At 35.7% G+C, this 72,089-nt stretch overlaps 3 protein-coding genes across 4 annotated transcripts; 1 reads left to right on the forward strand and 2 right to left on the reverse strand.

Moving 5' to 3' along the window:
* The first annotated feature begins 15,380 nt into the window (after positions 1–15,380).
* On the forward strand, positions 15,381–17,595 carry LOC123923022. Its single transcript, XM_045975672.1, has 8 exons — positions 15,381–15,538; positions 15,587–15,648; positions 15,739–15,791; positions 15,870–15,956; positions 16,045–16,060; positions 16,295–16,431; positions 16,514–16,823; positions 16,934–17,595. Exons 1-8 carry the CDS (start codon positions 15,381–15,383, stop codon positions 17,593–17,595), a joined length of 1,485 nt encoding a protein of 494 aa, XP_045831628.1.
* A 33,844-nt stretch (positions 17,596–51,439) lies between these two features.
* Positions 51,440–52,561, reverse strand: LOC123881850 (basic blue protein-like). The gene is made up of 2 exons (XM_045930597.1): positions 52,359–52,561; positions 51,440–51,728 (listed from the first exon to the last, which is right to left on the reverse strand). The coding sequence occupies exons 1-2, from the start codon at positions 52,528–52,530 to the stop codon at positions 51,529–51,531; spliced, it is 372 nt and encodes a 123-aa protein (XP_045786553.1). The 5' UTR covers positions 52,531–52,561; the 3' UTR covers positions 51,440–51,528.
* Positions 52,562–58,556: 5,995 nt separating this feature from the next.
* On the reverse strand, positions 58,557–67,490 carry LOC123923161 (sterol 3-beta-glucosyltransferase UGT80A2). Of its 2 annotated transcripts, none has more exons than XR_006814294.1 (15): positions 67,365–67,490; positions 66,178–66,249; positions 65,658–65,751; positions 65,433–65,575; positions 64,757–64,827; positions 64,135–64,216; positions 63,911–64,012; positions 63,783–63,838; positions 62,978–63,012; positions 61,310–61,514; positions 61,002–61,205; positions 60,669–60,728; positions 60,517–60,556; positions 59,234–59,339; positions 58,557–58,947 (listed from the first exon to the last, which is right to left on the reverse strand). XR_006814294.1 is itself a non-coding variant. In XM_045975829.1 (15 exons), the coding sequence occupies exons 1-15, from the start codon at positions 67,431–67,433 to the stop codon at positions 58,894–58,896; spliced, it is 1,509 nt and encodes a 502-aa protein (XP_045831785.1). In that variant the 5' UTR covers positions 67,434–67,490; the 3' UTR covers positions 58,557–58,893. The 2 variants fall into 2 exon arrangements, 1 of the variants encoding a protein (XP_045831785.1); XM_045975829.1 differs by having other exon boundaries at positions 59,234–59,455.
* Between the last annotated feature and the right edge of the window lie 4,599 nt (positions 67,491–72,089).

Genomic DNA, 72,089 nt, shown 5'->3' on the forward strand with positions numbered 1-72,089 from the left:
CTGTGTTTTGGTTGTTAATTGTAAGCTACTCCTAAGCTTTGAAGCACGGAGTTTGCGTGTGTGATTCACTCAAAAGCTTTTAAGCAAGAGTGTGGTCTAGTTTCTAGGAGAGTGTCTCCATCTTGATCGTTATTATTGACAGCAACATGGTACGTGTTGTTAGAGGGAATTTGGGACGGGGTCTCATTATCTAAGAGGTTCTTAGGTAGGATTGCACGGGTAGTGTCTAGGTGATAAGTCAAGTGCCGGGTGTTGGTCGAGGGCTTTGAACTAGAGCTATTATAGTGGATTCATTCCTGGATTGGTATCCCCCAGAGTAGGTGACGTTGCACTGAACTGGGTTAACAAACGATCTGTGTTATTTATTATTCTGTCGTTTATTGCTTTATTTTATTCAGCGTCTGTCTTGCTGCAACATATGCTATAGCATCTTGTGCAGCATTGTGTTCACTGCGTGCCAGATTTCAGATCAAACCTATAATTAAGCATCATAGACTTTATCAATTTCTACTCAACTAACCTAAACAAACGATAAATCAGTTAAGCAAACTATCAATGAATTGCACAAAACAAAACTACATATGATTAAGCATCATAAGACAAATCGATTCGCACAAGAATTAATATGAAATCGATAAAGAAAGAGATAAAACATAAAACGAATTTAACATTAAAATAGAACCTCAAGAATCCGTATAAAGTACCATTCGTCAATGGATTGATATAGAGTTTTAGTTCTCCATGACTGACAAGAAGCAGCCTCTTTTCTAATTTTTTTGCGTGAAGACTGAATATCTGAAACCCTAGATGTGTTTTTGCTTAAGTACTCAGAGAAAATTGGGCTTAAAAAGCTACGGGTCGAAAAACATAAGTATGACCCGAAATTACATTATTTTCATAAAGTCTGGAACATAAACGTAAATATTGGACTGCTTTGCGCTCCGAACTGGGTTCTGGCCTTTACATAAAAGTTGTAGCTCTTTCTCTTATCTTTCCAACGCATATTCGCACACCTCAATCCGATACACGTAGCTCAATTTATGACCTGCGGACTGAGAAGGATCAACATGCAATTAAATCCGAAAATTAATCAAAGAAATACCTTAGAGCTCAATTATGACCCAAAGTTTAGAAACATGGTAAAAAGTTAATATTAGGCTAGAAAAGCTTCGAATATGTCAAAGTACAAAGCCATAAAATATGTGCCAAAATGCACTAATCAACAGTTGAACCCTAGTTCTATTTTCTAAAGGAATGTAATAACTTTAGAAAATATATTATTTGATTCAAAAATATGTTTGCCGCTGCCGCAAGGTTTTGAAGACCTAATTAGTGAGCTAGCACGCTCCAGTTTCCTCAAAAAAAATAGGACGCTCCTCCAATCATAAAGATGATCTGATCCATTTGCAATCATCATCAAAGGTAGATCAAAACATTCCAAAAGTGTTTGAATGACTTAGAAGAGAAGATAAGTCATATAGTTGTTCCATTAAGTCTGACTTATTTCAAGGACAGCTGATCAGATCAAATCTTTATCAAAACACACTCCTATGTGGATTTCCATATATAGCAGATGCTCGTATTAAATGCGCGAGATTTCCTTAGCAAACAACTTGTTGTTACTAATGTTGAAACAGTTGGTCCAACATCTTGCTTGTATATTTGTTTTAGCAAAATGAGGTCAATTCAAATATCCAACACTATGTTAATCTGTTGCACCTGGAATGTGGAGTTTGTGCAAAGGTCATTATGTTGTTAAGGAGTTTTCTGGTTTGAATTCCGCTCCATATTTATCTGATGGAAAACTCCTGTAGTTTTTTTTTTTTTTTACGGTTGATGATGCAACACTCTGTTCTCCTCTGAAGATATATCTCTTGGTGTGTTCCTTGAGATGGAAACTGATGTTATCCCAGATGTTGGTACATCTGACCAGCAGATTATGCAGATTCTTTATGTGGAGGTGAAGCTCAAATGTCAAGGACATTTTCTCTGACATCTGGAGAATTCTTATGATCAAAGGAGCCAGATTTATGGAATCTTGTTTATGGCCATGAAACAGATTCTGTTTGGAGGAGAGTAACTTGTATGTACCAATTATTAAGGGGGGGGGGGGGGTCCTTAATCTGAACTTCAAGGGATTATGAACATTGGAGTTGTGTTGACCTATGTCCAATGGTTGATTATTATTTGCACTTTGGAGTGTCATCCAAATCACATAGGATGGCCATTTCGTTTGTTTCAAGCAGGGAGTAGTTATTTGATCTTATCTGATGTGGTGCCTAATGTTGAGACATTTGTCCTCTCTGTTGTGGGAATCTAGTGATCTGTGTGTTTTTTGTGTGCATAAAGTGTGGACAGATGTGCTGACATCTGGTGAATGTATTAGTAGAATTGTGTTTATCCTATATATGTTGATCTACTATGCTCGTATTGAGGGGGAGTAAGTCATATGCATGTGTTGAGGGGGAGTTTGAGTAGAAAATTCTTTCTCTATCTGATTTTCGTATGCATGAATTTAGGGGGAGTGATAGTATGAGTGTGATGTCAGGTGCTGAGACATCTTGGCTCTATTCTCTGTTGGCTGGGAATTTATTTTTCCTAGTTCTATGTGTGTGGGGATTTATTTTTCCTGGTGATCTTATGTTAAATGAATGTGCTCTGATTATAGGAGTTTATTTCTCCTATCTTTGGAACCACTGTGATAGTTTATTTCTCTCTATCTGCTCTGAGGCTATATGTGTTTATTTCTACTGTTGCATGCCTTTGTTACTACTTACAAGTTATTCGTAGCTTTGTTGGAAGTAGCTTTGTTGTGTTACTTTCTTTCCTAGTTGTGTGCTCATGTTGACTCGAAGGAATGTATGGATTGTATCTCTCTGAATACTGGTCTAATATTGTTTTAGCCAAAATTTGCCAAAGAGGAAGATTGTTGGGTTTTTGTATGTTGGCTACATTTTGCAAAATCATCATTTAGCCAAAGTGTTGAGACATATGTGCTTACATCAAGTGTTGAGACAGATGTACACACATATTGGAACAACACCTGTGTGATCTGACTGCGTGCCATCTTGCATTATTATTTTATATTCAATCTTTTGAAGATTTTCTTGAAGAATTATTCCGTGATTACTTATACAACAAGGCGCACGTGGCCTATTAGTTTCTGAAGGCAGCTGAACCCTAGTTCTATTTTCTAAACGAATGTAATAACTTTAGAAAATATATTATTTGATTCAAAAATATGTCTGCTGCTGCCACAAGGTTTTGAAGACCTAATTCTGTCTTGGAGCCCAAGCTATTCCACTGCTATATAAAGGGTGTTGCTAACCCTGTTTTATAAACTGAAACTAGAATCAAAATAGAATATCAAAGATGTAGTCTTTTAGGATTTCGTGTCCTCTATGAGAGTTGGTGTAAGTGAACCACTCGAGTTGTGAGATGGTCATGTATCCTCACTCAGAAACCTGTAGGTAATGAGTTGAGTAGTGTACTTGGAGGAAGCTTTTAAGCAACTCCAAATTGTGAACTTAGTCAAGGGTGTTGGCTAGGTATTAGTTTCATGGAAGTGTGTCTTCTTGTTTAGTCAGAATTGATCTGTTGATCCAATCTGTCTGTGATTGAAGAGTGAGTTGAGGAGGACCTCATACCTAGGTGAGTCTTAGGTAGAAAGTATAGCACGGGTAGTGATTAAGTGAGAAGATCGTAAACGAGGAGTTTGCTGTGTGGTCTTCGAATCGATACTATTTTGTGGACTTTATCCCTGGCTTGGTATGCCCCTAGAGTAGCCTGTTATGCTGAATTTGGTTAACAATTATGTGTGTTGTTTATGCTTTTCAGTATCTGTTTTTAATGTCTTGCTTTATTATTCTTTCTGTTAAGACAAGTCTGCGGACAAGTGTTGACACACTTTGCTCAACACATGTCTACTGTGTACCAGGAATTTCAGAGACTACTAGGACGAGACAAGATTTTGAACCCATTTTGGTGTGAAACCTAATGATCGGATCAAATGTTAATACTTTGGCCATTTCCAAAAATCCAACAACTACTTCTTAATAGTCTCTTTAGATTGAAAAATACTCCTCCAAGCATAGCTTGGATTGGTGTCATTTCTCGCATGAAAGACATTTCTGTTTGGGAAATATTTAGCCTCTACACTTGTTTTGCGAACAGAACTTCGTTAAATAGTTTCATGTCTCTAAATCAAGCCCACCTTAATGTTTTGCCTTGAACAACTCCCTTTTAGCTTTCCAGTGAATTTTCCTTTGAGTGTTAGTCACTACCTCCCCACCAAAATTTACAGATGACCTTTTTCATTTGATCGCATTTGTGTTAAGGTACTAGAAAACAACTCATGATATAGTTAGGGATAGCGTGAATCACCGCCCTTATAAGAACGTCTCTCCTCGCAAAGGACAACTTGTTTTCTTTCCACCCTTTGACCTTTCCAGATCTTATACATAATAAAATTGAAAATTTGCCTTTTTGATCTCCTATTCGAGTAGGAAGCCCGAAATACTTGGTGATACTAGTAGTGATAGGTATGATAAGAATGTCCCTGAAACTATCCTTGATATTATTTTCCAAGTTAAAGTTGACCATCATCTTTGATTTTTTGATGTTAATTTGTACCTCCAACAGTTGAGTGGCTTCCTCCTTTTTAGCCCTAAAAAAAAGATGATATTATCGCCTGCGAAAAAAAAAAAGATTAGTGATATTTGGAGCCTCGACAACTATCACAATGCCTTGGATCAAGTCTTCTTCCTGTTTCTTAGCAATCAAACTAGACAACACATCAACACAAAAAATAAACAGGTAAGGTGACAAAGGATCCTCTTGGCGAATACCTCTAGTAGGGTGCAAAATAGTAGAAGGTTGGCCACTGACAAGAATAGAAAAAGACTTAGTTGACACACATACCATAATAATCATTGAAATTCTAGCACGCAAGCAATCGATTTTATGTACGATGTTTAGATACCAGGATAATGACAGAATGTTGAGTCTAATATTGCAACATCGTACCAACATGTAACATAATGAACAAGATAAATATAAACGACAGAAAAATAAATAACACAGGATATTGCTAACCTAGTTTGGTGCAACGTCACCTGCACTAGGGGCTACTAAGCCAGGAAGGAAATCCCCTATGATAGTGTTAGTTTGAAGCTCTCAGCAAACACCTCAGTTTACGACTTCTAACCTAATCACTACTTGTGCTAACTTCTACCTAACCTAACTCCATGACTAAAAGCTTAAAGACGACACAAGAAAGGCTCACAAATAACAATGAATGACTAAGACCTTAATGACACTTTTCTCATTATTTGTTTCAGTGAATAAAGTAGGTTTAGCGTCTTCCTTTATATAGTCTGAGCAGTATGGGCTTGATGAACAATCGAGCTGCATAATGCTTCAGCTCCAACAAATCTTTAGAGACAAAATATATTTTCCAAAAATTTATTTGCACTAAATATTCGTTCCAAAATATATTTGTTTTCCATAAAATAATCTCCTTGAAGTAAAACATATATTTGAAACATATCTTTTATATTTTTTGCGGTAATCTTCACAAAATATACTTTAAGGGCCCGTTTGGTGCACAGGATAAGAGACAGGATAGGATAACTGTATCATATCCTGCCGCAATCCAGTGTTTGGTGATACAGAAGGATATGATAAGTTAATCCTGAAGCTTATCCTATTCTGTCTCTCTAGTTATAATTCTTATCCTGAATTTGAGCTGGGTTACCAGCAGGATAGGATAAGTGGACTGGGCAATGGGCTTAAGGACATATCCAGTAAGCCCAATTAATATTTGAAGGAGGATAGGCCCAAATCAAGTAAACCCTAAACACCCACTGGGCGATACGAAGCCAAGGCGTGACTAACGATCACGTGACAACGCCCAGAAGTTGAATTCCGTATTATTATAAATATCTTCTTCTTCCATGCGTTAACCGTTGACTTGAGAAGGAAGAAATCAACTTCCCATAACCGCCATAGCTTGGAGACCAAGGTTATCATCCCTACTTTCACGCTGTACCATCGAAGAAGACGCTAAGGACCGGATTTCTAGGAATCTTAGCTTGGAGAAGAAGACTAAGCGGTTTATAAATAGCTTCATACTTTCATTTGTAAAGGATCGAATTCTGACATATAAAACTCCCAGGGTTGTTGGGATTGAACCAAGTGTAATCACATCATTTAATCAATAATACAACCCCCTTTGAGTTTTTACTAGAACAATAAGAAAAAAAAATACTGATTTATTTTATAAAATATATTTTAAAATACATAAAATAAAATTAAAAAAATATAAATAACAAAATAATTGATTTTTAAATATATATGTAATTTTCTCACAGGGGTAATTTTGTAATTTATATATTCTAAAAAAATCAAAATTTTACTAAAATTACAATATTTTAAAGTAAAATGATTATTAAAAAATTGACAAATAGGGATATTAATTTAAATTTTATAAAAAATTAAATATAATTCTTTTGCAGAAGTAGTTTTATTATTTATGTATGAGATATATCATATATTTATTTGGCTTATCTAACATGTATATATTATTGAGTTATTTATTTGATCATGATTCATATAAAAAATTAAACTTGATTATTTTCTCATGATTTTTATTTGAAATTATATAAAGTTATTTGATTACTTATTTATATTTTTTATTTATAAAATTCAAAGTATTACAAAATAATTTTAAAAAAATAACAATTGTTTTACAAGAGTAATTTTGTCAATTAAATATGTTATATATCTTATCATATTATTATGAGCAAATATGTATTAAAAACAAAATATAATAGTTATCATGTTTGTTATCCTGTGTGCACCAAACACAGGATATGATAACTGAATATAACTGTTGTCCTGCTGTTATCCTATCCTATCATTATCCTGTTTTATATCTTATCCTGTCACTATGCTATCCTGCGCACCAAACGGGCCCTAAAACCAAATCTTTTATTCCTTAATATTTTATGAAAATCTTAAGGAACAAGTAATACATAAATCGCTTCTGAAGATTATGGAAACACATGCGTCTTGGCACACAGCTTGCGTGAATTAATTCTTCAACCAAATCTTCAAAAGATCTCACGCAAAAATAAATCTTTCAAGAACTCAAAAATAGAGCACGCTGATCTTCAAAAGCCTTTTTGCCTTATTCTTGAGGTGCTTTATGTAATGAAAAATTTTAAGAGCGAGGAGAGTGTTGTCAAAGATCAACCGACCCGGAATAAAAGCACTTTATTGTGGGCTAATAATGGAAGGTAGTACAATCTTAATTATGTTTGCTATAGTTTTGGTAACTATATATTTATTTTTTTTGGTACATGTTTTGGTAACTATATTAAGAATAACATTACATAAAGATATAGGTTGAAAGTTCTCGGGATCTTTAGGTTGCTTATGTTTAGGAATAAGACAAATTTAAGTATGATTTATGTTGGCAGGGTTCCCAAAATCTTTGATAAAAGTCTGCATTCAGCCCATCAGGCCCTGGAGCTGCAGTGCTCTACAACTGTTGCATAGCTTTTTACACCCCCTCTACACAAAAAGGCTTGTTAAGGATCTCAAACATGGCTTTGTCTAACATTTAGATCACAATCAAAAGGTCTTCACTTGTGGTTTAATTAAAATTCTAGCTAATTCTAACTCTCAAGAAATGGCTTTTGTTTGGTGATATGAATATAGTCCTCAATAAAGTAGAAAATTTGGGGGTAATGGTGTCAACTACGATACTGCAACATGCAATATAATACTTTGTCGCAATGTGATCTCATGGACTTGGGTTACCAAGGTGGGATTTACACTTGGGCTAATAATCAGGCTGATGATTTTCATATTAAGACCCATCAAGATTATTAGCCTGGTTATTAGCCCAAGTATAAATCCCACCATGGTAACCCAAGTCCATGAGATCACATCGCCACAAAGTATTATATTGCATGTTGGCAGTATCATAGTTGACATCATTACCCCTAAATTTTCTACTTTATTGAGGACTATATTAAGATCACCAAACAAAAGCCACTTCTTGAGAGTTAGAATTAGCCAGAATTTTAATTAAATCACAAGTGAAGGCTTTTTGATTGTGATCTAATGTTCATAAAGCCCATCTAAATGTTTACATTATGATTCCAAAGGATAGCTAGGCCACCAGACTTATTTCCCCTATGAAACTCACACCTTACAAGAAAGTAATGATGTAAACAAAGTAATGATGTAAACAGCCTCTAAAAACCTTATTATAGATGTTTGGATCGTTAGTCTTCAATTTGGTCTCCATTAAAAAAACAATATCAGGTAGGGATGGCAATGGATGCCCTGGGTGCGGGTTTGATACTACCCAAACCCATATATTCGGGTGCCACCCAAACCCAAACCCAAATGTTGTTCGGGTGGAAAAACGAAACACACACTCGCACTCTTTGGGTTCAGGTTTTTTCACTCAAACCCGAAACCGTAACAAGAACACGCATAATTGATTATCTGCTCAAACCCGACCCGAACTATATTTGATAAAATGTAGCATAATTTGGTAATATAGTTTGTAAATTTCAAAATAGTTTTTTTTAACTAAACAATTCATTAAATGTTATCATCACTACATCATGCACCAGTACAGCATTCAAAAACTTAAAAGGAAGCAAAATACATAGGGGTAAATAAGTAATTTAATATATAAACGGGTGGGTGAATGGGTTTCGGGTGTGAGTTTGATACTACCCACACCCATATATTCGGGTGCCACCCAAACCCAGTCAACTCGGATTTCGCCCGTTGACTTGGGTTTGGGTTCGAGTGAGTCTATCGAGTTTGGGTTTTTCTGTCATCCCTAATATCAAGGGTTTAGTCTTTGATCAACTTCTTCAAAGCTCTAACTGCAGTGGGATTCCCCAACCCCCTACATTTCTAAATTCCAAGAAATGAGCTTCATCGTTCTTGGCTAGCCTTGCGAACAAGGCTTGCCACTAATTTTGTAATCTTTCACAACCACTCCCTTGCCGATGACTTCCATTGGGAAATCTGAAGTGATTTTCCTTCTTTTCAGTGTTGCACTAGTTGAGCCCATGAGAGTAGCTAGATCAGAACCAATAGAGTGAATTACTAGCTCAACATTTGCTTAATCAGATTTCTCAAAATTGTTATTTTGAGTTTCAGCTCCCGCCTTATTATTGACCCCATTCTTGGCTAGCCCACACTCATTCGTTTGATCTAACCCACTTATTCTTAAATCATAAAAATAAAGATAAAAAATCTCCTATATAAGCATGTGTAAAAATATTACAGATTACTACTCCGTCCCAAAATATAAGTAAAATGAGGTCAACAAAAGTGAATGTATTTGGACTAAATTTTAAACCAAATACATCAACTTTCATTGACCAATTTTTGCTTATATTTTGGGACGGAAATTAGTATCCAACTTTTAATCCAAACCATTAAAATAGATTTATCATTTATATTATATCAAGATATAGGGCTAAAATGGACAAACCGTTGCATTGGTTCATGGTTCATATTAAAAGAAACCTTTTAGTTATTCCTTGAGACACACAAAAGAGTGAAAGACAACCAATAGCCATGGCATGCACAGTGCAAGTGAAACCGACAACATTTATTTCCAAGAGTTCAAAATTGGTCCAACTTTCCATAAATCTTGAGTCTTTTTTATTTAAAATTAATTGATTATATTATCATGTACTACTAGTACTATGCTTCAAAAAGAAAAATGTACTACTAGTACCACTCTTTTATTTCTTTTATATTGTTAATACAATCAAAGAGCATCTGCATTGTTTGTATCAATTAATTTATTGAATTAAATTTCCATTATCACTACATTCGAAGAAAAATATATACTACCCTTATACACAAACAAAAGCCAAAAGGGCTAAAAGAAACAAATTTGATTCCTACCTACAAAAAAAAGGAGAATTAGTTCTGCAACTTTTATTTGCAAACACTATATTTTCATAAATTTTGGATTTTGATTTTCAGTGTGCATGTTTTGCAGTATTTTTGAGTTGGAGAGAAAGTAAACGGAGAAAGTTCGTGGAAAAGAGATAGAGGTAGAGTTTTTTTTTTTTTTTTGAACAAGCCAAAATGATATATATATATATATATATAAACAAAATAGTCTTCTCAGCATAAGACGTGTCAAAAGAGACTAAGAAAGATTACAAACGAGTAATAGTACAAGAACCAAAAGAAACTACACTAAACAAGGCCCAAGCAAAGCATATGACTAGACCACCAACTATGGCATTTCACAGCTAGAGTACTACTCGTCGCTTTTAACCACCTGTATGAAAAAGTCTTGATCTTGTCCAACATATGATGCACTGTATTTTCTGAGCCACTAAACAATCTGTGGTTTCTTTCGGTCCACACCACCCACACACAAGCAAGTCAAATGAGCTGCATGAAAGAACGTCGTGCTCGAAGATCACCTGCTGAAACTGTGAACCGGACAAAATGATCGGAAAGAGTCTGAGCAGTCACCAAAGAAGAACCAATCCAGGAGCTGACAAGGGACCAAAGGGCACCAAAAGTACTGCAGGAACTCTACCTCAGGAAAGGAACACTGAGGTAGAGTTTTATGTAAAAAGATTTAATTGTTCTCATTTTTTATTTTTTTTGGGAAATTGTTCTCATTTTTAGTTTCAACAAATCTTAACCGTTGATTAAATTATTTTTTCGGTCTTACATTTTTTTTTACCATCAATATCTGAACCACTTGATCGTCTAATCTAGTTCGGAAGTTAGTTCTGATATTAAGTGATTTCAGCCATTTCCCGATCGCAATTGCGGAAATTGAATCGTGATCCTCCTTATCAATATCAAGTCAAACAACGTCAATCATCACTAAACCTATTGGGAATTATGAATTATGCATATCTCAGAGATTGCATTGAACTAATTAGTCAAAGTTACAAATACAAGTGGTTGCAGACTCTTTAAATAGAGCTGCTAAAATATCTGAGCTGGCAGTGCCATATCACTATTCCTAACAAACTTATCGCCACATCAGCTCTTAGGTGTAACTGACTGTAACAAACTTTGTGCCACATCATCATTGTTTACATTTTACTTATTGACTAATACATTTGCTAACTATCATTTCTATTTTGATATTGTATTCTATTATTCCCCCCTCAAACACAAGGGGTTTCATGACTAGGGAACACCTTGAGTTTGGCTCGAATTGTTGCATAGTTAGCAGGAGACTGAAGGAAAATAGTGATTAAAAAGGGCAGCGGAATTTAAAATTTTCCTTTGTTGATCCTTACGAATGAGCATGATTCGTGTTAAGAACTTTTACCTCTTGTGAAGGATGAGATTTGATTCACAATCAAAATTGATCACGAGCGTTGAAGATGAACGGCAACGCCTCTAGCTAGTCCACACGAACAACAACCTTCAAGAAGAGTGCTAGCTCCAAGGATGAAGGTTTTTAGCGAGAGGTGGGAGGAATTAGGATTTAGGGTTTAGCAAGAGAATTTGCTTCAAGTGATTTTCTCACTATCACAAGGGTTCTATTTATAGAATTCCTTGTCTTGTGCACCAAGACAAAAACACTTGTCATTGGGCCCAAATTACACTAAAGCCCTTTTCATTAAATAACCAAAGGGGCGCTTGCCCCATGTGTCATGTACACATGGACGCTCCCTCACCGTACCATATGGTGTACCGCTTATTTAATTACCGTGATACCCTTATCACATCTCCATATTCTTCTGAGGTACACCGTACCTTACGGTGTTCCTTATCTCACACTAGGCTGTCCTTATGTGTGTGACCCTTGTAGGTTTCCGTAACGTTGGCAGTTATACATTTAATTATAACAAACAGTAAGCGGTATCTAGCAACACATCACTGCTACCCAAGTCACGGAATTGTCTTGTGATCTGACAAACCTTATCCGTGATAATGCTTATGTGCATAATTACCCTTTTGCCCCTATGTCTATATTGAACACAAGGCATACACTGTGTCACCCTTGTTCGATTCAATATTGGGCCCTTAGACATTTATCCTGTTATGCAGGACGGGCAAATTCCATCTAGGTCACTCATGTCCCTCAGCATGCTTTGTGAAGTACCCATTAACTGTCTTTATGGTTATCCTGTTACGGACAACGTTTGATCAGCAACAAAGTACCTGACTCTACATTTAGGGTCCATAGTGGTTTCAGGTCGGAGGGTGGTATACACCACTATCACCATGAGAGCAACTTATGACATCTTGCATAACATTATATGTAGTACTCTCATAGCGGGTCAATCCAGTATAAATATTACTCCTAATATTTATACCTATGTCAAGACTTGATAACTCCTTATCCTATGATCCATGAGATGTGATCATCAGTCTATCTTCATAATAGTCTCTATGTTTTATTATTATCCCAATTCATAATAAAACTCGACTACGGATACTTTAAGAATAGTTAAATGGATTCAACTATTCTAGGGAGTTTATCATTTTGGACATACAAACATAATAAAGAAATGCCTTTTATTTATTAATAATAGATTGATACAAGCATCAAAAGTATTGGCCTCTAGGGCTTACACCAACAGAGACAGTGGCTTTGTAAGTGGGTGTTTACACTAATTTTTGGTAAAAAACCGCTAGTTTAAATTAATTACTTGAGAGATCAACTAGTAAATCTCGGGACAATTGTTCGTGCGTTATATTAAAAGAGGTTTGAATGTTCTTCATTAAATACATCATTAATTTGCAATAACAATGTGTTTAACTTGAAAGATTTTCAGTTGCGTAATTTGTAAAATGAGGTTTTATGAAACACAAGTGTGAAACATAAATTATGTAAAAATGAAGAGAAAGTTCACTCGAATGAGAGAACTATGTAAATGCAAAAAGTAAATGCTTTGAAAATAAAGACTTAGAAAAGGGTAAATTTCATTTGAAATGTAAATGTTACAAAAGAATAAAGATGGTTCACTGATTCATACATCTTTCTCGAGTAACTCTTTTCTCGCTGTAACATGGATACTTTGAGTGTTTGAGAATTTGTGTAAGTGAATTGTGACCCTTATTTCGACTTACAAACTCCTATTTATAGAAAAAATAAGTAACTGCTACTTTAACGTTAAACTATTAGTCCTCTGCCACGCGTCCTTTTGCATTTGAAATGAACCAAGGCCTTGAACCGTTGCAACTGTCGAAATCGAATCACATTTGAAGGATGGAAAATACTCTAAGTCCACAATTTTAAGTACTTCGATTCTTTGACTGCAATCGAATTAGCCATCTACTCGAAAGGCAGAATTTCTTCATATCTTGTAGACTCATAATGGACAATGAAAAGAATACTTTCCATTAGAACTCTCTTGTTCTTAATGACATTACCCTTAACCTTCATTAAATGAGAAGATAAGAGAGAGAAATCTCTCTTGTTCTTGAAGACATTTAAAGCCTAACATTATTTAAAGTCATTTAACAAGCCTTCCAGTAATGAATGTCTCTGGAACTAGAGATGAAAACATATTTTAGCACAAGCTAAAATATGGGATAACAAATTGCCCCCAAAAATGCCTATTTCGATTTGAATGATTCGAATGAAATAAGAGATTGGCATTTTTCGATTCGATTGGATGATGTCATGGAATTAAAAGGCAACTGCTTCGTTTCCCACAAAACTGTCACGTTCTGCAACCACTCTCAAGTAGTGGGACACGTGTCGTTTTTGGGAAGTTGAAGAAAAAAAGGCAAAAAGCGCCTTTTTGCATTTACTTAATTTAATTAAAATAATTTTAATTAATAAACTGCTATAAATACCACTTTCTTCATCAGTTCACATTTTTCCAACTCCCTCTAGTGCTAACACGATCTGAGGAAATCCTCTTCCTCTTCAATCTTGAACACAAAACAACTTCTTGAACTTCAAACTCCTCTTTGAACTTTTCAGCCTTAGTTCAAAAACAAACCTTTTCCATCTCAGATCTCAAATCCGCATCTTTTCATCTTCTAACTCAAGTTCCCATGGCGTCGTCATCAAACTCCAGTCAAGTTCCCTTCCCTGGTAAATGGAGTGAATTCCCCATCGCTGACGGTGGAATCAAATATGTCCCAGAACCCAAAGACATTAAAGAGCACAAGTTGATTTGGCAAAGTCAGGTAATAATCCCTTTTGCTGTTAATAAAAGTATTTATGCCTTTGGTGGTCCAGTTCCTGATGAACTTTCCCTAACTAGAGAAGTAGATGAGATTTTCCCTTGTTTCGAAACTTGTGAGCCTAGGATTTTTAATAGTAAACCCTATAATTTCGAATACTTGCTGAATAACTACAAGCCTTTTCGATCCCATCCCTATTATGGAAATAGCCTGTACCTTACATGGCTTGATCGAGTGGAAAAAGCCTTCGGAGATTTCTGGAAGGATTATGGAATCTTCGAATTAATTCAATTTTCTAGGGTAGGACCCAAATACCAACCTGAAATGCTGATAGCTGCTATGCATTTCTTTGAAAAGTCCACCAATACCTTTCAATTCAAAAGTGGTATGATGACACCCTTTTCGATGTGTCAGCTATCACAGGATTAAGGCCTTATGGCAAAACCTACAGCCCTTCTGATTCGAGTGATAACATCACTCTAAACTATAAAGAAAATGCCTTTTCTGCCTACATCCTTAAACACTCAGGGCCTGACAATGAGGAAGTTTCTGATGAGGAACATGTTGCCTTTCTCAACCTTTGGCTATCCCATTATGTATTCTGCTCCAGATCTCTGCAAATCGCTAGGAAGTTTATCCCTATGGTTGTGCAAATACATGAAGGAAACCACTTTGCTTTAGGACGCTTACTATTAGCAACCCTCTATGAGTTGATTGGTGACGTCTGTGATAACTTGAAAGGTTTGGTTCCTGCCAAATCGAAGTCTAAGAAGACTGTAACAGATGGTGGTTTTCAGGTCGCTGGACCTATGTGGCTATTACAACTGTGGCTCAACGCCACTTTTGAAAAAGAACTTGGATTGTTCATTCCCACTGAACACCAAAACTCAATAGCCAGGAGGAAAGTCGAAGGCACTCGTTTGATAAGACTTCAACCCAACCCACTTGAACAAAATTCCCAACAACTTTTCATGAAGTATATGAAAACCTATTTAGCTATTGATGAGTTTAAACCTGAACATGCTCCTTTTGTGATGAGACCCATTGGTCCTCACTAGTTTGTCGAAGAAATTTGGACAGCTTATTTGAATCCCACTGTCCTGTCCTGTCGAATTGGTACCCTATCCTCTGAGTATGGATTGGTTGGGTATCAACCAAATCTTGTCTCAAGACAATTTGGGTTTTAATAACTTCGACCCAGAAGCATGTATATGAGAAAGAAGAACATTGTTTTAGGGACCACCATCACTTCCACTCTTTACGAGAAATATATGACAGTTGCTGATAACAATGTTTATGGCTTCGAGCCATTTGATTTCAATCTCTCCTATTACTGCACTCAAGAGTTTGCCAACTGGTGGAGGCAATATTTCTACAGCTGACACTTATGAGATCAAGTGCTTATCTCTAGGCTGGAAAGTGGATTCACTCAGCCTCAAATCAATAAAATCGAACAACAAGTCAAGCCTGCAGGTAACTTGTTTTACATACACTTTCATTTTTTCCTACTACTTGCTCTTCACATCATTCGAAATAACTGCTTGTTTTGTTTATATTTTGCAGTCACAAAGAAACAATTACCAGAGGCTGTAGAGAAAGTTGAAGAGCCTTCTAAGGTAATTTTATTCAACCTTCTTTTTCTAATTTCTCTAAACCATTTTTTCTTACTCTCTCCACTTTATCTTATCTTTTAGGAACGCAAAAGATCAACCACCACCACTGAAACTGGCCCATCAAAGAAGCCAAAACCTAGTGTCGTAATTGAAAGTGAAGAAGAAGAGGTTTCAATTTCTTTCTATTCTATTCTAAAACCTTCTAGATCGAAGCCATTATTTTTAATGTTTTATGTTTCGATCTTAATTGATACAGGAAGAAGCAGAAGTAGGTTTTCAGAGAAAGAGGAGTCAACCTTCTGTGCATGTCGAAGCTAATATTCAAGGAGATACTCCATCTAATGACCCTTCTGCTGAAGAAAAGAAGAAGAAGAAGAAACAAGAGAAAAAAGAGAAGAAAGAAAGAAGGAAGGAAGAAAAGAAGAAAGAAGATAAAAAAGATTCAGAGGGCCAACCTAAGGAAAAGAAGAAGAAGAAATCTAAATCTTCGAGTGATCCCTCTGAAGCCAATCTTGGTGTTCCATCTGTTTCGAATGAATTGAAAGAACCTACCCCTCAAGCAGAGACTCAAAAAGATACCATTTTATCTGATGCCTCTCCTGATCCACCAATTAATATGCCCCAGCAAGATGCTCCTCAAGAGGTATTTTCATTATCTTCTTGCATTCCTTTATTTTAGACATTGTTTTTTAAGAACAATTTTCTCATATCTTGTTCTTTTCTAGGAAAATATATCGAACAAGACAAGTGGTGACACTTTTAAGGATAGTGAAGCCACTATTTCTGAGAAGATTGTACAAGAACCAAGCCAAGACCAACCAAAGCACCCTGATTCAAACGAGACCCAAGACAAAACTTCTCCCTTCCAGGAATGGGGCAAATCTGCAACAGTCGAAGTCGAAGCTTCCCATACCTCCTCAGAAGAAGAAGACTTTGATTCTGAAGCTATGAAGGAAGCTGAAGCTGGAGGATCGGAGTTATTGCCTGAAACTTCGACATCGAAGTTATCAGCCAGTATTGGGCTTCCTGAAGAAGGTTCATTGCTCTGCAAAGGGATGACCCAGAAGCTGCTTTGAAACTCTTGCTGTCCAAGAAGACTCCTGATACTTTAAGTTCGAGTGGGCCTAGCAACTCAACTGCTTCAGATTCAGAAATTAATTCCTCTGTTCGACAAGATTCTCTCATATCGAAGCTGTATTCAGATTTTATCAATGGAGACATCTTGGCATCAATGGAAGAACACCCTTCCAATGCTTTTAAACATAAATCTTTCTTGAACAGGTTGCATAACCCACACACTGATGTTGAAACCTTGGGGAAGGTTATCAAGCTCGAATCTATCTTGGACCAGTTTGCCATCACTGTGCAAAACCTAAGGCATAATTCTCAAAAACTTGCTGGTCAGCAAGCTGCTTATGACGCTCTATTCGAGAAGGCTATGGCTGCCCAGTCGAAGGTTGAACAAATGAAGGCGCAGGCTCAACAACCAGGTCTTGGGATTCAAGAATGCAACAGCAACATTGCAAAGTGGGAAGCAGAAATACAATCTTTTCGAGCTGAAATTGCTGATCGAGAACAGAAGATCCTTGAGGAAAAGAACAAACGCTCGAAGATTGAAGAAGCTGTTGCTGCTACCACTCAGGAGTCCATTCGAGATGCTGCAAAAGAGGGTATTTCCCATTTTAGTGCTGCTGATGTGATCAAAGAGGAGATCAAATCTCTCGAAGACGCTATCAAGATCCAAAGCGTAGAGGTTGGTCTCATCAAAGACCATTATGCAGATTTCAAATCCAAGTGCTTGCCTTAGATTTTCTTTAGTATTTACTTATTCGAACAATTATCTGGGTTTATTTTATTTGGTTTGTAACCTTGACAATTGCCTTTTATGGCACTTTTTATTTTACTTATGCCATTTCATTTTCATTTCGAATTTTATTCTGTGCTAATATTAACTTCTAGAAGCGTTGGTTTATATTTTTTCAAATACTTACCATTTATATTCAATGTTCGCTTTTCTGAAGTTAACTCTTCTATCTCGTATGCACCATTCGAAAATACTTGAATTATTTTAAAAGGTCCTTCCCAATTTGGTGACCATTTGCCTAAAACTCTATCTTTTTTGTCCATAGGCAAAATAACTTTCCACACTAAATTCCCCACATCAAAGGTTTTTGACTTAACCTTTTTATTATAGGCTTTTGCTACTCTTTCCTTTTGTCTAGTCAAAGTATCAAGTGCCCTTAATCTTTCTTCGTCTAAATCAACCAATTCATCAAACATCATACTCCAATAATGGTCAGTTAGTATTTCCATTTTCCTTTGAATTCTAATAGATTGCAAATAGATTTCCACAGGCAGAACAACATCATGACCATATGTTAATCGAAACGGAGTAGAATTCGTTGATTCTTTGGGGGAATTTCTACATGCCCATAAGACTTGATTCAAAGTCTTATTCCAATTTCTTGGCTTTTGAGCAATGTGTTTTCTAATTAATCCAATAATAATCTTATTAGAAGCTTCCACTTGACCATTTGCTTGTGCATAATAAGGTGTCGAAGTCAATAGTTTAAACCCTGTTTGTCTAGCAAAGTCTTGCATCTTTCGACCAGTGAATACTGAACCTTGATCAGTTGTAATAGTTTCAGGTATTCCAAATCTGTAGATGATATGGTTTTGAATAAAACTTACCACTTCTTCCTGATCAACACTAGGCAAGGGTATGGCTTCGATCTATTTAGTGAAATAGTCAATACCAACTATAATGTACTTTTGATTTTTTGATAATGCTGGTCTTATTTCACCAATTAAATCTAAAGCCCATCCTCTAAAGGGCCAAGGTTTTACTATCGAATGTAATTCGCTTGCAGGTACATGTTGAATTCCTGCATGTTTTTGACATTCTTGACATCCTTTAGCAAAATCTATACAATCTTTCAACATGGATGGCCAATACATGCCTTGTCGAAATAAAAGCCATTTCATCTTATGACCTGATTGGTGAGAACCACAGGCTCCACTATGAACATCAGAGATTGCTATATAGGCTTCAGTTTCACTAAGGCATTTTAATAATATTCCTTCGAGGGTCTTTTTGAATAATTCATTTCCAATGATTACATAATTTGATGCCCTATATTTGATTTTTCGAGGAGCATTCCCAATTGGGTTTTCCAAGTACTCCACGATTGGTTTTCTCCAATCACCATTTATTAAATTGTCAATGACAAAAATTTGAAATTCATCATAAACATCATGATCCATTTTTGGATCAAAATTATTTATGTCATTATGTGACGTATCTGCCCCCACAAGTTTTGGCATTGACAATTCCAATTGCATTGGCTCTTCAGAAATCAATTTTTCTTTAATTTCCACTAATTGTTCCAATTTTTCTTTGGACACTTTGTATCCTAAAGCAATCTAATCGAGGAACATGTTCTATGTCAATCGAATCGAAACGCTTTAATAACGCATTCGCTATGACAAAGTATCGATTAAATGTTCCTTGATACATTTGTACTCCTTTGTTAATTGTTTCAAAACTAATTCTGAATCACCTTTTATCTTAATATCTTTTGCCCCCAAGCTTAATAGTATTTCCAATCCTGCTATCAAGGCTTCGTATTCAGCCTTATTATTCGAACAAATACCATTAATCTTATACTTAAACTTAGTAGGAATTTTTAATGGGGAAATGATTAAAATACCAATTCATGTACCATGTTGATGCTTAGAACCATCAAAATACAGTGTCCATGGTTCCAAACCAACATAGTTTTTGGGTGATTCAATTTCTGAATGATCAACAATAAAGTCAGCCACTATTTGGCCTTTAATAGCCTTCAAAGGCTTGTATGAAAGTGAATACTCAGAAAAAGCTAAAGCCCATATTCCAATTCGACTATGCAAAATTGGCTTTAACAACATATGTTTAATGACATCATAATGAGAATAAACATAAACATCAATAGGCTTTATATAATGCTTCAATTTCATACAGGAAAAATATAAACAAAGACAAAGCTTTTCAATACTAGTGTATCTGGTTTCAACATCATTAAGGACTCGACTTAAATAATAAATGGCTTTTTCTTCGTCATTTTCATCCTCTTGGGCTAACATACTACCTAATGTTGTACCAGATGCTGAAATATACAACTTCATAAATTTATTCCTAATTGGAGGCATCAGAGTTGGAGGATTAGACAAGTATTTCTTGATCTCATCGAATGCTTCTTGCTGATCCTGCCCCCAAGTAAAAATATCTTCTTTCTTGAGTCGAAGCAATGGTGAAAAAGCTTGAGCCTTACCACTTAGATTCGAAATGAATCTCCTCAGAAAGTTGATTTTCCCCAATAAGGATTGAAGTTGCTTCTTGTTCGTTGGAGGCTTGGTCTCCAAAATAGCCTTTGTCTTATTTTGGTTTATCTCAATGCCTTTTTTATGCACCACAAAACCAAGGAAGTCTCCTGCATGTACACAAAAAGCACATTTCAATGGATTCATTTTCAATCCATATTTTCTCATTCTTTCGAATGATTTTCTCAGACAAACCAAATGATCATTCTGTGATGATGACTTAACAATAATATCATCAATATACACTTGCATAAATGTATCTATAAAATCATGGAAAATTGAATTAATTGCTCTTTGGTATGTGGCTCCAGCATTTTTCAAACCAAAAGGCATTACTACCCACTCATAGGTTCCTAAGGCTCCTGGGCATCGAAAAGCTGTTTTTGCCACATCTTCCTCAGCAATAAAAATTTGATTATATCCAGAATATCCATCTAACATACTAAGATACTCGAAGTCTGCTGCTGAATCTATTAGCATTTCTGCTACAGGCATAGAATATTCGTCTTTGAGTGTAGCATTATTTAAGTCCCTAAAATCTATGCATATCCTAAGAGAACCATTCTTCTTAATAACAGGAACTATATTTGCTAACCATTCGACATACCTGGCGGTTCTGATGAATTTACTTCTCAACAGCCTCTCGATTTCTTCCTTGATCTTAGACAGGATCTCTGGCGCAAATCTTCTTGGTGATTGTTTAACTGGTTTCTTGTCTAGTCGAATTGGTAATCTGTGTTCGGCCAAATTTCTGTTTAAACCTGGCATTTCATTGTAATCCCAAGCAAAACAATCTTTGAACTCTTTGAGGAGTTCGACCAGTTTATCACGCAACTCCTTTGGGATATTGGCACTTATATATGTTGGCCTTTTAATCGAGCCATCTCCAATATCTATCTCTTCCAAAGGGTCTTGGGCTTGCATCTTTTGACTAGAATTCGAAGGATCTTTTTCAAATCCTAAAGGTTCTTCATCATAGATGCAGTCCAATTTTTGGATTGCTGGCAATACTTTGCCATTTTCACAACTATTGGCTTCGACAGCCATATTTTCTTGTAACATGTTGGCCTCTAGAGCCATGTTTATTTTGTTTTCGGCCATATAAGCCGAAATCTTGGCCCAAGCATTGGGCTTAGTCATCCTGGTCTTCATAAAGGTTCCACCCAGTTGGGCGGACTTTGCCTTCATCCTCATATGGACCATCATCTATCTCCACTCTCTCCCAAATAAACCCATGAGTTGGGTCTAACTTGACAGAATGATAGACATTATCAGCAGGGGCATAGGCATATCCCTATTCAATACATGGCGAAATATTCGCCAATTTTTTATCAAATGAGTGTTTGGTAATATGGTGTGTTTCGGCCCTAAAATAGCTTTGATCGGCTTCGATATTTTCCACCACACCATCTTCTCTCCAGATACTCACCCTCTGATGAAGAGTCGAAGGCACCGCTCCTACGCCATATATCCACTCCCTTCCTAGAAGCAGATTGTAATTGGCCTTTGATGCCACAACCAAAAACAAAGTTGGCCTAACAGTGCTGCCAACTGCTACATCGACTTGAATTGCCCCCAGTGAGAAACCAGTCTCACCTTCGTAATTCGAAAGGACGATGTTGTGGGGGTGTAAGTTAGTAGAGAACTTACCAATCTTGGTTATCATGAATTCTGGCATCAGATTTACTGCTGCCCCTCCATCAATCAACACTTTGTTGACCCCCACGTTGTTAACTTTGGCCTGAATAAAGAGGGGTTTCAAATGATTCTTTATTCCCTCAGTTGGCCTTTCAAAATTGGCCATTTGCTCTTCTAGGCAGCCATTGTTCATAACATAGTAACACATTGGCTTGTGTAAAGCCAATTCATTATCATCGAACTCGTCTTCTCCTTCAGTTACATCCGACCACACGTCATACTCAGCAAGCAGAATGGAAACTACATTCACCAGCACATCAAACTCAGGATCTGAATCAAGAAGATCCTCATCCTCCATATTCTCTTCTTCGAGTTTGTCTTCAATCTTTCGATCAGACAAGGATTGAGACAATCTCTCTTTTACTGGTGTAACACCCAAACCCGTTATTTAATTATCTCTGCCTTTATAAAATCTTTTTCGAAAATACGCAGCAGAAAAATTGAAAATCTGATTTATAAAGCGCTGGTTTGAATATCACAAACTTCATTCAAAGATAATACTAATACATTTGTCTAGTAAAATATTCGAATGAACTAAAAACAAAACCTCGCATCAAACGATGCGTTATTAGTTATACAAAACGGATACTTTTCAAATGAAAGCTTAAGACCAACAGAGTATACTAAGAGGACTACATGCATATACATATAAAAACCCCTTTTTCCCGTGTCTCAATCAGAGCAGAGCTTCACCATTGCACTCGGACGAGGCTAACACATAACCTGTCAACCTGGACCCCCAAAGGTCCAGCAATTAACACAAAGCAGAGAGTTAGAAAACATAAACATAAATATAAGTGTGAGTAGTATGCTACACACTTCACACGCTATCATACATTTCTAACTCACGCACATACATCGTCAAATACGACTACCAATTAATCATTCATTTACAAACACACCAATCATATAGTTTCACGTCTTCTCGGACACTACCAAAGTGTTCATTTTATAGTCATGACGGACTCTACACTTGTTCATTTTATAGTCATGACGGACTCTACACTTGTTCATTTTATAGTCATGACGGACTCTACTCACCTACCAAGTCATGGCAACAATCACAGTATTAAACAATTAGTAAATACCAAAGCTTAACACATACGGAAAACACATTACAATCCAATCAGATATTGTCACATAACAATTATCAAATACATGTGCATTTACCCTAATGCATTCTAATGCCAATTATCCAATGTCATGTCATCCCTAGACACGACTAATGCATGTGGTACCAATTTACATTGTTCAGATTTCAGTCATGACGGACTGTTCAGTTTTCAGTCATGTACGGACTGTTCAGATTATAGTCATGTACGGACTGTTCAGATTATAGTCATGCACGGACTCTACATCAACAGTTTTACATCATGCAGGATAAGCGTCTCACCAATGGTGGACCAAACCAGTTTTACATCATGTTGGATGCTGCTATTCACCCCATTTAAGATGAACCCAGTTTTACATCTTGTTGGATGCGTCGGAACTTACCGAACCACCTTATCTCCCTTGGATAAGCTCAATAACAGTTTTATATCATGTAGGATATGGTTATCATCAACCATCTCTCCCATAAAGAGGAGTCACACAGTTTTATATCATGTTTGGATATGGGCTCCAGATCTCGGATAACATAATCCCATCTTCGGCCACTTTTCATAAACATAGTCCATTTTCATCAATTATTGGAATTCACATGATTCCCATAACACAATTATTCATGAATGCATGATTACTTTTAAACACATCAAATACATGACGCTATCTAGCTCGAAGCTATACATTCACTGATGCGGAAACACAATTCCAACATCTAACACATTAGGATAACACAATATCCTATCACTCCAATCATAATTATTCACATGATAATTATCTGCATAACCATTTTTATACACATAAGGTTTCATTTACACTTATGTCATAAAACACACATCATTTCCTTAACATTGTAAATTAATGCTAAAACATAAACATAGTCACTTGAACTACAAGTCATTGCATACGCGTGCGAATCATATAACGATTAACAATAAGCATTAACAACATCAACATGTATCAACAAACATGTAAGGATACCCTTAAACCATGTTACAAGTGCCTAATTGCACTTAAAACAATTATCAAAAAGTTGCTGTCACAGTGCTGTTCGCTAAGCGAATCCGTAGCGAACCCGTAGCGAATCCGTAGCGAACCCGTAGCGAACCCGTAGCGAACTACATCAGAGGGTTGCAGGTACATGGCAAACAGGTAGCGAACTTATTCGCTAAGCGAATCCGTAGCGAACCCGTAGCGAACTTATTCGCTAAGCGAATCCGTAGCGAACCCGTAGCGAACTTATTCGCTAAGCGAATCCGTAGCGAATCCGTAGCGAACTACACCAGAAATATCTGTTCTTGAGTTTTCTAAGGCGGTTTAACATTGAATCAACTCAAAAATTCATCTAGACATGTTATAAATTCTTATAAACAGCTAATTCAAGCATATATGGTACTTATGAACATTAATTAACACTCACAAACACCCACATACATCACACTTACAAATTCATACCAATTTCTTGCATTTTAAGCAAGTTTAACAAAACATGCAAATCATTGATCAAACATCTACATATACCCACTTTCAACTCCCCAAAGTTGTTTACCTCATCTACCATGAGTTCACTACACATGTTAGGATCAAAAGAATCCAATTTCCATTAAGAAAATCACCCACAAAACCCACAAGAAAATAGAGTGGAAAGAGTTTGGGAATGGAGGAATCGACATCCTCCCCTCTTTCGAATCACTCACGAATATGTAATCTAACTCTCGTACCTTAGCTCGACGAATCCACAAGCTTGCTCTTCTCTTTCTCTCCCACGAGCTCTCCCTCTCCCTCATGAGCTCCTTGCCCTAGCTAAGCTCTTAAACTTCTCATGGATTTGTAACTTATGAGACTATTCACCCAAACTTATGCTACTTATACTACTTTCTATTGTCATGAACCAAGCCCAATTGGCTTAGGCCCAAATGGCCTCTCACGCCCATCAAGCCCAAAACAAAGGTTCTCGCGTCTAATAACTTACGCTCGGCTAAAATAAATAATCTCCGATTACGAGGAAATTCTTTTGAAAGTCAAACAATAAAATAAAACATATAGAATATATTTTACGAAAAACGGGTCGTTACAACTCTACCCCCCTTAAAAGATTTTCGCCCTCGAAAATTACCCGACTAAAACACAACTCCGGATAAACTCCCTCATCCGACTTTCTAATTCCCAACTTGCATTCTAACCAACGGGTTTCCTCATACTACTTTAACCAAAACATACAAAACACTTCATGCAGATTCGCCCTTGATGGCGGCAAAGCAATCCTATGCGTCACTTTTCCGAATCATTTTACTTCCCTCTGTATTCCTTTATACTAACTCCGGTCAAAATAACACTTCTTCCGGATTCGTACCAACAAAACATACAAACTCCAAACCAAACCAAGTTTGACTAAATCAGTCAATCCCAATCGACACAATCTCGTCTACTCATCAACAATAGATCAAGGACAGCTAATCCCTTGATTTGTCGATAGATAGTCAACAATCGTGATGATGGCATAAACCATTCTCATCAAACTACTTAAAATTTTAACTTAACCTCTTACGGTACTCGCAGCACTACTCCAAAACAAAACCACTCCACTCGAAATACTCCGAAAGACCCTTCCGTTGCATACTTCACAACTTTTCAAATTCCATAAGTTCTTGACTGCGTCGAATCTCACTCCAACCATTCATTCGGTAGCACAACTTCTACGCTCATTTGTTGTCCAACTTCTCAAAGTTCTTAACACATTCCAAAAATATATCATCTCCAACCGTCAAATTCTTTTCCTTCGCAACTCCCAAATCGTTGCGTCAAACCCTATCATAACTGTTTTATTTTCCAAACAATCTCTTATCCAAATTCTGACTTCCTTAACATGACCTTCCCGATATCATTTCCCGTCGAAATATTCTTATCCAAAATATTACCTTAAGTCACTCGTCGACTAACTATCATTTCATCGTCCATGATGAAGATATCCAAAATATTTATTTCCTTCCCACATGGTATTACTATACTACTCCAACATATACGATGTTCCCAACATCACTTAGTCTCCACCGACTTTTTCCATTCCATAAATAATTTTCCAATTGCTACAAAACATCTCTGATACTTACTTCAAGCATCACTTCCAAATTCTCAACACACATTTTCCGAACACAACAATCACTTATGTGTGAGATAGTCCTTTCCGCAAATTCTTACTTGACATAAGTCACTTTCTTACGTCTCTCTAATACTCGTGCTCGACACGTTTCCAAAGGCTAACTTTCTTATCCCCAAACATCCAAAGGTAACACTTCGCACTTAGCTTCTCAAATCCTTCCAAGAAATGACTACTCGGTTCAAACATACTCAACCTTTATAAATCCTTCCTAGGCTCTTCTTGATCACCTAGTAATTCTGTATTTAAATCTCAGCTACTATCAAAAGTTGATTTCCAAACAACCATGATCTCCGTCTTGTTGATTCCAACACAACTCTCATCAGATTCCTCTGAAAACTTTTCATCAACAAAGCTTCCATCTTTATCACTCTTCCTCCTCTTTGAGGATGAACCATCAAGTGAAAGACAACCAATCAAGGGAACATTCTTGCTACGAGTTCCGCTAGAAACACCACCAGTCCCACTTATTGTAATCGGGTTTTCAGTTCCCTAACCACACCTTCCATCCTTGACATCAATCTCCCATTTAACTTAACCCTCAAGGTATCCACCATTCGCATACTCGTCGTATGATCATCACTAGGTTTTCTTACCCTTGACGCACACGTCTTCTCCGTTTCCCAGCAACGGTTTTCACTTAACATTCAATCTGCTCCATCGTCCCCCAATGGCCACATTCTCCCTACGGCTAAACAACTTCATTCCGACTCACTCCGAAATGATCATCTGATACTTCCTCCAAAGTATTCTCCAAATAAGAACTCCACTTCGAACAACGCTACTCAATCTTAAACAATCCACTTCAAGAACATCTCTATTCGTCCTTACTCCTCGCGTTCGAAACATCTTGGAGAGATAAAATCTTCTCCCCCACTTATCTCAAACCCACCTTTATACTTCCACTAGAACATCCGGTGTAAGCACCTAACCGTCCTATCGATTCCAAATTTATTCCTCCCAAGAGAAATCTAATACCGACAGCATTCACATGCATGTCGTATGCAAAGGGTAAACATAAGGTAAGATATCTAAGCATCTACTCAAAACCCCGGTGCAGTCCTCTTGACATACACACCACTACAAAATACATAAACATACTATTCCCATCTATGCTAATGTAACAACCTACGTAACAACTAGCATACATAAACACAACAACATGTCAATACATATATTTATAACTAAAATATATGTAAGACAACAAAACATCCATGTACACAAGACATCGAGTCAAGTACATGCATTACATTTCATTTGCCCGCATACTTACAACATTTACTCAAACATGTATAAAACATAGCATGTTCTAAAACAAGTTCTCATCATGAGAATACATTCACATAGTTCAATTAAAGAACCACACTAAGTACTAGTAATCAATCTACCACATGTTATAAACAAACATATAACAACACACATTAGGATCTACTTACATCCTGCTCCTTTCTCACTCTAGTGAGAAAAATTCATTTTCACTTACTCAAAAGAAAATAATCATATGTTTTCAACAAAATCTTCATCACAAGCAGTTTTACATCATGCTGGATCATCAACAATTAGCAATAAGCATCTACAAACCAAAAGTTCAAACCACACAAATTTCTAAAACTTTAAGCATAGAAATACACAACCACTACTTGACTTGATAACTTATAACAATGATAAGTATCAATCGCATCAAGTACACACAACAAGAAAAGACAGACACAACTGGCACACACGCTCACTCGATCTGACTGCACAGAACGGCTCTGATTGACACGTAACCTCACAGTCCGAAGACGACCTGCTCTGATACCACTTTGTAACACCCAAACCCGTTATTTAATTATCTCTGCCTTTATAAAATCTTTTTCGAAAATACGCAGCAGAAAAATTGAAAATCTGATTTATAAAGCGCTGGTTTGAATATCACAAACTTCATTCAAAGATAATACTAATACATTTGTCTAGTAAAATATTCGAATGAACTAAAAACAAAACCTCGCATCAAACGATGCGTTATTAGTTATACAAAACGGATACTTTTCAAATGAAAGCTTAAGACCAACAGAGTATACTAAGAGGACTACATGCATATACATATAAAAACCCCTTTTTCCCGTGTCTCAATCAGAGCAGAGCTTCACCATTGCACTCGGACGAGGCTAACACATAACCTGTCAACCTGGACCCCCAAAGGTCCAGCAATTAACACAAAGCAGAGAGTTAGAAAACATAAACATAAATATAAGTGTGAGTAGTATGCTACACACTTCACACGCTATCATACATTTCTAACTCACGCACATACATCGTCAAATACGACTACCAATTAATCATTCATTTACAAACACACCAATCATATAGTTTCACGTCTTCTCGGACACTACCAAAGTGTTCATTTTATAGTCATGACGGACTCTACACTTGTTCATTTTATAGTCATGACGGACTCTACACTTGTTCATTTTATAGTCATGACGGACTCTACTCACCTACCAAGTCATGGCAACAATCACAGTATTAAACAATTAGTAAATACCAAAGCTTAACACATACGGAAAACACATTACAATCCAATCAGATATTGTCACATAACAATTATCAAATACATGTGCATTTACCCTAATGCATTCTAATGCCAATTATCCAATGTCATGTCATCCCTAGACACGACTAATGCATGTGGTACCAATTTACATTGTTCAGATTTCAGTCATGACGGACTGTTCAGTTTTCAGTCATGTACGGACTGTTCAGATTATAGTCATGTACGGACTGTTCAGATTATAGTCATGCACGGACTCTACATCAACAGTTTTACATCATGCAGGATAAGCGTCTCACCAATGGTGGACCAAACCAGTTTTACATCATGTTGGATGCTGCTATTCACCCCATTTAAGATGAACCCAGTTTTACATCTTGTTGGATGCGTCGGAACTTACCGAACCACCTTATCTCCCTTGGATAAGCTCAATAACAGTTTTATATCATGTAGGATATGGTTATCATCAACCATCTCTCCCATAAAGAGGAGTCACACAGTTTTATATCATGTTTGGATATGGGCTCCAGATCTCGGATAACATAATCCCATCTTCGGCCACTTTTCATAAACATAGTCCATTTTCATCAATTATTGGAATTCACATGATTCCCAAAACACAATTATTCATGAATGCATGATTACTTTTAAACACATCAAATACATGACGCTATCTAGCTCGAAGCTATACATTCACTGATGCGGAAACACAATTCCAACATCTAACACATTAGGATAACACAATATCCTATCACTCCAATCATAATTATTCACATGATAATTATCTGCATAACCATTTTTATACACATAAGGTTTCATTTACACTTATGTCATAAAACACACATCATTTCCTTAACATTGTAAATTAATGCTAAAACATAAACATAGTCACTTGAACTACAAGTCATTGCATACGCGTGCGAATCATATAACGATTAACAATAAGCATTAACAACATCAACATGTATCAACAAACATGTAAGGATACCCTTAAACCATGTTACAAGTGCCTAATTGCACTTAAAACAATTATCAAAAAGTTGCTGTCACAGTGCTGTTCGCTAAGCGAATCCGTAGCGAACCCGTAGCGAATCCGTAGCGAACCCGTAGCGAACCCGTAGCGAACTACATCAGAGGGTTGCAGGTACATGGCGAACAGGTAGCGAACTTATTCGCTAAGCGAATCCGTAGCGAACCCGTAGCGAACTTATTCGCTAAGCGAATCCGTAGCGAACCCGTAGCGAACTTATTCGCTAAGCGAATCCGTAGCGAACTACACCAGAAATATCTGTTCTTGAGTTTTCTAAGGCGGTTTAACATTGAATCAACTCAAAAATTCATCTAGACATGTTATAAATTCTTATAAACAGCTAATTCAAGCATATATGGTACTTATGAACATTAATTAACACTCACAAACACCCACATACATCACACTTACAAATTCATACCAATTTCTTGCATTTTAAGCAAGTTTAACAAAACATGCAAATGATTGATCAAACATCTACATATACCCACTTTCAACTCCCCAAAGTTGTTTACCTCATCTACCATGAGTTCACTACACATGTTAGGATCAAAAGAATCCAATTTCCATTAAGAAAATCACCCACAAAACCCACAAGAAAATAGAGTGGAAAGAGTTTGGGAATGGAGGAATCGACATCCTCCCCTCTTTCGAATCACTCACGAATATGTAATCTAACTCTCGTACCTTAGCTCGACGAATCCACAAGCTTGCTCTTCTCTTTCTCTCCCACGAGCTCTCCCTCTCCCTCATGAGCTCCTTGCCCTAGCTAAGCTCTTAAACTTCTCATGGATTTGTAACTTATGAGACTATTCACCCAAACTTATGCTACTTATACTACTTTCTATTGTCATGAACCAAGCCCAATTGGCTTAGGCCCAAATGGCCTCTCACGCCCATCAAGCCCAAAACAAAGGTTCTCGCGTCTAATAACTTACGCTCGGCTAAAATAAATAATCTCCGATTACGAGGAAATTCTTTTGAAAGTCAAACAATAAAATAAAACATATAGAATATATTTTACGAAAAACGGGTCGTTACAACTGGCCTTTTGGTCGCTTCGACCACCTGTTTCCCTTTCTTATCTTCAGCCTTCTGAACCCCCTGAAGTGACAATTTTTGTTGGCGCGGATGCCTGCGCCATTGTGTATGCGTCATGGGATTCTTTCCCATGTAGTTATTTCTGTAAGCATACTTCTTCGAATCGACAGATTGATTCGACTGGTTCTTACTTGAACTCCCCTTATCAACAGAATTTCTGACAAGGTTTGGTGCATGATCATGAACCCATTTGTTCATTGGTGCATTGTTGGATGGCACAAAAGTGTTTGGATTGCCTAACCTTTGGTACATTGGTTTAGCATGCGCCACATTTTGTCTTTTTACTAGCCTTGATTTTGGCCAATTCTCTTTGTTTCTTCTAAAAGGTATGAACTTGTTAAGGCCCTCAGTAGCCTTTTTGTCAAATACTGCACTGCACTTTGGGCAGAGCATGACTTCAGATTTGTTAAGTTTACACCTTTGTAAGAAATCTATCAGTTCCTCTTCAGCCCCAGGATATACTACTTTCATCTTCTCGTAGTATTCATTCTCTGGGATAGAAACCAACTGTGCGCCACCAGATAAATCCATGGCATCAACCATCAAGCATTCGACTGACTCCACATAAGAGGCGTCTGATATTTGTAATGGATCTTCATCAATTTTAATCTGTTGCTTGGGTTTCTCTCCAAACTTCAGTCTTCCATCTTTCAAAGCCTTTTGAACACGATCCCTGAAAAGAACAAATTGTTGAAGGTGTGAAAACACAAGAAGGGGGGGGTTGAATTGTGTTTTAGCTAAGTTAAAACTTTTTCAAGTTCTTAACTCAACTACGTTAGCAGCGGAAAAATAACACAATAAATAACAAGATAGAGAGAGATCACACAAGCAATTTATACTGGTTCCTCTCACAAAACGAGAGTAGTCCAGTCCCCTTGCACTTCCAAGGGATTTCACTATAATCACACAAGATTACACCTGCTCAAGCACACAAGCAAGAGACTTCTCAACAATGCTCAAGCACACAAGCTTAAGACTTCACACTTAAGCACACAAGCTTAAGTCTCACACTTAAGCACACAAGCTTAAGTTACACACGTAACAATAAAGTATATAAAAATATACAAGTGCTCTTAGATGAACCTAAAGAGAGCAAAATACAAATAGTACAGAGTATTTGGCTGAAGTGCAAAAACACTTGACAGAGGTTCAGAGCTTGTATATCAGAGTTCAGAGTTTGTTCAGCACACGTTCAATTCTTGATTATTATATTTGTTGTAGCTGAATCTTCTAGTATATATACCACTAGAAAAGAGTCGTTGCAAAAAGAACCGTTGGAGTTGATAACCTTTTGTCTTCAAGCAGTCTGTCTTGATGCAGTTGGTTGTATCCAAAACTAAGAAAGAGTTTCAGGTACTTTGACTACTGCAGAGTGGACTTTCCTTATTCAGCTAACAAAACTGAAGACCCACGTTCTCAAGACAGGACAGACAAAACAGAGGTAGCTGAACTGATCAGGCTTGAAAGGTCCTTTTCTTCATTGGTAGAAGAGTTGACTGGAAAAGAGAATCTTCACAGCTTACAAAGAGATCTTCAGAGTTTGATGAAGCTTGTAGACAGATAAGAAGATCTGAAGTCTTCATCCTCTGAACGTTGTAACCTCTGAAGTCCAACATCTTCTGAGCGCTTGTGAACTTCTGAATTCACATCCTCTGAACTCCACTCAGGACTTAAATGATGCTTATATCTGCGCACTTAAAATAAATTTTTAGTCCTTCCAATTTGTTAATTAATACTTTGTTATCATCAAAACCTTTATAGATTTAGGGGCAAACATTTTTAAATCAATTTTGTTCCAACAATCTCCCCCTTTTTGATGATGACAAACATAAGTATTAATTGACAATTGTTGTTAAATTAACTTATCATGTTTCTCTTAGGTTTATGAGGTTTGCAAGCTCCCCCTAAGATTGATACTTCATAAAGTCTGAACTTTATGTTTTATCCATGATATTTTAATTTAGTATAAGATTAAGATAATTTTGAAATAAAATAAGTTTCATATCTTTCTTCAGAGTGAGAGGTTTGCAAGCTCTCCCCCTAAGTCTCATAAGGCTAAGTTAAAATTGCACTCTTAACTTATCCTTACTTATGAAATTTATTTTAGTTTCAACTAACTTAGTCTCCACCTTGAAATACGTAAAACAATTTAAACGTAACAACTTTTAACATAACAGATAAAAGCGAGATAAAAGGCGTGGTTTCAGTTTTGGAACATATCAATTAATGCGTAACTACTCCCCCTTTTGTCATTATCAAAAAGTAAAACAAAGTTATATAACCAAGACAGTCAAAGAAAAAGAGTGGTTGTTACAAAGGTGAATTAATTTCAAAAATGAAAACCAACGCGCTCAAAGGTGTATAAAAAGTGAACGAGTTAACATGCCTTCTTCACGTAAAAACACGAGTAAACAAGTGAAGCAAGAGAAAGTAGGAATAATGAAAAGATTTAGTTTACGCATCGCAGAGTTTAAGAGAAAGAAGAACGAAGAGAAACGCGAAGACGAAGAGAAGGATAAAAAAGACAACAAGAAACCACAAGATGTTGAGATAATAATCATCTCATCAGACTCAGAAGCTGAAGAGAATGAAGATGATGCTGACTATGTTGAGTTCTTGGCTGGCTATGTTCCAGAAGAGGAACAAGAAGAAGAAGAACAAGAGCAAAACCCAGATCCCATTGAAATATCATCAGAGGATGCTGAGGAGAAATCAGAGATTTCTTCTGAGTTTTATCCATCTGATTAGGATTAGGTTGTCTTTTTCTTTTTCTTTTTACCAATGTACTCAACATTATCAGATCATTAATAAAAAATTTTGATTTTAGAAAGCATCTTGTGTTCTTATGTTCTAATTTAACAAAGAAAAGAATCACAAGCAAAACAAACAAAACATATAATAAACCACATAATAAGAAAAATTGTTCAGAGGATAAAACAGAGAATAAAAAGAAAGCATAAAACATGTGCAGAGAATCCTAGGGTTTCTTAAGAAAAGCTAAGAGTTGGTCGAATTTATCATTCAAAGATCCCACATTGGAAACTAAACCATCCACCTTGGTTTCCAATGTCTCTTGAGCAGCTCTTTGACGCTCTAAACCTTCTTGCTGTTCCCTCAGGGCTTCTTGAAATATTTGCAACTGATCCGCCATAACAGGAGCTTGATCTTCAATCACAGGTTCTGGTTCTTCAACCACAGGTGCCTTGCCTTTATCAGAGGGTTCACCTTCCTCTGGATAGTCTATCATCAGCACATCCTCTTGATCCTGAGAAGCAAGCACATCATCTGTAGCATCCTCTTGGTTTAACTCAGAAGTTTCTTCAGCAAGCCTGGCAGCAGCTTCAGCAAGTCGTTCATACTCAATCCGTTGATCCTCAAGACTTTGCAAAAGAGTAGAATCAACCCAGCAATCCTTGAATGCAGACAGACGCCTCACAGCACCAGCTATAGCAGCAAGCTTAGCACGCTCATGCTCTTCATGATTGAACGGCGTTAACCTTTTCAACTCAGCCCTAGCCAAACTGTTCCTCATGAAGCTTATACCATCCAGATCCCGCTTACCAATAACAGCCTTAACCTTTGCAGCAGCAACATCCAAAGCATTGCAAATCCTTGCCTTAATGCGTGATACTTCGAGGTCCACATCAGAAGGACAAACTAAGAACCTGTCCTTTATTGTAGATAATCTAAGCAAGTCTTCATGAAATTGAGTGGATAGATTACTAAAGGTGTTGGATGATGAGGGTGAAGGATTGGGAATGGTAGAGAGAGTAGGTGTTTCAGGATCTGAGGGCTTGGGAGCACAAGTGTGAATACGCTCAGGAGAAGCATGTTCAGCACTTGGGTTAGGATGTGGTTCAGGGGTTGGTTCAGATGATGAAATGTCAGAAGTTGATTCAGGGTGAATATGTTCAGGAGATGGTTCAGGGGATTTAGATTCAGGGTTTGGTTCAGGAGCAATTTGTTCAGGGGTTGGTTCAGGAGGTGGAGAGGATTGTTTTGTGGGAGAGGTTGGTTTAGTGACAGGAATATCTGGTTGAGGTTCAGATGGTGGAATGTCAGGTTGAGGTTGAGGTGATGTAGATTTGTGTTGAGTTTCATGCGAAGGAGGATGATTGTTTAGAGGGTCAGGGCTCAGATGTTTTTCAAGTTCAGATAGGGGGTTATCAGAGGTTGGAATATCAGAGGTTGGTAAAATAGTTCTGAGAGGTTTGGTGTAACCTATTCCAATCTCATTTTCATTAAAAACATACTTAGAAGACTTACCTTTATCTTTAGAAATAGGAGCAGGTCTTCTACGAAGGCTTTCAGCAATAGTCTCTTCATCAGACTCAGTCTCATCTTCAGACTCAGATTCTTCAGATGAACTGTCTTCCTCAATAACAATAGGCTTTTTAGAAGCTCCTTCAGCAGCCTTGTTTGAAGTTTCTTCATGCTTCCTCTTAGTTCTTTGCTCAGCCATAGATTGCTCAACCTTAACCTTCTTCTGAGCAAGAAGATCTGGCTTAACTTGCTCATCCTGAGAATCAGCTTTCCTCTTTGGTTTCCTCTTAGGCTTATACATGTTTACAGGAGCTGGAGGAACCATACTTCTATCAACAACCAAACCTTCTTTTCTGAGCACTTCTAAGTAGTCCTGAATCACATGCTCAGCATCAGCTTCAGATATAACTGGGTAGCCTTCTACATACATACGATCTTCAGGTCTAACAGATAGCTCTTGTGGAGGTGCAACAGGCTTAGATGCAATAAGGCGCATCTTAGTAAGGAAACTAGCATGAAGAATTTCAGGAGTGAACTTCTTCTCCACAAGCTCTGGGTGAAATTTCTTTAGGTTCTGAACAACATGACCTTGATGCAGAAGGTCTGACAACAACCTAGGATAAACTATAGTAGTTTTCCTCTGAGATTTACTTGCAAAAATGGCTTCACAAATCCTTTCAAAGAAGTAATCTCCCAGATTTACCTTCTTTCCTGTCAGAAGGAAATACAGCAGATGACGATGCGTCCAGGAGATTGTATCAGTCCCACCAACCCTTGGACTGATAGCTGCTATGATGATCTTGAAAAGAACTCGACATTCATCAGTCAAACCCTTTACTTTCCCTTTTAAGGAGAAGTCTGTGCATATGAGATGCAGAAGATCATCTCTGAATCTTGTATCCTTTTCAAACACATCTAACTCTATCCCAGAGTTAGGTAGACCAAGAAGAGCATTGAAATGGATAGGCGAGAGTGCCATGTTCATCCCACAGATATTTGACCTAATCTGTACACCTGTATAATCCAGCAAACCCATTTCCTTCCTAGTTTTACCTTTCAGACTAGGATCTCTTTCTATTGCAGCAAGCTCTTCCTTCTTAGCTTCATGCTTATCAAACACCTTTGCTTTCATCCAGAATTTCTTCAACAAATCTGGGTAGATAGGACCGTTAAGCATGTCGAAGTACTTATCCCAACCTTGAGTGATAAAGTACGGCTTAACGTCGAAACCATTAGCTTTCAAACCGTCGAAATCAACTATCTTTTCTGACAGAAATGTGAGTTCAGACTCTGGGAATTCCATCTCGTTCCCAACAATCTGAAGGTTCTTGAAAATAAACGGAGGAATCCTTTTTGATGAAGAAGATGAAGTACCAGCCATTGTTGGAGATTAGGGTAAGGTTTGGAAAGACTAACGAGAGAGAAAGAAAATTTGTTGGTGGTTTAGAGAGAATATGAAAGTGTAGGTTGTGAAAGTGAATAGTGTGCAAGTGTATTGTATAAGTTTTATTTAAATGCACACAGTTAACACGAAAATAGCAAATTTGGGAAGTTACGCTAATTGACAGAAAGTTGAATACCAAAAATCATCATTAACCACCCACTACCTGACACACGTAGACCACGTGCAGAAATTTACTCGGTAACTGTTATTTTAATGGACAACTGTTCAGCAGTGAATACTAAACGTTTCCCACTTAAATAGTTCAGAGCCTCTGAGTTATTTAAAATTCTTTATCAGAGTTAAGTACTTCGGAGCTTGTGTTTCAGATGTTCTGAATCATAAGTTCTGATATACATAACCTCTTACACTTTAATTGCCAACAAAATATTTTTCATTCAGAGATTGAAAACATGTTCAGATGTTTCTTTATAAAATCAAATCTTTCAACAGATAAAGCTTTAGTAAATATATCAGCCCATTGATTTTCAGTATCAACAAACTTAATATCTATAATGCCTCTCTGAACATAATCTCTGATAAAATGGTGTTTAATTTCAATATGTTTGGCTCTAGAGTGTAGGATAGGATTTTTAGATAAATGAATGGCTGCAGTATTATCACAATATAAAGGAATATTGTTACTGCTTACCTGATAATCTTCTAACTGATATTTTAGCCAGAGTAGTTGTGTGCAACACTTAGCTGCTGAAATGTATTCTGCTTCTGCTGTAGACAAAGCTATAGTAGTTTGTCTCTTACTAGCCCAGGAGATAAGGTTTTTACCAACAAATTGACAATTGCCACTTGTGGATTTTCTTTCAATTTTATCTCCAGCATAGTCAGCATCACAGAATCCATTTAGCACATAATCATTGGATTTCTTATAAAGAAGTCCAAGATTAGTTGTTCCTTTCAGATACCTAAAGATTCTCTTTACAGCAGTAAGATGAGATTCTCTGGGATCTGACTGGAATCTTGCACATAAGCAAACACTGAATAGAATATCTGGTCTAGAGGCTGTCAGATAGAGTAAGGAACCAATCATACCTCTGTAGACCTTTTGATCTACCTTTCCTTCATCATCTGACTTGCCCATGTTGGTAGTTGGATGCATAGGAGTATTCATTATCTTGCAGTCATCTAGATAGAATTTCTTCAGAAGTTCTTTAGTGTATTTTGATTGATGAACATAAGTTCCTTCCTTCTTCTGATTGATTTGAATTCCAAGAAAGAACTTCAACTCTCCCATCATGCTCATTTCAAATTCATCCTGCATTATCTTAGAAAAATTCTTGCACAAAGCAGCATTAGTTGAACCAAAAATAATATCATCAACATAAATTTGAATAATTAAAATGTCTTCTTTGGTTGTTTTTCTAAAGAGTGTGCAATCAACCTTTCCTTTCTCAAAACCCTTTTCAAGAAGGAAATTACTGAGTCTATCATACCAAGCTCTGGGAGCTTGTTTCAGACCATACAGTGATTTCTTCAGTTTGAAAACATGTTCTGGGTTTGAGATATCTTCAAAACCAGGAGGTTGCTTAACATACACTTCTTCAGAAATAAAACCATTTAAGAAGGCACTTTTAACATCCATCTGATATAAGGTTATTCCATGATTAACAGCATAAGATAGAAGTAACCTGATTGCTTCAAGTCTAGCAACTGGTGCAAAGGTTTCAGTATAGTCAATCCCCTCTTGTTGACTATAACCTTGTGCAACCAATCTAGCCTTGTTCCTTACCACTTCACCTTGTTCATTCAGCTTGTTTCTGAATACCCATTTTGTTCCAATAATGTTCTTGTGTGAAGGTTTGGGCACTAGAGTCCATACATCATTCCTTTGGAATTGATTCAGCTCTTCTTGCATTGCTACAATCCAAGCATCATCCTTCAGAGCTTCATCAATCTTTGAAGGTTCCATCATTGAGATAAGACCCACTAATGATTCCTCATTTCTTAGCTGAGATCTTGTCTTTCTTGGACTATCCTTGTTGCCTAAGATCAGTTCCTCTGGATGTGATGACTTGTATTTGAATGTATTTCTTGGGGGCTCATCATCTTCAGACTCATCAACATCAGGTTCAGCAGATGCTTCAGTTCTTGGTTGTTCAGAGTCTGTAGGAACTATTGTGTTCAGAGGTACTTCAGAGAATGGATGTTCTGAGTAGTTTGGAATATCTGAATATTGATCCTCTGATACCTGAAATCTAGACAAACCTTCCACAAGCTCTGACACTTGGTCAGGCTCTTTGTCATCAAATTTGACATGCATAGTTTCTTCCACAGTATGTGTTTCAGAAATATACAGTCTGTATGCTTTTGAGCGTTCAGAGTATCCTATAAAGATACCCTTATAACCTCTAGCATCAAATTTCTTTAGATGGACTTTGTTGTTTAAGATATAACATGTACATCCAAACTGATGAAAATAAGAAATATCAGGTTTTCTTCCTTTGAACAATTCATAAGCAGTCTTGTTCAACTTAGATCTGATATAGATTCTATTTTGAACATAACATGCTGTGTTTACAGCTTCTGCCCATAAAAACTTTGCTACATTTGTTTCATGCATCATGGTTCTGGCCATTTCTTGCAGAGTTCTATTCTTCCTTTCTACAACCCCATTTTGTTGAGGAGTTCTAGGAGAAGAGAATTCATGCAGAATGCCATATTTTTCACAAAAGTTTTCAAAAGGTTCATTTTCAAATTCTCCACCATGATCACTTCTAACTTTTAAAATAGTGTAGCCTTTTTCATTTTGAATTTGTTTGCAGAAGATGCTAAACTCATCATAAGCTTCATCTTTTGTTCTTAGGAATTTTACCCAAGTCCATCTACTGTAATCATCAACAATTACTAATCCATACTTCTTTCCATTGATAGAGGCAGTTTGAACTGGCCCAAAGAGATCAATGTGAAGAAGTTCCAATGGTCTTGAGGTAGAGACAATGTTCTTAGGTTTAAAAGATGATTTTGTAATCTTTCCTTTTTGACATGAACCACAAAGTGTGTTTGAGTGATATTTGATTTTAGGTAAACCTCTGACAAGGTCAAGCTTGCTAAGCTTGGAGATTAACCTCCAGTTAGCATGGCCCAACCTCTTATGCCAGATCCATTTTTCTTCACTCAAGGTCAAAAGACACATCACTTTTTGTTCATTCAAGTCAGAAAGATTAATTTTATAAACATTGTTCTTTCTCAGACCTTTGAAGATAACGGAATTATCAGATTGTTTAGTTACAGTACATGATTCCTTATTAAAAATGACTACATAACCATTGTCGCAAAATTGACTTATGCTCAATAGATTATGTTTAAGTCCATCAACTAACCAAACATCATTAATAGATAGGGAGGAATTACCTACTGTACCTGTACCTATTATCTTTCCTTTCTGATTACCTCCAAAGCCAACAGAACCTCCTTCTTTCATGGTTAGCTTGGAAAACAGTTGCTTGTCACCAGTCATGTGCCTTGAACACCCACTATCCAGATACCATGAATGATTCATGATACTTCTTTGAGTGATAGGCTGTATGAGAAACAACTTTAATCACTACGGTGGAACTCTTTATCACAGTTAATGATAAAGTCATCCCAATATTCTTCCTCTTCATTTATCAAGTTCTGATTGTTAACTTGAGAACTTGTCAGCCATTGGTCAAGGACATAAGCCCTTCTTCCTTTGCATAGGACTTGTTTCCATACTCTAGGTAGGACATATCCTTTCCTAGTTGGTAAATCTGAATGATACATAATTTCAGCTTTTGGTACCCATCTTCTGGGTCCACGCTTGTTAGTCCACAAATGTTTACTGTGTTGTTGAGTGTGAGAGAAAGATTTTGGTTTGGAATAATAACTCTTTTGAAAATGGTTCTTAGTTTGAGTTCTGTTATTATTCCAGGACTTGGATTGTTTGTGCTTCCAGAGTTTGTATTTATCACCAGTCCATTGATTTGACTGGTTATATTTACTGACTCTAGAATCATAAATAACCTTAGTCCTATGTTGCCTCTGAGGTTTGAGGTTTGACTTTCTTTTAAAAACTACTGAGCTTTTAGGTTGACTTTTCTCATGAACTAGAATTCCTCTGGTTCCAGAAGTTGAAGCCTCAGATTTTGAAACTTTCAGAACATCTGAACTAATACTGTCAAGTTCTGAATAGCTTTTATCTTCTGAGCTTTTCTTCCCAGATCCTGAGGAACTTGGTTCTTCTGAGTTGTTATTTCCCAAATCTCTCAGATTATTGTCCTCATCTTCCAGAGTACCAAATTTCTTTCCTTCTTCACTCTGAGGTACAACATAGTAAACCCAAGATTTTCCAACCTTTTTGGGATAGGTCTTTAGCTTTGAATATGTTCTACCATATTCATAGCCAACTCCCTCTCCTCTTTGTCTCATGACATTATAAACAAGATTAGCAGCTTTGCTCTTACCAAGGTTGAGATGCACAAACTGTTGAAGAGCCATTTCTTGCTCATCAGTAGGTTTGTGACACACAGCACAACCCTTTTCAAGATCATTTACTCTATTCAGAGTTTCTTGATATAGACCTTGAAAATGTTCTGCTTGTTCAGTCAGAGTGTTAAGGTTTTCTTGTAAAACTTTTTGTTTACTTAACACTCTGAGATGTTTCTCAATGACCTTGTTAAGTGCAGTTATAAGTTGAGATTTAGAACAGTCAGAAAATACCTCATCAGTTACTTCTGAATCTGATTCTGATTCATCGTCTGAGTCTACATCTGAGTCAGTTGAAGCCATCAGGGCTAGATTTGCTTCTTCTTCTTCCTCAACTTCTTCCTCAGATGATAGCTCTTCAAAAGTAGCCATCAGACTCTTTCTCAATTTGCTTTTGAATTGTTGCTTCTTTGAGCTGTATCGTTTGCTTTTGTCTTTAGCAGACATTTCTGGACAATCAGCAATAAAGTGTCCTGGCTTCTTACAGTTGAAGCAGTTCTTCTGATCATCCTTTTTGCTGACAAAATTTCTGGAGCTGTTTCCTCTGAAGTTTCTTTTGTTAAATCTGTTCCATTGCTGAAACTTGGTGAATAAAGCAAACTCATCCTCATTCATCTCATCCTCTTGACCATCAGCAGAAGATTCTTCTTCAATATCAAGAAGCTGAGTCTTAAGAGCCTTAGAAGTAGTCTTAGTTGACTGTAAAGCCACTGACTTAGACTTCTTCTTAGTTTCTGAGTCAGCATCCAGAACCATCTCATGGCTTCTGAGATTGCTTATCAGAGCTTCAAGACTCAGAGTCTTGAGATTTTGAGCTTCCTCTATTGCAGTGACCTTAGGTCTCCAAGCAATAGGAAGACTTCTCAGAATCTTCTGAACATGGTCATAGGTTGAATAACTTCTCTTAAGAGCTTTAAGACCAGATACAAGGATTTGAAACCTTGTAAACATAGTCTCAATGTTTTCATCTTGTTGCATAGTGAAAAGTTCATATTGTCTTATCAAAAGACTAGCTTTAGCCTCTTGAACCTTTTCATTACCATCATAGGTAGCACACATGGAATCAAAGATAGATTTAGCAGTAGACTTGTTTTCTATTCTGACATAATCCTCATGTCTAATAGCGCCAACAACAATGTCCTTTACTCTATGATGCTTAGTGTAGATTTTTAGGTTAGCTGGTGTGAGTAACTTTCTATGCTCAATGGACAACCTTCCATGTTCATTTAAGTTTTCAAAAGTTACTCCCAACTCAACCAAATCCCACAACTCATGATCAATAGCAGTAATATTGCTATACAGTCTCTCTTTCCACCATTCAAATAATGAAGCATCACCATTGAATATAGGGGCTTTTCTGTTGCCACTATGTTCATGTGATTCATTACTTAAGTAGTCAAAACCAAAAGCATTTCTAGGACCACCACCAGCACCACTGGCCTCACCTTCACCAGTAGTTCTAGTACTACTATCATCTCCTCCAGACATAGTGTTCTCACAAGCTCTTTACTGTCTCACTGTTAAGTGAAAGTAACAGACCAGGTGCTCTGATACCAATTGAAGGTGTGAAAACACAAGAAGGGGGGGTTGAATTGTGTTTTAGCTAAGTTAAAACTTTTTCAAGTTCTTAACTCAACTACGTTAGCAGCGGAAAAATAACACAATAAATAACAAGATAGAGAGAGATCACACAAGCAATTTATACTGGTTCCTCTCACAAAACGAGAGTAGTCCAGTCCCCTTGCACTTCCAAGGGATTTCACTATAATCACACAAGATTACACCTGCTCAAGCACACAAGCAAGAGACTTCTCAACAATGCTCAAGCACACAAGCTTAAGACTTCACACTTAAGCACACAAGCTTAAGTCTCACACTTAAGCACACAAGCTTAAGTTACACACGTAACAATAAAGTATATAAAAATATACAAGTGCTCTTAGATGAACCTAAAGAGAGCAAAATACAAATAGTACAGAGTATTTGGCTGAAGTGCAAAAACACTTGACAGAGGTTCAGAGCTTGTATATCAGAGTTCAGAGTTTGTTCAGCACACGTTCAATTCTTGATTATTATATTTGTTGTAGCTGAATCTTCTAGTATATATACCACTAGAAAAGAGTCGTTGCAAAAAGAACCGTTGGAGTTGATAACCTTTTGTCTTCAAGCAGTCTGTCTTGATGCAGTTGGTTGTATCCAAAACTAAGAAAGAGTTTCAGGTACTTTGACTACTGCAGAGTGGACTTTCCTTATTCAGCTAACAAAACTGAAGACCCACGTTCTCAAGACAGGACAGACAAAACAGAGGTAGCTGAACTGATCAGGCTTGAAAGGTCCTTTTCTTCATTGGTAGAAGAGTTGACTGGAAAAGAGAATCTTCACAGCTTACAAAGAGATCTTCAGAGTTTGATGAAGCTTGTAGACAGATAAGAAGATCTGAAGTCTTCATCCTCTGAACGTTGTAACCTCTGAAGTCCAACATCTTCTGAGCGCTTGTGAACTTCTGAATTCACATCCTCTGAACTCCACTCAGGACTTAAATGATGCTTATATCTGCGCACTTAAAATAAATTTTTAGTCCTTCCAATTTGTTAATTAATACTTTGTTATCATCAAAACCTTTATAGATTTAGGGGCAAACATTTTTAAATCAATTTTGTTCCAACAATTGTGAGGTTTTATGACCCAAAAAATTATGAAATTTACAAAAACCTCTTTTCTTTTGTTGTTCTAAAGGAGGCACTTTTAACCCCTTTGGGACAACAATTTGGCCATCAGCAACCAATAAATCAAATATTTCATCACATTTTGTTATGTCGAATGAATAGGTTTTAGCAACAAATTTATCATTTTTGGGTTCGACAGGATTTTTTCCATTCGATGGCTTTAGCAATTTACAAACATAGGGAGGGTCTGGTTTTAATTCGGCCACATTAATTTCATTATCCTCTATGTCCTCGTAACTGACAACATATTCATCTTCATCATCTATTGTTTCGACATAGGCTATTTTCTCCCTTTTTTGAAACTTTGATGATCTAGCCTTTTCAGCTTTAAGGCGTTCGACCTGTCTCACTCTATCTGCTAATTGTGCCATATCCCTTAGATGTTGTGTATCTAATTTCTTTCGAATCGAATAGTCTAGGCCTCCAGCAGCCATTTCGACTAACTCATGCTCAGACACTTGTGTAAAACATCTAGCCTTGAGTAACCTGAATCGTTTCAAATAGTCATCCACAGACTCTGGTGTTTTCCTCCTAACACTAGCCAATTCTTTCAAACTAATTTTAGATTGGCCCATGTAAAATTGTTCATGGAAAACCCTTTCTAGTTGAGCCAAATGATGAATCGAATGTGGGGGAAGCGTTGTGAACCAAGTGAAAGCATTTTTCGTGAGGGAATTTGGGAAATATTTCATTCTTAAATTTTCATTATCTGCCAAATTTCCTGCTTCAGTAAAAAACCTTGCAACATGCTCCACTGTTGATTCAGTTGTATCCCCAGCAAACTTTGTGAATTTGGGGATCTTCCATCCCCTTGGCAATTCAGTCTGTAGTACGTACTCAGACAAAGGGGAAACTAAATTAGGCCTGTGCAAGCCTACATTAAACCCATTTTGGGTCAATATCATTTCGACTAAATTTGCCAGGTTATTTTGTTGTGCAAAATTGTTTCGTTGCACGTTTCTGACTACTTTGTCAGCATTTTGATTTCTATTAACCAAAACTATCCCTGGATCTTGAACTTGATTCACCACTTGTTCTGGTGGTACCTCTTGCACCACTTGTGGCACTTGATTTACAGGGACCCCAGCATTAATGGGCAAACCTCGGTCCTGAACATGCTCTTGGTTTCGAATGGGTTGAAGATTTTGGTTAGGCATTGCAGGAGTGCCAAAGAAATCTGCAATTCGCCCCATCTGATGGGCTAAAAACTGATAGTTGTCGTTTGTATTATTGATTAAAGGATTCAAGATAGTTCCTAATTGTGAAGTTAGGGTGTTAACCATTTCATGGTTGCTTTCGTCCATTTGTTGTCTAAAAGACATCATGGTTACATTTGTCAAATTTTGTTGGGCAATGTCTCTGGCCCTATTTCCCACAACAGAGGCTGATGGGGAAGGCATGGTAGCCCCTTCAGGTTAGAATTAGAATGATGTAAGCCCATCATCAAAGATGCTGGCATACCTAACCCTGATTCATCCAGCGCAAATGATCGAATTGGGCTCCTTAAATCGTTAGGACCCGGCTGATTATTTCCCATATTGTTTGACACTAACGAAGATATTGACCCAGATAGGGTCGAACTCGTTGAAGGAACTATTACTCCTATATTCCCAAAACTCACTGAGGGTCCGCTCGAACCAGATGTTCCAGAGCTATTGGCCATAACAGTAGCGTTACTATTGGACGCTTGTGTTGGCTGTCCCTCAGGATTTAGGAAATTGTTATTGTTGTTTTGATTATTATTGAGTGGTCGAACCATTTTTTATCGAGATTTAACACTAGTTAAATTTGGTAAAGATTTACCACTCCTCAAATGCATACAAAATCAAAACAGACATCTGAATACCAATGGTTTAGTATTCGATATTTAAAATTTAGAAAGACAAACTTCTTTTAAAAAGTAAAAACTGCACAAACAACCCGTCCCACTGGGCGTGCCAATTTGTTTACACTAATTTTTGGTAAACAACCGCTAGTTTAAATTAATTACTTGAGAGATCAACTAGTAAATCTCGGGACAATTGTTCGTGCGTTATATTAAAAGAGGTTTGAATGTTCTTCATTAAATACATCATTAATTTTCAATAACAATGTGTTTAACTTGAAAGATTTTCAGTTGCGTAATTTGTAAAACGAGGTTTTATGAAACACAAGTGTGAAACATAAATTATGTAAAAATGAAGAGAAAGTTCACTCGAATGAGAGAACTATGTAAATGCAAAAAGTAAATGCTTTGAAAATAAAGACTTGGAAAAGGGTAAATTGCATTTGAAATGTAAATGTTACAAAAGAATAAAGATGGTTCACTGATCCATACATCTTTCTCGAGTAACTCTTTTCTCGCTGTAACATGGATACTTTGAGTGTTTGAGAATTTGTGTAAGTGAATTGTGACCCTTATTTCGACTTACAAACTCCTATTTATAGAAAAACTAAGTAACTGCTACTTTAACGTTAAACTATTAGTCCTCTGCCACGCGTCCTTTTGCATTTGAAATGAACCAAGGCCTTGAACCGTTGCAACTGTCGAAATCGAATCACATTTGAAGGATGGAAAATACTCTAAGTCCACAATTTTAAGTACTTCGATTCTTTGACTGCAATCGAATTAGCCATCTACTCGAAAGGCAGAATTTCTTCATATCTTGTAGACTCATAATGGACAATGAAAATAATACTTTTCATTAGAACTCTCTTGTTCTTAAAGACATTACCCTTAACCTTCATTAAATGAGAAGATAAGAGAGAGAAATCTCTCTTGTTCTTGAAGACATTTAAAGCCTGACATTATTTGAAGTCATTTAACAAGCGTTTCAGTAATGAATGTCTCTGGAACTAGAGATGAAAACATATTTTAGCTCAAGCTAAAATATGGGATAACAGTGGGTCAGCCAGCTGGTCAATGGCTGGTATGTGAAGAACTTGTAGTTGTTTTGAGAGTACCTTTTCCCTTACAAAGTGAATGTCAAGCTCAATGTGCTTTGTTCTTGCATGAAGAATTGGGTTGTGAGCTAGTGATACAGCACTTAAATTGTCACATAGGAGAGTAGGAGTATGATATGGAACCTGAAGTTCGTGTAAAAGAGATTGAATCCACAGCAGTTCAGCAGTTGTATTGGCCATACTTCTATATTCAGCTTCAGTACTTGACCTTGCTACTAGAGCTTGTTTCTTGGATCCCCGGGAGACTAGATTAGATCCCAAATATATGCATGACCCAGAGGTGGATCTTCTGTCATCTTGGTCAGTGGCCCAGTCAGCATCACTGTATGCTCTTAAAGAAAAGGGGGACTGGATGAAGCAGGATTTAATAGAAGACCCTAATTAGCAGTACCTTTGAGATAATAAAGTATCCTTTTGACGGCTTTCCAATGTGTTTCAAGAGGATGTGCCATGAATTGGCAGACTTTATTGACACTGAATGAGATGTTTGGCCTTGTTAAAGCTGTATATTGAAGAGCTCCTACTGTAGATCTATATAAGGAAGGATCTGTTAGGGCATCTGTTCCAAATTTGCTGAGTCTGCAGCTGCTGACCATGGGTGAACCGATGGGTTTGTAGTTATCCATATTAGTTTTGCATAGCAAGTGTCTAATGTACTTACTTTGATTGAGTAACAGACCACCTGAGGCAGTTTTGTGCACTTCAATGCCTAAGAAATAGTCAACTTCTCCCAACTGTTTTAGAGCAAATTTGACATTTAGTTTCTGAATGACATCTTGAATAAGATGACGGGCAGAGCCAGTGATGAGGATGTCATCTACATATATTAACACATAGGTAGTAGTTCCTTGTTGATGAAGAATCATTAGTGAAGGGTCACACTTACTTGCAATGAATCCCATTTGAAGTAAGGTTTGAATGAGCCTTTCATACCAGGCACGAGGGGCTTGTTTTAAGCCATATAAAGACTTGTGTAATTTGCAAACCAATGATTTATCAGAGGACTCAAAACCTGCAGGTTGTTTCATGTAAACTTCTTCATGTAAGATGCCATTTAAGAAGGCATTGTTGATGTCAATTTGTTGCACAACCCATTTGTGTGTCACTGCTAGAGTTAGAATGATTCTGATGGTTACAGGTTTGATCACAGGTGAGAAAGTTTCTGTAAAATCAAAGCCAGGAGTCTGTAAGAAACCTTTGGCTACTAGGCGTGCTTTGTATTTATTGATGGTTACATCAGGATTTTCTTTTATTCTGAAAATCCACTTGCAGCCAATGGCCTTTTTGTGAGGTGGGAGAGGTACTAAGGACCAAGTATTGTTATCTGTAAGAGCTTTGAACTCAGTGTGCATTGCTTGTAGCCACTTTGGATCAGCAAGAGCACTTTCACAGTGGTGGGTTCAAGAACAGTAGTAAATGCTTTGGGTTTTAGATTGCCTGTTTTGCCTCTGGTGATCATAGAGTGGTCATTATGATGAGAGATAGTGGTGATGGGTGAAATGTTTTGAGCTTTATTTGTAGTTAAAGTGGGGGGGTTGGAAGGACTGTTGGTTTTAAGCAATTGATTGTGGTTAGAAATGTCTTTGTCACTTGGTGCTTGTTTAGGTGAGGTGAGAGAATTGCTTTCAGAGTTTGAGTTTGTATTAGTTATGGAAAAGGAATGACCATTTTGAGGCATGTGATTAGAGAGAATAGAGTGGGTTAAAGGAGTGACAAAGTTGTCGGGATTAATAGTGGAGTTAGGAAACATAGAGATATATGGAAATTGAGACTCATGAAATATAAACATCTTTGGATATATAAATTCTACCTTGTTCATCTAGACATTTGTGACCTTTGTGTTGAGGAGAGACTCCTAAATAGACACAGGGACTGGATCTATATTGTAGTTTGTGTTTGTTGTAAGGTCTAAGATGAGGAAAGCATAAGCATCCAAAAACTTTTAACTGACTGTAATCAGGTTGTGTTTCGAACTAATTAGTCAAAGTTACAAATACAAGTGGTTGCAGACTCTTTAAATAGAGCTGCTAAAATATCTGAGCTGACAGTGCCATATCACTATTCCTAACAAACTTATCACCACATCAGCTCTTAGGTGTAACTGACTGTAACAAACTTTGTGTCAAATCATCATTGTTTACATTTTACTTATTGACTAATACATTTGCTAACTATCGATTCTATTTTGATATTGTATTCTATTAAAACCAATTACCGATTGGTAACAGCTTATTAAATTTAACGGTATGTTTTATATGTTCTACCGGTAAGAGAGACTTAAAGGTGGGCTATAGTCTAATTTTACTTTGTAGTTTAATTATTTGATTATAATTTTATTTTAATGAGGAAGATAATATAATTTTAGTTTTTTTTTTTTGAAGCAAATATAATTTTAGTTATTTTAATATAATATGCATATTTTATAATTACATTGAGCTTTTTATATTTTCTATGCATCAAAAGAAATTATATTTTCTATTTTTTTAAAAAAAGAAAAGTTTAATTAAAATATTTTGTACGACCCATTAAAATCATCATGTCAGACACCTCAGCTTAGTGTATTAAAAATAGAAAAAATTAACTCAAATATTTTCTAATAATTGATTTATTTCCATATTTATAACTAGACTCTGATTTTTACATCCTTTTATTCTTCCATGGTTGTGAACTTTTTTTGTTGTTTTACGGCATGATAATTTGTTTGTATGAGCACTGAAAAAGACTATAGTATTTTCACCACTGATAACTTTGTTTCTAAACGTCAAAAAAAAAAAAAAAAAAAAAAAAAAACTTGTTTCTTGATTCGAAAACATTGCACTTTCAACATTTTTAAGGCAGAAATTTAGCCTCTCGCAATTAATACCATTTCAAGGACACGTTGCTTAGAGAAAAAAATGGAACATTAGTGCAAAGGACTAAGGCTCAAACTCCAACTAATTAGAGGGGAATTAATGTGCAAATTTCTTTCTAAATTTGGAGCCTTCTTATATGTCGACTTTTTGACTCATGCTTCTCCTTCAGAAGACATTCGTGATCTTCTTAGATACGACACAATGAGAATTTTCTTATAAGCAAAAACCACTTTTTAGATTTATTGAAAAAGTAATGTATCGTATCCAAAAAGAAAGAAAAAATAATGTATCTGGTCAATAATATAGACCAGATATATTATTTTTTTAATGAATCTAAAGAGTGTTTTTTGGCTATAATTATGTCTCAAAGGAGTATATGTAGAGGATTGAGGCTCAAACTCCAAATCATTCCACTTAATACTAAGCTGATTGATAGAATAAGATAGTTTACCAACATAGTGTGGCTCAAGTGGTAGATACTTGGATCCCTTAACCATTTGGTCTTGGGTTTGATCCCCGACCAGTGCATATGAAAAAACATTTGTTGGGAGAGGTCAACCTCTTAAATGAATCTCAGTCACTTCGAGAGAATTAATCTCTACAGTTGCGCGCAAATGATTTCTTTAATTTACCAAAAATAACAAGAACAAGATACTCTTTTTTTTTTTTGTTCTTGCTCATCCGACATGGCATGAATCACCGAACCTGCACTCAGGAATAGTAATGATTTGAAAAATGCGTGATTCATTAAGTGAAAGACAATAACCGAATAGTTAGAGATGCCGCAAGCAAAAATCATATAGCCTAATTGACTGCAAGTTGAATACGCTATGACCCTCTTTAGATCGTTCTGTAATATTCCAGTCCGCAAAGAATGACGTCGTAGCTCCTGCAGAAGTAATAATCAAAGGTATCCTCCGCGCGCAACTGCAGAGACTAATCCCTCGAGGTAACTGAGATTCATTTAAGGGGTTGACATCTGCCAACAAATGCTTCTCCATACGCACCGGCCGGAAATCCAACACATAACCAAATGGTTAATGGAGCGCTATAACTTGTGCCACATTATGTTGGTCTTTATTTTAGTCTTTAAACATAATTATATTCGTAATTATTTTCATTTATGTATGCCATCATTCATCGGTTTGACTAACCTATCATTTATAGAACAGGATATTCTAGTCATTTATGTCTAAAAAGATTATTTTAATTAGTTAACGGTTTTAGTAAAAATGAAAATAGTTAACAGTGTAAAATCTTAACACAGATTATTCTAATTAAATTCTAAAAAAAGAACAACTTTGTAACGAAATTTAAGAAAATGCTAACATGGGCAAGAATGCCTTCGAAATCTAATATAAACGTACACAAGATCGGAATTACTTATGCAAAAGCACCGGTACCTTGTTAATTTCGAGAAACAGCACTGCTAAATGGTACGAAGGAAGTGTGCAAAGAAAAGCAAAAATATGCAACGTGGAAGCTTATAAATAGCTTCAAACTTTTATCTCCTTGTCCCACAAAAATCATGCGGTGGGTGGTTATAAAATGAAGGGTCCAGATCATTCTTGCCTTTTGTTTTTTCCCTTTCTCGTTACAATTATCATTATCCTTCGAGAAAAGTTAAAGTGTATAACATAATTAATTATTAAGGCATTACATTATATTGCAAAGCAAATAGATAATTTTTAAGAATTTGTATTCCCATGATAATTTTAAAAGAATTTGTTGTAAGCAAGGGTTGAGGATTCGATTCCCATGTTTGACAAATTTGTATTTTTTTTAATATAAAGTTGCATTAAAAAGAGCGGGAAAAAGAAATTAGGTTTAGAGCTAATTTGGCGTTACAAGCTTAGAATATTAAAGATAGTTAATGGACCGTTATCACTTGTGTCACATTATGTTGGTCTTTATTCTAATCTTTAAACATAATTATATTCGTAATTATTTTCATTTATGTCTGCCATTATTCATCGGTTTGACTGATCTATCATTTTTAAGAACATGAATTATTCTTGTCAAACAAAAAAAAAACATGAATTATTTTGAAATTTATTACATTAAAGAGATTAATTAGCATTGACTGCAATTTTCATCCCAAAGCCGCAGTGGCCTGGAGTACCACATAAGAAGTAGTTAGCTCCCTTTGCAAGTGTAATATTAGTTGATCCAGAAAAATAATACTTCAATCCTCCAAGACCAGAACATTTATTGTAGTGAGATTCATCCACTACCACCACGTTGTGTATCACAGGAGTATACTTGAATACTGCACACAAAAAAGCATTTAAAAGTTAAAATATCTCTAAAATAATATCTCTTTTTTTTGTATTTTTAAAAATAATTTTTATGTCTGTCCAAAAAACAAATTATGATAACTTGATTAAAAATAGTAAAAACTACTTCAAATTCTTCTTTTTATGAATAAAGAGAGGGATTTTGACATTCCATAACTTAAATAATCATGTTAGAAATTTAACTTAATAAAATTCACAATTTTTAAAAAATGTATATGTCAAAAATAATTTTTATGAATATTTAAAATAGCTTTTTTTTAAAGATTTTTTTGAAATTTTATAATCCAAAAAAATTTGTAACAAAATGATGAAATACTTAAAACAACCTTTTAAGATTTAAACCGATTTTTCATTTGAAATTTTTATAAAAACAATTTGTTAAATTTTTTAAAACAATAATACAATACACTATACTACAAAAATCATTTAAAAAAAAAAAAAAAGTCAAAACAAACAGGTTCAATATCATGTACCAAAAAAGAAAAAACATGTTCAAAATCAGGATAGAACTTTGGATTAAAAGAATCTCTTCTCTAAAAATTAAAAGATTAATATCTAAGAAAATGAATTAAATTAATATTTCATTAAATTATGAAACTTACCGAGTATGTCACCTGCCTTGAATGTTTTTCCTGCAGTCCAATTTTCAACACCAAAAGACCAACCTTTGTCATCACCAACAGTGTATGTGTCTCCATGAATCATCATAGAATGAAACACCAAAATACATAGTAACATTAGAATAATGCTTGCACTGCTTCTTCCCTGACCCATGTTTTAATTGAATTAATTAATTAGCACTTGTTTGTTAATTAACTTTGAGTGCTCGGAAGAGAGAGTTGAGGGTTGGTTTTATAGTCTCAGGGAGGGGAGGAACATAGGTTACATAGTCTCCCCCTCCTATTTTAAGAATATTTGTAATTTTAATAATGTTTATTATATTATTTCCACATATGGTTATTTTTTATTTTCTTCCATACTATCTTTTATATTGATATTGACTAAGTAAAAGTTATATTCTTTATTTTACTTTTTAACGGTAAATATAATATATTAAAGGCTTAAATGCATTTTTTATCCCCCTATTTCGAATAAATCGGAATTTTACATTCTATTTTAAAATATTTACCTCCCCCTATTTTAAAATCCTGAATTTTACCCCCCGCACAAAATCTACTTCTGATCCTCAACTTCAAAGCTTCGCACATAACTCAATTTTGATCAATAATTCACCAAACCGGTACCAAAATGACCGTAATCGAGTTAGCTTTCCATAGAATTAGGTCCAACTAAATTTGGAGTTACAGAGGGAGAGTATTTATCGATTTAGTACAGACCTGTCCAATTACTAATTCTGCTGAAATTTACTTCTGACCTTCAAATTCAACATCATCTACCGAATGCATTGTAACTACAAATTCGATGAAATTGAAATGCCAAAAAAGGTAATTTAGTTAGCTTTCCAGACATGTAAATACTATTCAAAACGGAGCTACAGGGTGAGAGACATGTCGAAAATACCAGTAGTAGTTCCATACGATAATTAATTTGGATAGACCTTCACTAAAATGTTAATTAATCTATCTTTTTAACTTCAAATTTAGTGGGTTTGATTCTGTGGAAATCTAACTCGATTACGGTCATTTTGGTACCAGTTTGGTGAATTATAGATCCAAATTGAATTCTCTGCGAAGCTTTGAAGTTGAGGGTCAGAAGCTGATTTTGTGCAGAATTTTGGATTTTTAAATAGGGGAATAAAATCCAAAATATCATAAAATAGGGGATAAAATTCAGGATTTTTAAATAGGGGAATAAAATTCCAGATTTTAAAATAAAGGAGTAAAATTCTAATTTATTCAAAATAGGGGGTAAAATTGCATATAAACCTATATTAAAAATGTGAGAGGTTTATAATGGCCTTTCTTTTGTTTAACATGTCCTCCTTGAGTGATTGTTCTTGGTCTCCTCAGTGCAAGATAACAATTAAAGCTGCTATTGTAAATCTTTTGAATGCTATTTGGCTTGCTAGAAACAATGTTAGATTCAATAGCAAAACCACTAATTGGAAAAATGCAATTTCATGGATTTTGTCTAACACTTCTCTCACAGGTAACACTTCTCCTTGTGTCGCCTCTTCATATATGATAGAATTCAGGATTCTCAAAAGTTTACATGTTAATTTACATCCTCCTAAGCCTACTGTTATTAAAGAGGTCTTCTGGCAGCCACCATTGGAGCAATGGGTGAAGTGTAATACAGATGAGACCTCTAACTCTATTACCTCATCTTGTGGTGGCATTTTTAGAAACCACAGTGCAGATTTTTTATGTTATTTTGCTGAAAATACTGGTATGAAGACAGCTTTCATGGCGGAGCTTCGTGGTGTTATGAGAGCTATCGAGATAGCTAATTGCATGAATTGGAAAAACCTTTGGCTTGAGTCAGATTCTACCCTTGTTGTCATGACTTTTAAATCTCCCGTTTTAGTTCCTTGGGAGCTAAGTAACAGATGGAGGAATTGTCTCAGGATCACTAAAAGCATGAACTTCGTGGTTTCCCATGTGTATAGGGAAGGTAACCAATGTGCAGATGGTTTAGCTAACATTGGCCTCTCTATTGATATGCTTACCATATAGAATGAGCTCCCTCGGCAGATTAGTAGTGTTTTTTGCTGACAATAGATTGGGTAATCCTAGTTTTAGAATCTCTCGTGTTTAAGGAGGTTTTGGTCTAATCCACCTTCTTTTTTTTGTTATTCTCTCTTTTTTTGATATATATATTTTGAGGCAGTGTAGCACTTTGCTACTCCTCTTTTGACAAATAAAAAAATAAAAAAATGTCCTCCTTGAGGTAAAATAATGTCTAAGAAAAATATTGCCCTTGGTAAAAAAAATAAAAATAGTATTCTTTTTTGAGAGAAGAGAGAGAAATCAATTTTAAAGTATTTTTAAATTTATGGTTTAAGATGAAATAATAAAATAAGATAACATTTTCTTTTTAGTTTTTCACAATTAAAGAAAATATTAATATTATTACTCGATTTGGTTTCTGAATTTGACCAAAAATAATTTGACTTTTATTTTTTACATAATTTTTTTTTTTACAAAAGGAAAAATAGCTAGTAGTATAAAAATAAAAAACTGATACGTCCTCTTTGTCTTTTTTTATAAGAAACACTTTGAAAAAATTATACCGACCAAGAAAACACATTTAACATAGTTATTTTTATTTAATACTCTTATAAATTTAAATTTATTTCATATATACCCTTATTTAATTACTCTTAATTCAACCAACTTATTTATTTTTAATATTTTCTCTCATAATAAATAAGGGCATAAGGAAAATTTAACATTTAAAACATTTAAAAATTGGTCAAAGTTTATTATAAAAAAAACCAAAAAAAAAAAAAAATTCACTTATAAAAAGGACCGGAGAGAGTAATTTCTTGAACAAAAAAGAAAAAACAAAGAAAACTAATATATGTTATTTAGTAGTAGCGATGACACCAAACGGGTTGTCCAGTTCGGTATCTAAAAATAGATAAGAATAAAGCGGATCAATTTTTATTTTTTTTTGCTTTTAGTACCATCAAAATATCTCATCACTAACGAGTTAGCGGGCAGGTCAATCGAACAACTTGATTTTATTTTTTATATTCGCATTAATTATAAAAGTTTATAATTTGTTCTTATTATCAACTAAGAAAAAATCGTCACAACAAAAATAATGTTAAAACTTAGTGGCACCTAAACTTATTCAAAAAAAAAAATATTAACGGTTGCACTTAGTGGCGGCCTAAATTGTCGATAAGTTGTTTGCGGAAAAAAATATATATTGACTAATGCCATCAGAAATTTGAAAAAAAAATAAGTGTTATATAGTGGTGGCTTAAGGCCGCCAATAAGTTACCAGAAAGAAAAAAAATAACGTATAACTTATTGGTACCCTAAAGATGTTGGAACAAAATTGGTTTGTGAACAATTACTCTTGGGTTTTTATGGTAACAAAGTATTAAAAGCACAAATTGGATTTGCTAATATATGTTCAAGTGTGCAGGGCCATAAACTAAAAATTCTAATGGAGAATTAAGAATTTTAGATGCCAAAAAACATATAATGAGCTGAAAGCCAATTATGAAGAGAAGCTAAAGTCATGAAGGTAGAACCTAAAAGATAATAATATGAGGCCATCATAACACGGGGTCATCAAACTTTGAAGTTGTGGCCTCTGAGGACTCTGAAGTTGAAGACAAAGTCTGAAGTGACACGTCAGCATAAGAAGCCTTTGAACTGTCATTGTCAAAGTCAGAAGTCAAGTTTGTCTTTTTCTGATCACATGTAGATTTTATCAAAGACCTTATTGGACAAAGGGAATGAACGAATACTTCTTTATTCGGCAATGGATTTCAAATGTCTTAGCAACAACATTATCCATTTGAGGCAACATTGCAATGTCATTATTGAAGCTTCTCCAAGACTCAAGAATTGTGCAAAGTCTTCTCCAAAGTATCTCATATGATTGGCTATATAATGAGTTCAAGACTTGAGGAAAGATTAAGACTCTGAGCGCCAATTGAACTTACTAAAATTATTAGCACAATTTGGCACTTAGAATTTCTTATCATTTGTTGTATCTTAGGAATTCTTAGAATACTGAGTCTTGAATTGTATTATATGTTTGTACCTCTGTTTGTATATCAAGTACAAAATCACCTTTACTATATTTGTTTGAATTAGTTGTGAAAAGTCTATTGGAGGTACAAGGGGACTGAGCTACTCTCAATTTGTGAGAGGAACCAGTATAAAATTGTTTTGTGTTGTCTTTTTTCTTTCTCTTTGCTTTCATATCCACTGCATAATATCAAAACAAAACATTTATCAAACTATGAATCGGTTCAGAAGCTGATAAGTTGGGTTTGTTTGATTTGATTGCCGTAATTGGAAGCTTACTCTATAAAGGATAAAATCGAACTCTATTCCACACACCCAATAAGTTATGTAGTTTAAATTGTGTAACATTTTTTTATTAGAACTTTAAAAAAATCTTTTAAGTTTAATAAGTTTTTTGGTTGACTAATTTTAAGTTTAAAAGTTGTTTATTATTATAATTGGTTATCAAATTCTTGTTAATGTTAGGAAAAAAACTTCATTGTTATTTTTAAAAGAAAAGTAAGTGATAAAAAAGTTTAATCATATTTTTTGTCATTATCATATTGGTTTAATAAATTTTTTTAACTTATTTTAATTTAAAGAAAAGTAATTATTTTTAAAATAAAGTATCATATCGTTGTCATATTGTTTGTGGGTCACGATCAATTAACACCAAATTTAAGCCGTTTTTTAATAGCAAATATATGATATATTAATATAAAAAATGAAAATGAGTAAGAGAAGGTTAAAAAAACAAAGAGGTACGAGAACTAGAAGTACACTCCATCAGAACGCTACAATCTCTAAGGTAAGACAGAAAAATAAACAGACATATGAAACTACAAGGGTACAAGGATGCACACCCCCAACAAACTAGAACCCCTCAAAGGCACCACCATGAGAAGAATACCCCTCAGGAAGAGAGATGAGAGGATCAACCACATGCAGGATACAATAGGGCCTCCAATCCCCCCGACCCATCGAGATCCGACATGACACTCGAGCAAACTCTACCGATTCCAACATAAAGTATGGTGGACACCTCACTCGTAAAAGGAACATAGGGAGCCAAGTTTTTACCTATAAACCACTTCCAAAATAAAAGTTTCACCCTATCGACCATACACTCGACAAAAAAGGTCCCTTCCGAAAATAATACGTCATTTCGAGATTTTCAGATAGTTCACACAATAGGTTGTCAAATTAACAAGCACCCCAATCTATCTTTTCTACCCATACCTATAACCAAGAAAGCCTCAAAAAACTTAAAACACCACGAGGAGGCACCAACTCCACACCCAACCACCAAAGAATATCATACCAAACTGTTGAAATTTGGTTACAAGAGAAGAATAAGTGATCAGCTGATTCAGACTTTAATCCACATAACACACGTAGAAGCACTAGCATCCCCAATGATGTCCCACTGCCAAAGATTTTGGCGAGTCAGCAACCTATCCTGTAGAAATTTCCAAGAAAAGACTGCCACTTTTGAAGGGGCCCATGTTTTTCATACTTTTGGAAGTATCATTTCTTCCTTTATAGAGAAGATCACCTCATCAACTGTGGAACTACTAAGCGCCAAAAAAACTAACTTAACTTAATAGTAACCACTTGGGCCATGCTTCCAAAATCAAGAATCAACTATTACAAAGATTGTTGAGCCGTTTAGAATTCCATGGAGACTTTCCAGGTGATTAAGCTCCCAAACAAAAACAATCTCCAAATGACATTCAACACAACTATTAAGTTCCAAAGGCTCTTTCAAGAATAAGGGGAGGGATATAAAGAGTCATATCTTACCAAAATTATTTCTCTTCAGAAATCTACTCCTCTAGAATTCATCTTCATCTTCATTTACCAAGCAATGCCTAGATTCACGGCTTGAAGATCTCTGACCATCAACCCTCCACTCTTTGACTTACACATTCACCTTGCCCCAACTAACCCAATCAATCTTTCTAAAAGTCTTACCTCAAACTGTTGATCTTATTTAATCTAAAGGCTCTTGTTCATTGAAGATTTGTTGAATTAAATTGTGAAGATTTGCTGAATTAAATTGACACATGAGCAATCCTTTCTCTTTTAGTTTCTTCTTTCTTATGTGGCTTTTACTTTATCTTTTATTTATTAAATGAGTGACACATAGATAAATATATCACATATTTATTTTTTAAAAAAGGAAATTAAAAAAATCATATTACAAATAGTGTTCATCTTCATCCGTTGATTTGAGATTATACGGTTGAGATCGGTTACAATGTCTTGTTGTAACGGCAAGACGACTCCCACAAAATACACCCAAAATTGTACAAAGCAAATATGCAAGATGACAATTTATGAATACTACTGTTAATTGAATTGAATTGAATGCGCGCACAATCAATCCAAAGTTTATCATACAAATTTATAATGAATTTGACTTTGCGGTAAAGAAGAGGGATATATTTTTTGGAACGTTTTCAATCACTACCTTGAATATCTCTCAATTTAAACCCAGCTCTACATTGAGATACTTAATTGCCTCTGATACACCATCCTGCAAGGTAAAGGATCATTAATGTGACAAAAATGTATTGCTATACAATCGTTAGTATATAACTGAGGCATACTTCAGACATAATGAGAATAGTTAATCTTAACTATTTGTGTCCCCGTGGGCTTAGCTCAGTTGGTAGGGACATCGCACTGTACGTGCAGGAGCCGGGGTTCGAATCCCGGACACTCCACTTATTTACTTTTAAGGTGGAATTTCTAGCCACTAGGCTACCTGACCAAAAAAATAAAATTTAAAAAATCATATTTAATTTGAGAATAGTTATTACCTCGAGAAATATTCTTTCAGAAATTTCTGCAGCCCGGGTTTTGACTGTTGACAATAATGCATCATGTATCGCGAGTGATAGTACGTGTGCAGCTTCTTGGATACTTCTGTCATCATTTTTATCAGGAAGCAAATGGTTTCTACTGAGTGGTTCAGGTGAAACACCAAGCCAATGCATTCTTTCAGCCCAATAAAACTGATCTAGAACAAAAGGGCATATTACCTGCAAGTTTGCAAAGCTATGTCAACTGAATCTTAAAACGAAATAACGAATGATCAATAGTTTTTTCATGAGACTTTTATTTGGAAAAGTTAATGCAACCTAAAAACCCTATTTAGGCAACAACTAGAGTAATATAAAACAGAGCAATGCAGGGAACAGAGGGAAAGGGTCAAAGGGTTGTTGCCTCATAGGATATAAGGTGACCCCTTGTACCAGACCAGAGGGTTTCTGCCTCGTATGAGTCTATGAGATGGAAACTGGTGCGCACAATGGAGAGGCAGAACACAGCAGTGAGTAACTGACGACAAAAACAGGACATGAGAGGAATTCAATCGTGAGAGAGTACAAATTAATAGGCTTAGTGGATTCCATGTCAGCAGAGTCGGGATTTTTACTAGTATGACCGCACTGAACTTGTACAAATAACTGAAAAGACGTGCAATCGAATAAGCAGAGGAATAAGAGGCAGTTGGGTAGCACCTTCTCAAGCTGTGTCAGATGGATGACTCCATAAATGACAGAAGAGGCACACGAACTAAATGAGACTAGCAGTGTGGCAAACGGAGTCACAGACAGTGGCGCGTGGACCTCACATGCCTGAAAGGTCGAGGGGTTGTAAAAGCATGTGGTGGTTTGAGGCAGGTCCTTTAATTTATTTTTAATCCATATATTTTACAATAATTACGTGCTTTTAATAGGAACTTAGAGCCAACAGCATGTAATATTTGTAAGGGTGAGGACTAGACCTGAATAAAAAATTTTGTAAGAATTAAACTTAAAAGGTTGTGATTTTATATAAATGGAAATTAAAAACATATATAACCCAAATAACAAATTCATAGCCATTAACTAGAAAATATTCATTCAATCATAAATAAAACCGAATATGAGACTCCACTTCTATGGCAAAGAGTATGTCTCCAATCGTGAGCTAATAAATCAACATATTGCCATCTTTGAATATATAATATCCAATTATGAGATAACTTTTTAGTACAAAGCATACTTTCTGAATTGTTTTGTTCAACGTATTATAGCTAAGGATTTCATTTATTACTAACCTGTGGTGTACCTGCCTGTAATGCAGCAGCAGTAGTTCCACTTATTACAGGTGATCATGCCACACAAAAAAATTTATTAGTGAACATTTCTCTTGAATACTTCATTTAATTTAATGATGATATCAGAACAACCAGCATATCAGAATGCATACCTGCCTCCATGGTGAACCACGGCAGCACATTTTGGGAAAAGCCAGCCATATGGTATTGAACTGTTTAGATTATATAAAAACACATCATTCTTGATGTAAAAAAAAAAAGGTGGCTAATTAGCATTTTCTTCTATATTAGAATGGATCAAAAGAAACCATAACTTCAATGGTTAGTGCCACTAAACTATAACACAAATCCAAATTTAATTGAAACTCAAATTACAAGAACCATGAAAGCCGAATTTAATAGTGGAAATCACAATTGTTCCACTAAAAGGAACCCCTCTTTGCAGTAAAGCTTTAAGTTTGTATGCGTAGCTAGAGAAAACTCACCCGATAAAACAAAGTAGCCGTCCTTTATAAAGAGGAACACAATCTTCACTCATCTGGTCAAATGTTGCTTCAGCAGCAATTGTGTGAACCGCCAACTCTAAAGGTTCATAGCCACCTGTAAATAGAATAAACCTATAATTTGTGGTGTTCAGGACCGCCTGAAGAACACAAATAAATGAATGAGGGTTTTTTAGAAAACCCATGCTGCAAATAAAAAGTGAAGTGAGGTTTCAAATATATATAATTACAATGACTAAATCAACTTTGCTTGTGGTAATATGTTTAACACAAAATTGAGTAAGTAGTACCTTCCAATAGCGCTCAACCCTATAAAAATTGGTGTAGCCTCTACAAACTTTTGCAACTCTAAATGACGGGGACATAGGTTATCTTTAGCAAATTGATGTCCCGATGAATCATATACTGATATTTCTCTGCAGTGCGTACATGTAAACTGCCATTCAATAGGAAGGAACCAAAAACCACAAACACGCACTCTTGAAGGCCAATATGCTGTAAACACAAATAAATCAGGTGATAAAACTGAAATCTAAAATCAAGTATAGTAGAGAATTGAAATGTTTGGGTTGCTTGATCAAAATCAAATACCTAAATGGCCAATATGCTGTAAACCCTCTCAGCACTTAATTTGATAAAGAAAAACTATTCACAATTCAAATAACAACTCATACCTAACTCCCTAAATTTAGGGATTGATATATACAATACTTAGTGAAAATATGTGTTATTCAATATCTATACAATTAGTCTTCTAATGAAATACTAAGTTGGAGATAATATGTATAGCTACTTGACTGTTACAAATAGCTTCATAGACCTATTATTTAGAACATATATACTCTTAAAATAATTGCTTTAATTGTATCAATTCTTAAGTAGAAAAAAGTCATGACTCGATACTCCACATCTAAAACTAGGATGATGATTTCTATTTCTACAAAACTCCTCATAAATCAAAGTAGGGATTAAATTCCACCAAAAGCGGATAGCCTGTCCGCACAAGCATTACCTTCTCTATAAATGTGAGAGAAAAAGAAGCGCCTATGAGTACTGAGTAGTAAGCTTAACATAGTTAGACTATGTTTTCAGTTCCCAAGGAACAAGATTAGTTTTTTTTAGGCTTAACTACACATTTGGTTCCTTACGTTTATTTTAGGTTTCAATTTGGTCCTTTACGTTTAAAAAGTATCAATTTGGTCCCGTACGTTTATTTTAGGTTTCAAGTTAGTCCTTTCCGTTAAATTTGTCACATGTGGCAGCCAATTTGCATATGTGGACAGACACGTGGCACTTGGACACACTGACATGTGTATTGTTCAAAAGGTGTTAGTGACAAAACTAACGGAAAAGACTAACTTGAAACCTAAAATAAACGTAAGGGACCAAATTGATACTTTTTAAACGTAAGAGACCAAATTGAAACCTAAAATAAACGTAAGGAGCCAAATGTGTAGTTAAGCCTTTTTTTTAACATAGAAACAACCAAATTATAGTCACATTCAAGCCAAAGATTGCACTATCCTTTGTTGAAAGCAACCTCAACCGCAATGATAGCTGCCATAATTTTAGCGTAGAAAGCATTACAAATCCCAAGAGTCAAAGCATTATGGTCTCTAAAAATACCACGACAAGTTGAAGGGAGGACAACCCTTAACAACTCCATAAGTGTTACATTTAATAATATCGCAAGGAAGCGGTTGCCAAATGACCTCGGTAATTTTAGGAGCGCGAGGTGGATGGCCTGTGACGGATAAAGAATGAAGCATTAATTATATTCAACAATGTACATGTACTTGAATCTATTCAACCTCAAAATGTACATGTACTTGAATCTATTCAACCTCTATATACTATATAGTGAAACGAAGCTACTTGAAAATTGGAAAATTAATTATATTCTATTTACAATACTGGCATATAAAATAAGGATGTTTATCAAAGACAAAAGAACGTACCTGGACATTCAACAACTTCTTTACTAAAACCATACCTGTTGAGCAGTGCACACAGTCAATGATAAAACTATACCTAATATTGCATATCAATTCAGAAGTCCATGTAAATTTATGTGACTAGAAGATTATCTAAACTTTTTCTTTTTAATCAACACGATTATCTAAACTTTAGTCAAAAAATTCTATAATCAAGTTGCATCAAAAGAAACGAATTCTTTATCGAGAGTTTTAATGTGTATAACCAAAAAACAAAAAATGCTTAGTGGCATTTTAATTGGTTTTAAGAAACTATAACAAATCACCATAAAATGAAAATTTCTTTGGTACATTCGAAAATTGGAATGTCAATGTTCTGGTACATTAAGCCTCTAAATTGATAATTAAATGAATGCTTTTAAAAATGATTTTTTTTTCTTATCATTTGGAAAATTATAAGGTGAACACTCCAGTACACATGTTATTTAGATATGTATCGGTACACTGTTGAGGTGGACAATTCTAATAGGTCACAAATAGTGTTTAATATATAAAAATTAATAAACACTATTTGTGAATCTATCACAATTGTCTACCTCAGCAAGTGTACCCGTACATATTTAAATAAATGTGTACCGAAGAATTCACCAAATTATAATACATCATTCCAAAACTCCAAATCAGACAAGTTGAACCTAGCATGGTACATAAAATAAGACATGAAATATTTAGCCAAAACGGCCAAAAAATATCAATATGGAGCTGTTTTGCAAGTACTGTGACAGAAACTTCAATGAAAACAATTTAGCATTCACAATCTTTTACTTACATCACAAGAGGAGAATGTGGCCTATCATACCAAGTAGGAATGCCAGTAACTGGATCCTGAATTCAACAAAATATAAAAAACAAGAATGTCGTAAATAAAAAAAATAAAATAAAAAAGGAAACACTAACGGTAAAGGGACATGGACTCAGATGTAAGTCGTCATTTCTCCATGATCCCCAATTTTCTGTGAAAAGGGGCCACATCCAATGAATCACATCCTTCCAGCAAACCTACAGGGAAACAAGATGGTTGGAAAATTATGTATCTTTAGTGTATGTACAAGCAGGAAAATGAACAGAATCAATTAATGCAGCATTTTTCCAAACAAAAAACATTAGAGCTAACGAAATACCTTACCAGAAGGAGCGTCAATAAGATATTTATACAGAAGAGGAAGTTCTCTTTGAAACTGTCTTTCAAATGTTGCAGGTGCACTACACAGTAAACCAAATGATTAAAAGAACAAAATTTGTTCTTAAAGTAGGTTCAGAAACTAAATTTAATCGTCAAGTGGATGTGACATCGTAGATTCAAATATAATGAGAAAATATTTTTTATGCGAAAAGTACCACATTTATGAGGCAAAAAAATTGAAGGCCATTTAAATCAGCTAACGTGACAAACAGATCAACCCTTTTTACCTAAACATTGTGATTCAGTTTTTTTTTACGGACAAATTAGAATTACAAATTTAGTACTTATTCTAGTTAACAGTTCATGAGTGAAACTACTACACATTCAAGAAAACTTTGCCAATCAAAAGCTATGGAATACATTTTTTAATTTTCAAAGTTGACATGTTTTACAGTTTTATCATTAAGGAAAACTCAAATATCTGAGTTCCAAATATTAGGAGAAACTGATTAGTATTGATGCTCTTGCGAGAATGCCACTTCTCACCACAAAACAGGCATAGTTGTGTCCAAAAGCCACGATAGTTGATAATACAGAAAGGAAATGAACTTTGTAAGTACCTGTATGGAACGACATAAGGTGCAGCTACAACGCAACGGATAGAAAAACATTCTGCAAGACTCCAACCTTCCTGAACAATCATGAATATCTCCTCAATCACCAGATCACTTAACCACAAAGTCAAGGTCGTAGCCAAAATCAAGAATTTACACAGAATTGGAAAGGGGAAGTAAAATCCGTAAAACGTGGATTCATAACATGAATCTTAAGATTATACGAAATTCATAAAACACACAAATATGCATATAATATAGCACAAGATAAAGAAAACCTTAAATCACACTTCAAATACTTGGATAAATTTAAATTCATAATCATAATTTTACAAGTCACAAGCAAGACAACTAAAGCTAGTAAAAGAATTAGGGATCATGGTGGAATTAGGGATCATTTATGCATTTATGTGTCTTATATATATAAGCATGTGGACAGCATATTCAGGCATAGCATAGCAGTTCAGAAATTTCATTAGTTAAAAGGAACATCTACAGAAAAATATGCACCACAATGTTCGTAATTAGGAAATGACAAATGACTATACTTTCCCTTCCATTAGAGTATTAGGCATCTCATTACCGACAACAATAGCAAATCTTAGCTTCAATCAAACCCCTACCCCCGATGATCACAAAAACATGAAAATCAATCTGAATTACTGTTTTGAATTTTGAGTACCAAAGCAAAAAAGTTTATCACAATAAGATCTCCGTCCAAGCTCGGGCCATCTCCAAATATTCTTTCAATTAGAGAATAGCATTCTCGTCTATGATCTCTCGTAATTTTCTTTTTCTGCAATAAAAAGGACGACTCTGCTTCCCCTGATAAAATAAAAGACTTATAAGAACTATTGATTCTCCTCTTATAATACGTCTCCATATTTTGTGAGTAGAGAGCTCAAACCTTCAACATCATTATTCTGATCGGCAGAAAGAACCGGAGGTGATGAAACTGCGCAAAATTCAACATGTTTTTGACCCAAGTGAGAACTTAAGCTCTGCAAGGAAACATTTTGTTCAAGTATAAAACTATCAGATATTAGTAGTAAGAAAAGAAATTACAAAGAAGTAGAACTCCATAATTTTAACACAGTTGTTGTAACAGTAAAAATTCATTTTTATGTAAAAAGAATGCTTCAATAAGAATTTTTGTGCCAGGAGCCTAGAATGAGCAAGGGATAGACATGATGGTATGAATGCACTCATCAACAGAAGTTTCATCTTCGGATTCCTACTTGAAATTTTATGGATAACTTATTGGCAGAAAAGATAAGAGAATTAGAAAACCATCATATTAGCAAAGTATGACGAGAATAATCAAAAGTGTCTTCAAGCAAGCAAGCAATTATAGGGTATCCTACATCAATAGAGACTAGAAAACTAATGAACTAATTGACTCTGCGTAAAATGGTTATAATGCAAACCTCATGTGCTGAATGAGTTATTAGAATCACATTGTATTGTTTCTGATCACAAGCAAAAGCTGCTGCAATGGCCTGCAATCAACAAATCTTTTGTAAGTCAGACTTTTCAAGCCAAACAAGAAATTTTTTAGAACTGGTATCTAATTATAAAAATAATCTAGAGAAAAACATAATTATGAATAAGGATCCTTCTGAAAAACTGAAACAGCATTGGAGTATGTTTATTTATTGCAGTAATCACAATTACAGTAAGGAAAATTCGACAGGCAAGGGATAATAAGAACACAGGTTCCCTTGAAAGAGTTCGAGAGTCTTGGATCTCTCCTTCGCACCCTTATTCCAAATAACCAACTCGGCTCCCATGTCCCATAACTGTATATAACTGTCCTCCTAATTAAAACATAATATAACATAACTGCATTTCTGACAAAAAAATAAATGTTATTTGAACAGAAATTTGAAACAACAAAATTTGACAACTTGTTAAATTGTTAACGTAGTTCACACACGTGGTAAATGAAGCGTTAGTTAAGTTCAATCAATGGTTCATGACGTTTAGACAAAAAAGCAATTGTTTTTGAATTTGTAGGACAGGACCCAAACAAAAGAACGTACAGGATTAAAGTCAAGGCTAATGCTATAAGGTGGTTCACCGTGGACTAGTGCTTGCTTACTATTATCAGACATTCTAACAACCGTCGACAATACTCTTTAAAAGTAAAAAATCACGACTCTCATAGTCTTCACAGCTAAAATAACGACATGATTTGCATCAGCTCAATACGAATTACATTTTTATTTTCAATTATTTTAATCAAACCAGTATCAATTATGTCATTATTTCTGTCGCAAAAATGAGAACGACTATTAACTTATACTTCGAAACATCAAACATGGTCGTTGGAATTTTAAATACTTTTGAAGTACTAGTCCGAGATGGACCACTTGTAGTGGTGTTCTATATTAGAATTTTCCTTAATTGCAGTGACTAAAATCATATTTAACCTAATATATAATTTGTGAAAAGGGTTAAGAAAAAGTTGAAATTAGGAGCACGAAAGTTTCAATAGTTTTGGTAGTGAATGACCTTGAATGAATGTTGTAATTATAATAATGGCAACAAAAGACAGTATAGGTTTTTGAAGAAACGGATGAACACAGAAATTGGAAGAAGCAGTTATACTTACAGCAATAGGGTAGACATCGCCTTTAGTTCCGAAGGCCATGAATACTGCTTTCGCTTTCCTTTTCTCCATTCTCTTATGTAATAACCGAAACAAACCAGAACACTTCTGTTCTGATCAATTCATTTGTTGTTATTTCTTAAGCACCCGTTTGGATTTTTATTATTATTTTATATAATTATTTTATATATAAAAATATTAGTGGGCCAGACAGACGCGGTTATGTCAAAAAAAAAATTCTTATGTTATGAAATTAAAAATCAGAGATTAATAAAGTTTGGCAATTAAAAAATGTACCTTATTTAAATTTCTGCAAGAATTGTGATAGTTGAAATACCTTAATAAGAAAGAATCATTGTGTTATTTGAATTTAAAATTAAGGATAATTTGGACAATATAAAAAATTCAGCTCAAACTCACTTATCCCTTTTATATATTGTTATTATAATTGTTATATATATATGGGGAGGGATCAAATTACACCGGTGTAACATTTGAGTAATGTTACACCGTTCAATAACGCTTCAACGAATACAAATTTTACAAAATTCACCGTTGGATTGAAAGTTTATATCATTTAGATCATCCATGTTCAATTTTACAAAAATCTAAAATTGTTTGATATGTTATTGAGACCGATCAAGATTAACTTTTTATGTGTTTTTATTGAATACCGTTAAGTTTGATCAATCTCAATAACATATCAAATGATTTTAGATTTTTATAGAATTGAACATGAATGATCTATATGATATAAACTTTCAATCCAACGGTAGATTTTGTAAAATTTGTATTCGTTGAAGCGTTATTGAGCGGTGTAACATTACTCAAATGTTATAGCGGTGTAACAGTTATTAGGAGGACGATTAAATAATTATGAAAAGAATTTATTCATAATTGTTGGATATTTGTGTGTTGGCCTCATTTTGCTAAAACAAATATACAAGCAAGATGTTGGACCAAATGTTTCAACATGTTAGGTACAAAAGATGTTGGACCAAATGTTGTAACATGTTTGGGTACGACAGTCAGATTGCCCAAATCTCGCGCATTTATTACACGTATCTGCTATATATGGAAATCCACTCTACAAACGTGTATATCAAGATTTGATATGATCAAGACGTTATTAGTGCAGATATGTTCTTATCAAGACTTAATGGAATGATTCAACACATTGTTTATTTCCTAAAGAGGATCAACTATTTTAGGAAAGTTTTTATTAAGGTCTGATTTGCTTAGCTGGACGTGACTCAAAGACCAGCTGTGTTCTGAAGCTTATCTTGGAAGATCAGGAGCGTGCTAGCTCTGTCTATATAAAGAAGACTCAAGGCCAAGATTTTATGAACCGAAACCATTGTTCATCAAAGATGTAGTCTTTAGGGTTTCGTGTTTTTGAGCCACTCTCTAGGAGAGTTGGTGTAAGTGAACCACTCGGGTTGTGAGATGGTCACTATGTCCTCACTCAGAAACCTTTAGGTAATGAGTTGAGTATTGTAATATCTCTGAAGCTTTTAAGCAAGGAGATAGTGTTTGTATTTTTTAATTGTGATTCTTACTTGTGGATTCTATAACACGAGTTAAGAACTGAGTTTGTTATTGTTTTAAGGTTACTCCTAAGCTTTGAAGTACGGAGTTAACTATGTGTGATTTACTCGAAGCTTTTAAGCAAGAGTAAAATATGTCACGGTGATTGTCGCCACATTTTATTCAACATTTTATAAACAACACAGGTTGTGTTGAGTGAGTGGAAGTGAGATGGGATCTCATGTCTAGGAGTTCCTAGGCAGAAGTTACATGAGTAGTGTCGAGGTCATAAGGCGTAAACCTAGGATTTGCTGGAGGTCTTAGTGTAAGACGTAAACCGAGGGTTTGCTGGAGGTCTTAGTGACTAGAGCTATTAGTGGATTTCCTTCCTGGATTGGTATCCCCCAGAGTAGGCAGGTTGGCTGAACTGGGTTAACAATTTCCTGTGCAGTTTATTTACTTGTTGATTTTATTATGTTTCGTAAGATGTTCCAACATTAAGTATGACATTCTCTTTAAATTGAATGTTGGAACATCTGATAAAACATTATTTCTCAGTATCCGTTTTAATGTTATATGCCTTGCCGTGTTATTTTTGTCAGACCAGATGTCTCGACATTCTATACGACATCTGGTTCTGCTATACCAGAATTTCAATTGGTATCAGAGCAGGCATCATGTTCTGTTTTCTGGATGAGATCCTAGGGAAGATACTTTCTGGTTATGGGCAAGAAAGGAATACTGAAAATTTGTTTGAACTTGGAGAAGTTCACATTGATTGAATGGTCCCTAGAAGTGGAGGATGGACTATTCATGATAGGGTGTGTATTAGACCTATCTTTTGTTGTTCAGGCGTGTAGATCTTGTGATGAGTTGTTGTATGGTTTGATTTATTTTCAAACACGTGTTATTGTAGTGTGCCTAAAGTTTGTTGAGGAGTTTTGTGGTTTGAATTCCGCTGCATATATATCTGATGGAAAACTCCTGGTGGTTTTGTTTGTTGAGGATGCACCACTCTGTTCTATGATGTAAGCCCTGGTGTGGTGATGTGGTTTGATTTATTTTCAAACACGTGTTATTGTAGTGTGCCTGAAGTTTGTTGAGGAGTTTTGTGGTTTGAATTCCGCTGCATATATATCTGATGGAAAACTCCTGGTGGTTTTGTTTGTTGAGGATGCACCACTCTGTTCTATGATGTAAGCCCTGGTGTGGTGATGCTCGAGGAGAGTTTTTTTAATTAACTTGTTAGAGATGCCAAAGATACTTAGGGGTGATCTCAAGTCCACTCATAAAGGCACTCATGTATGAGTTTGTTGAAAAGGGGTCTGAAGGAAGTTATGAGCAATTTATTTTTGCTTTCAACTCAGAAAAGTCAACTTCCAGTGTCTTTGATAAAGGATTTCTTGGTGTGTTTCGTTAGAAGGGAATTGATGTCTTACCAGATGTTGGAACATCTGACGGAACATCTGACGAGCAGATTCTGCAGAATCTTGTTGGATGACAGTAGGGCATGGCAGATGCTTGGGTGCTAAACAAAGTGTGTGTTGGTTACATATGTTTGGAACCTTCTCCTGACCTGGAAGAGGAGGCATCTGTGTCTGAGATGGTTTCTACGCTAGAAACATATCTTAGATAAGTTTGTTGGGACACGATCAACATATGGTTGACCTCTTGGGTTAGTTCATGTCTGATCCAAGTAAGTGATAGTTGAAGTTGTGTGCAGTGTTGATGTGTTATCTGATGTTTTAACCATGCATGTTATATTCTTATGATGATATCTAGTTGTATGAATGCATGATTAAACAAGGAGGATTTATTATTTTTGGGACCAAAGAATTATGGTTCTCTTGTATTTTTGGTGAAGTTAATTCTTGACCTTGTGCGTTAAAGATATCTTTTGAATTAAGATTGACGAAGTTTTTACTTCCCTTCAAGATGTGTGTTTGCGTTAAAGTGAAAGGAAGTATATGTTGCATCCCTCTCTCCATTGTCTGGTGCGCGCTAATAAAGGGAAATCCATCTGATGTAGTTAATGCTTCCACTAAGGTCACAAGTGAGTTTGTTGATGAGTCTCTCAAAGGATCTGTCTCTGAATATGATGTTGTGTCGTATGTTGGCACATCTTTGGCACATAAGACTGATGTTGTGCTAAGTATTGTCACATCTGTGGTACCTGATATTGTGTTGGATCAAAACGTTCCAGATACCTGTTAGAGGGAATCTCCTCTATAGGTTCAGAAGAATGGCATCAAACATCTCAAAGTAAGATAAGAGGTTGGAACATTAGAAGAATTTTTTGAGATGTAAAATATGCACGTCCCTGCATGTGTGGATGATTTGATATTGAAGGTTGATCAACTACTGATGGTTGATTCTCCTGTGTCCCCTTGCAAGAGTTATGGACTACTATGGTATCTTCAGACCATAGTTCAGGATGAAACCGATGGGATTGAGATTGATGTCAGAATTAATGTTGAAACATCTTCTCCAACATCTTCTCCTTCAGCCAAGGAAGCTGGTTCTACTCAGGGTGGAGTACAAGGTCAAGCAACTGACCTAATCTGGAATGATCTTTTTGTAAGAATAACTGTCATGAGTGGATGTTATCTGTTGGTGCCATATATGTGCAGAAGAATGATGTCAGATCTAATGTCCTACCTTGTGTGAGAAGGTGTTTTGAAAAACCTGGATGATCTGCATTGATGGTACTCTATTGGGAGCTTCTTGAAGGATGTCTATGCACAATGAGTCCTTTTGAATGATGATTTATGAATCAATGTAATTGTGTTCCAAAATCAGAAGCTGGTGTCCCAAATGATGTTGTAACATCATATTTATTGATGGTTGTTCTGTGGAAGGTGCTTGAGACTTTGCATGGGAGTGCTCAAGCTGTGTGGTCAGAAGACGTGTTTCTGACTATGTGAATCAGAATGTGGAGGTTCTGATCTTGTTTTAATAGTATGCTCTAGCAATGCATGACTATTTATTCCACTAGTATCAACAACTACTAGTGAATGTAAGGGCAGAAGAATATTGTCAAATACTGAGGTTTGATAATTGTCTTTGGTTTTCTTCTGTTGCAAGTCACTCTAGAAAAGGGTTGATAATCAGGATCTTAGTCAAGCTTTTAAGCAAACTAAGATGTTTTGGACTTTGTGAGTGACTTTACACCTTGTATGCATGACATCCTGCCTATTCAAA

The sequence above is a fragment of the Trifolium pratense genome, linkage group LG4 (genome assembly GCF_020283565.1).
Source record: "Trifolium pratense cultivar HEN17-A07 linkage group LG4, ARS_RC_1.1, whole genome shotgun sequence".
NCBI classification, from domain to species: domain Eukaryota; kingdom Viridiplantae; phylum Streptophyta; class Magnoliopsida; order Fabales; family Fabaceae; genus Trifolium; species Trifolium pratense.

Bases quoted from the DNA above. Each gene is read 5' to 3' on its own strand.
- LOC123923022 (XM_045975672.1), top strand. From the start codon at position 15,381: ATGTATATGAGAAAGAAGAACATTGTTTTAGGGACCACCATCACTTCC. The intron at 15,539-15,586 runs GCAATATTTCTA...GCTTATCTCTAG, and splicing joins GAGTTTGCCAACTGGTGGAG to GCTGGAAAGTGGATTCACTC. The intron at 16,432-16,513 runs GTATTTTCATTA...GTTCTTTTCTAG, and splicing joins AGCAAGATGCTCCTCAAGAG to GAAAATATATCGAACAAGAC.
- LOC123881850 (XM_045930597.1), bottom strand. From the start codon at position 52,530: ATGGGTCAGGGAAGAAGCAGTGCAAGCATTATTCTAATGTTACTATGT. The intron at 51,729-52,358 runs GTAAGTTTCATA...TTTTGTGTGCAG, and splicing joins CAAGGCAGGTGACATACTCG to TATTCAAGTATACTCCTGTG.
- LOC123923161 (XM_045975829.1), bottom strand. From the start codon at position 67,433: ATGGAGAAAAGGAAAGCGAAAGCAGTATTCATGGCCTTCGGAACTAAA. The intron at 63,013-63,782 runs GTAAGTAAAAGA...ACTGCTCAACAG, and splicing joins CCACATTCTCCTCTTGTGAT to GTATGGTTTTAGTAAAGAAG. The intron at 60,557-60,668 runs GTATGCATTCTG...ACCTGTAATAAG, and splicing joins GTGGTTCACCATGGAGGCAG to TGGAACTACTGCTGCTGCAT.